This window comes from Clytia hemisphaerica, unplaced genomic scaffold (genome assembly GCF_902728285.1).
Source record: "Clytia hemisphaerica strain Z4C2 unplaced genomic scaffold, Clytia hemisphaerica genome assembly, whole genome shotgun sequence".
NCBI classification, from domain to species: domain Eukaryota; kingdom Metazoa; phylum Cnidaria; class Hydrozoa; order Leptothecata; family Clytiidae; genus Clytia; species Clytia hemisphaerica.
The window spans coordinates 1,517,824-1,589,912 of record NW_027103968.1 but is presented as its reverse complement, the minus strand read 5'-3'; the positions used below and the strand labels follow the sequence as shown (position 1 = coordinate 1,589,912).

The 72,089-nt window shown below is 35.2% G+C and overlaps 4 protein-coding genes and 1 long non-coding RNA gene across 6 annotated transcripts in view; 3 read left to right on the top strand and 2 right to left on the bottom strand.

Moving 5' to 3' along the window:
- LOC136810478 (repetitive organellar protein-like) overlaps window positions 1–13,446 on the bottom strand; it is a 20,036-nt gene extending 6,590 nt beyond the window's left edge. The window contains exons 1-9 of the mRNA XM_067067043.1: window positions 12,488–13,446; window positions 11,951–11,987; window positions 10,411–10,676; window positions 4,247–5,869; window positions 3,405–3,464; window positions 1,681–1,761; window positions 733–1,561; window positions 577–615; window positions 87–154 (exon numbers count right to left, since the gene is read on the bottom strand). Coding sequence (XP_066923144.1) covers window positions 87–154; window positions 577–615; window positions 733–1,561; window positions 1,681–1,761; window positions 3,405–3,464; window positions 4,247–5,869; window positions 10,411–10,676; window positions 11,951–11,987; window positions 12,488–13,427 — 3,943 coding nt within the window. The 5' untranslated portion in view covers window positions 13,428–13,446. The remainder of the gene's footprint in view (window positions 1–86; window positions 155–576; window positions 616–732; window positions 1,562–1,680; window positions 1,762–3,404; window positions 3,465–4,246; window positions 5,870–10,410; window positions 10,677–11,950; window positions 11,988–12,487) is intronic.
- An 11,102-nt stretch (window positions 13,447–24,548) lies between these two features.
- LOC136810476 (zinc finger protein 665-like) lies at window positions 24,549–53,049 on the top strand. Its single transcript, XM_067067042.1, has 4 exons — window positions 24,549–24,685; window positions 47,854–48,276; window positions 50,230–50,809; window positions 51,293–53,049. The coding sequence occupies exons 1-4, from the start codon at window positions 24,584–24,586 to the stop codon at window positions 52,399–52,401; spliced, it is 2,214 nt and encodes a 737-aa protein (XP_066923143.1). The 5' UTR covers window positions 24,549–24,583; the 3' UTR covers window positions 52,402–53,049.
- Window positions 44,061–46,488, bottom strand: LOC136810477 (uncharacterized). The gene is made up of 2 exons (XR_010847112.1): window positions 45,030–46,488; window positions 44,061–44,882 (listed from the first exon to the last, which is right to left on the bottom strand). It is a non-coding gene; the product is annotated as an uncharacterized lncRNA (long non-coding RNA).
- A 1,326-nt stretch (window positions 53,050–54,375) lies between the features above and the next one.
- On the top strand, window positions 54,376–65,972 carry LOC136810473 (general transcriptional corepressor trfA-like). Its single transcript, XM_067067040.1, has 11 exons — window positions 54,376–54,492; window positions 54,948–55,116; window positions 55,963–56,049; window positions 56,759–56,848; window positions 57,079–58,777; window positions 59,174–59,309; window positions 60,000–60,155; window positions 63,072–63,222; window positions 63,483–64,018; window positions 64,404–64,591; window positions 65,255–65,972. Exons 1-11 carry the CDS (start codon window positions 54,464–54,466, stop codon window positions 65,392–65,394), a joined length of 3,381 nt encoding a protein of 1,126 aa, XP_066923141.1. The 5' UTR covers window positions 54,376–54,463; the 3' UTR covers window positions 65,395–65,972.
- A 4,709-nt stretch (window positions 65,973–70,681) lies between these two features.
- Window positions 70,682–72,089, top strand: part of LOC136810472 (guanine exchange factor for Rac 30-like) — an 83,534-nt gene continuing 82,126 nt past the window's right edge. Inside the window, exons 1-3 of one of the 2 annotated variants that reach the window (XR_010847110.1) lie at window positions 70,682–70,940; window positions 71,466–71,562; window positions 72,078–72,089. The exon at window positions 72,078–72,089 is cut by the window's right edge and continues 258 nt beyond it. Coding sequence is in view for 1 of the 2 variants with exons in the window: in XM_067067034.1 (XP_066923135.1) it covers window positions 70,705–70,940; window positions 71,466–71,562; window positions 72,078–72,089 (345 nt within the window). In the remaining variant the exon portion in view is untranslated. The remainder of the gene's footprint in view (window positions 70,941–71,465; window positions 71,563–72,077) is intronic. The other variant, XM_067067034.1, reaches the window with a different exon arrangement.

The following is a 72,089-nucleotide window of genomic DNA, read 5'->3' as shown; positions in this document are numbered from 1 at the left end:
TGAAAAGTATTTAACTATTGACATTCGCTTTGCTCTAAACTTGCTATCTGAGTGAAAATGTTATATTTTGTTTCATATGAACTTACCATCAAAACTGAGCGTGGCTCTATCATTAAAGGTCACACTTTCCATACGTTTGCCGTCCCATTTGTTGCTATTTGGAAAAAAGACATAATAATTTGAATAACATTTTGTCGATAGCAAGGACAATCATGCCTTCTCTTGATCATTTGAAATGAAGCACCTAAATTTTCAAGATGTTTAAAGAATGTTTGTCTTTTAATCTATTTCATCTCTTTTGTATTTTGACAGAGAATTCCAAAAAGTCATAAAAAAGCTCAAAATATTTAGTTTCCCAAGATTTCTTAACTTATTAAAAACGTGCACAGAAAATCTATGCTAATTTTCTCTAGGAGACCAAACCCGTTGATAAAGCCATCGTCACCACAAAAACCAGCAAGATCGGATGCATAAAATGGGTGTTCGTTGCAAAGTTTCAGGGTTAGAACTCTCCTGTTTTAGCAGCAATATTACGGTAAATTCTCTTGCCTTCACTTTCTTCGAAAATAAACTTACGTCATGAGTTGAAATTGATTTACGTTCGTAATGAGTTTTCTATAAAAAGGAAATAGTGGTTTTTAAACGTGAATGCTGAACACTTAACAGGGGTTCAGAAATTTTCGTTCAAAGTAAATGATATTAATAAAACAGTACCTAAATGCTTTTACTAACCGGATGCTCTCCTGTAGTTGCTCATTATCTTTGCTAAGTTTTTTAATTCCATCAAATCGCTTGCGATCTTCATCAGTAAGCGTTAAAGTTTCGAGATGCTCGGTTTCACCACCATTTCCTTGCAGTTCAACAGATGTCGTAGCTTCGTTAAATTTCGTTACTTTTACTATCGTCTTGTGGATTAGTTTTTGCTTGTCAAATTTTTGAAATGCGTTTTGTATTGTTGTTTGCGGCGATTGTTTATTCGTTTTAGGGAGTACCAGTATATCCAAGTCAGTAATGGTGCGAGTTATCATCTCCACTAAAAGGTTTGGCCCAATAATATCTTCTTCATCAACTATAATTATTGAATGCGAAACTTCTAAACCACGAAGGGTTCGATAGTCTGAGATTAAAACATTATCGGTATTTTCCAAGTTTTTGACAAGATCAACTTTCAACTTTTGAAGAGGAACGTCGATGTCTAAATATGGTGCGAATACAACTGGCTTCCTGGTCTTGCTTTTCATTAAGGCAGCTTCAGTCATTCTGACCTCTTGAATGTTGTTGCATATCAAAGCAACGCCTTCTTCGTTGCGTGACTCTAAACATTGGCGTAAGATAATGGAAAGCGTAGTAATTGCATCGACTGAATTAAAAGTGAAATTTTTATCGAAGTAAAAAAGTCTTGGTAAAATTTCACTTGGAAAATCATGACCACAATCTGCATCGACGAATTTCACTGATGTATTGAGTGTTTTCACTACTTCGTATGACGCATCGTCGCCCGTTGACTTTAAGATTTTCTCTGGATCATGGAGGTAGGTTAAGGTTGACGATTTCTGTTCGTCTAAAATGAAATGTTGAGAATTTTTAAACCTGTATGACAACAAGAACAAGAAAAAGAACAGAAGATTTATCTTTAATTAATTAAAGAAGGGTCAACTTGCTCCTATAAAAAAAACATACCTTCACTATCATTGCCAAACGCTGAGCCAGAACGTTCCTCTTCAACAGACTCTTTGGTTGAGGTTAGCCTTGCTCCTGAAACTACAAAGTAATAAATCAGTAAAAACAGCATTGCTTTTGTGAGGCTGTGAATTTTACAATTTTTCTTTATTAAGTTATAGCATGGATTTATTAGAGCCGAGACTCTGGATAAACATCAAATGAAACAATGGAAAGTGAAGTATCGTCTTTCGATATACAGGATTTGTCCGCAAAGGACAACTGTCAAGGCTGCTCGAAGGGTTAAGATTTAGGCAAGGACTCTGATTTTGAAAAAAGATTAATACTCTTATTTATAAAATGTTCTGTTACTTTTTCTATTCGTACTCCTGCTGGCCAAAAGTTTGAAAATAAATGCTAGAATACCAAGCGAATACATTTATGAAATCTGGTGTGAGAAAAACATTATCAGGCGAGTAAGATCAAACAAGATGCTTATAATGACACAAAATCTTCAATTGGGAATATCTTTCCAAAGGGCTGAAATTAACATATATTAGACGTGAGTCTTTTGGTGGCACGTTAACTTTTTTACTTATATTTTCACAGCATGTTCATGGTTGTTAAAATGCAGGTTTCTGGCCCCTAAATGTAGGTTTTTTTAAATCCACATTATGGATTACAGTGAAATAAACAGAAAAACATGTTTACATATTTTCGTTATCCGATGAATGTACCGGCTGACTAGTATGAAATTTATCGTTTTACGTTGAAGAATTTGGGAGTTTTTTAAACGTAAAGTGAAGATGGAAAATTTCGAAAATGCAGGAATAGCAATTTTTAGCGGCTGACGTCATTTATTTTTGAACAAAAATTTTACTCAGGAAACAATTCTTGTTGGATGTGGTGTATACTGTCAAAGTTTTGTGATTAAAACTTTATTTCTTAAAAAGATATCAGACTTTGAAAGAATTTTTCACCTATTTTCTACACAAAAATGCAAAATTTAGCTGTCTTTGTACGATTCAACAATACCTTTTCAGAAATTATATATGACTTTTCTTTGGAAAAGTATCAGGTTCTATCAGTAGAAAGACATTTTAAGGGTTTTCTTTAAATTTTCACATTCAGATTTTTGAGACCTTGAAATGCTGATTCAGGGGGCCCGAAAATGCTGGTTGGCTTCAAGAAACTATTTTTTTCATAGGCTGCATTCAAAAATAATTTTGTTTGGATTTTCTAGTAGCTATTGGATAGAACTCTCCTACACCCAATCTTAAGAGGTTTTATGTGATATTTAGGGAAGGTGGAGTCAGTTAAACACGATTTTTGGTAATCTGGATGATTTAAAAGAATCAACTTTCTTCACAATTTCTATGACGTTAAAGTTATTGAGAATTGTTTTTTGTAAAAGTTATTCATAAAAGCTGTCTCATGATAATTAATATGACAGAGAGAAACCTTGATAAACATTGTAAATTTAGTTAAACACACACAAGAACTTTCACATGAGATTTGGAAACGGCCATTAATGAGAAAATTGATATGAAAAGAATAGAACTTAGCTGAGATCCTTATACAATGCCCTAAGGGCTTTCTTTTTGTTCATTCTTGCCGTAATTTTTCTAAGTCGCTGTTCTAGCTGCTAAAATCCCTAATTAACTACATGGTTGCAGTTTGAAGTTTGATTTGCGAACGTCTTTATATGAGCACCCCCTATGATAATAAGCCTATGATGTTCTCACCTGGACCATCTTCTCCAACTGATTCTACGTAGTCTAACTTCTCTTCATTTGTAGGGTTTTCTAAAATTGTATGGAGAAAAGGATGTTAAATGATATTAAGGGCTCTGGATATACCCAATTTTTCGATTTTACACCAACTTGAATGGCAATCTCTGTATTTGAAAAAGATTAATGTATAACTTTTTATATGTCCTGTTAAACCTGCCTTTTTAGAATTTAAAAATCGAAAAATTGAAATGAAAAAATTAAATGAAGAAGAAAACAAAGAGATTTTAGAAGAAGAGTATTTCACCTTTCAGAAATTAAGAAATTATTTGTCATTTGTCAAAAAGTTTGAAGCAATAAAATGATTTCCCCAAGGAGATTAGGCTTTTTTTGTGAAAAGTATATGAATAATACGTCGTTATGACGTTTTATTAAGGTCCATGTCACACTTATTCCTTAATTTCTCACGATGTAATTACTTAAATTCATTTTTTCAAAAGCAGTTTGTTCTTAAACATGTCAAAGAAGCGAAAACATAAGGTTTTATCTTCAAATTCTGAAATTGATTTTTCACCAAAATTGGGTATATCCCTTAAGCAAATTTCATACAACTCACATACATGTAGAAAAAAAAACAAATTTGCTCCACAACTTCACTTATAGCCTCTTGTTCTTTCAAAACCCGATGGTACTGGGATCCAGGTACCAGATTCCAAAAAAAGCATCCTAAGGTGGCACATACTCACACCATCTGCTTGCCGAGGGCCGAGGCACACCCCCGGTTTTCAGCATCGTCAATAAGCATGTAAGCATTTTAATACCATAATTTGCAAGGAAATCAATTTTTATATTATCACCTTTGTCATTGTCTTCTTCTTCTTTCTTCTTCTTCATCTCCAATGGAATCGAATACGACGTGCTTTCAATCTCTTTCTCAAGGATCTCCTTTAAATCATGAAGAGTTCTTGACATCCTCATAGTCTTCGTTAACTTTAGCAATGTCATGCCGGTGCTTTCAATGTCTATTTCTGACGATTTCTCTGTTCTACCTTCTTGAACGATCTCTCTTTTCTTTTCAACGCTCTGTAAGCTGAAAACCACTGTATTGTCCTTAAAATCTACATTCAGATATTTGAAAAACTCTTTGGAGTATCCAGAAGTGAACATTTCACAAGGTACTTCGTCAACGAAAAAATGGACCTTTTTCTCAGGGTGTTTATTCTTAATATGTAACAGCACATCTCCAATATTTCTTTTTGGGGTCGATGAAAGGTTGAAAACGTCAGACACTGGAAACTCAGCATCAGCAATGGCATCAGTAAGCGACATCGCCTTCAAGTTAAGGTAATGGTCATCGGGAACCTTTTCTTCCTTGGATATTGATTTCAATATTTCGGTTAATTTTTTGTCCAGTGCACTGAACGGATCATAAGAAAGAAATAAAATGAAGTTTTTAGGGTCTTTCTCTTTCAATATAGATCGGATCATTTCGATTAAAAGCACTGTTTTTCCACTGCCAAAACAAGCTTTAATTAACTTATGCTTTGCAGGGTTTGTTATACACTCAATTTGTTCTCCGTTTAAAAGAATAGTCTTAACTTGGTCTGTATCATTCTCACAGACGCGTGGAAGAAATTGAGTTGTTTGCGCCATCACAGTCATTAACGTGCCACACAACGTGTGAAATAAATCAAAATTTGATTGAAAGTCTTTCGAACGGATTGTATTGAAATCAGATCTTATAGTTTTGAAAAGATTATTGATCCATTGTTCGAAGTCATTTTCCTGGAAATCTTGTTTGGTGATAAACAATGTTTCACTTTTTTCTGGAATGTTCAAGTGCATCAAATGTCCTAAATCCTTCATTTCTTTATCAGGGAAAACAAGTGTTCCTGTAATACCCAGATATTCTGTGCAAAACAATTCAAAACTTGCGAAATAGATTGTTTTCAAAATGTTATTGAGTGCTTTAAGATTTTCTGCCAGCTTCGATATATCATCAATTACAACAAAAACGCAAACACAGCTTTTTTTAGCATGCACCATCACAACGCAATTTTTGTAAAAACTCTCTGGTAAGTTACGAATAATACTTTCAAAGCTTATTTTATCAAGTCCTAAAAGTTTAAGATGCGTTTTTGGATTGTACTCTGAAAGTATCGAGTATTGATCCCCATGTTTCGTAAGAGAAGTGTTCAGCTTGTCAACAAAAATTGATGTGCTCGTTGGTTTCAAATAATAAGTTGGTGGGAATGTTCTCACTGATTTATGGTCCGTATAATATTTCTTTGCCCTTTCATAAAAATCTCTGACAAACTTTGCGGTTGAAGGTCCTGTTGTAATTGGTTGACATTCATGAGTAGTTTCTACACCATTTGATATCTTAAATTGGTGAATATTGTTCACTGTGCCATCGTTGTGAGCAAAGACAAGTGTTTTGTGTTCTTTTCCTTTGCGTCTAATGTGAGAGCACACATCATCTGAAAAGCAAAGAAAAAATTATAAAATGAAGTCTAGAGTATTCTTTTCCGGTTTTTAGTGCTTAATTATTTAATTTCTACTGTCCAATATCAGCACTTTTACCGTCCTCGATTTTGTAGGCCAAAACTGCCGATTTTTCCAAATCGCTTCAGTCACTTTACCGTCTTCAAAATTGCACATACATAAACTCGGTATTACATAACTTCCGCGGAGGCTATTTATTCTAAAATTAACGTCACGCAACGAATTTGATAGCCTATCTCTATCCCAACACGCAATTTTTCGAATAAATTTGTTCGGAACAGTGTCGAGGAAAAAGCCGTGGTCGTCTGGTACAGGCAACGAATTTGATGGCGATTGAGCATTTTCTTTTTGACGCTACGTCACAATATTTTAAGATAAGAAATTTACTTTCGAAAAAAAAACTACTATTAAGAAACCCGATTAATGAGGTTATAAGTTGGAATTATGTTTGAAAACGAGTAATATCTTAAAGCTGAACAAATAATAAACCATTTATTTGGACCCAGTCTCATCCATTGATCTACGAGAAAAAACATTTTCTCTCACGCCCAATATTTTTTCATATCAAAATTAAAAGATACTAATTGCTTCCTCTCAGACGAAGTAAGCAGCATTAGATGTTGCGCAGTACAATGTTATCCTTTATAGCTCATTTCAAATGTACCTAACTCGCACAGGAAAGTTTTCAGTCTCTTTTGGGAATTGGATGAGTGATTTTCGATAAGAAATGCAATAAAAATGCTTCGAAAAATCATTTAATGAGAGAAGGAGAGTGAACAATAATATCATTACTGCGAACATAGCATAACATAGCTAGTACACGAGAAATCGGCAAAAATCTGTTACTTGTATATCCAGTGTATAATAAATCCTTGATACATCTATACATTCAGACGGATGAACGCAAGGGAATTTCACCTGTCCCAACTACACGTTTTTTGTTTTTTTTAAGAAACACACTTTTAAGAAACATGAGGCTCAGAATGCCTAAAAACTAAGAAACATCTAAGAAAAATGCTGAGGCTGAGAATCAGAAAATAACATTTTTAACTCTGTTTTTTTTAGAACCTTCCAATCTTTGCATGAAAAATAGGCTAGAAATAGTTTAGAAACATGTAAGAAACATTTAAGGCTCAAAAGGCCGATTTCTTAAGAAACATTGATGCTGCTTGGTAAAACTAGTTTCTTAAAAAAAAAAACGTGTATACCGAAAAGTTTCGAAGATTATCAAATAATTATGCATGGAAAGCGACCAAAAAACATTAAAAACATCATATCTATCTGAGCACGAAAAAACAATTAAAAAATACTAAATAGGCAACTTTCCTCCAAGAAACTTCACATCAAACACTGTTGATAACCTTGAAAAGAATATCGAAGATCAAATCAACTCCCTCGGTGCTAGCCTGGGTATCCAGACTCAAAATTTCAGAAAAAAACACTCTTACCTCAACATACAAAGTTTCTAAAATTTTAGAGTCTGGTGCAACTAAAAAAGTTAGGTACAGTTTGTTTGATACAGCCTGTGAGTGAACCCTTGTCGACAGACTATCAAAACTTTGTAAACCCAGGCTTGTTTATCTTTTTTTGCAAGGTCAGCTTTTTCCTAGCGAGCACCTCACTAAAAACCGGGATTTTTCATCTCGTTTCTTAGTGAGTTCCACTTTGACGATTTTCGAAAAATAGAAGCCTTTCAAGTGCTTTGACGCAGATTCGATTATTTTGCTACTGCAGGAGCTTCGATAGTTAAAAGTGACGTCAGAAAATCGAATGTTTAGAGCCCGAAAACCCGGGCTCAAAACATTCAAAAAAATCGCAAAGTGGAATAGACGTTAATTGGGTAAAAAACGCGGGTGACGTCTAGTATAGGCTAGCTTTTTCCATAAATTATGCGCGCGCATCGAAAAATATCACAATAACCCCGCGAAAATTCTGCTCAGTGACTGGGCGCGTACTGACCAATTAGAGACACTCGCATATGCAGGGATAGATATCCCTGTAGACGAGTTACTTGGACCAGACCGTAAACCAGAGACAAAATTAAAAAAACTAGACGGTGAAATAGTTTACGGTCTGGATATCCAGGCTACCTCGGTGCAAGTAATAAAGCCTCAATCCATCAAGAGATCCCAGTCCTCTTTAACAAAAGTAACAGATCAGGCGACTGAAGTTAAAACATATGCCAGTGCAACAAAAACATCTACTCCGGTCTTAGCTAGGGCCTTAAAAACATTGTTCAAGAAGAAAAATCTGCATATATAGACGAGAAGCGTGATAACAAGAAATTATAAGAGACACTGAGAAAGGGCTCATAAAACGATGGAGAGCGACCATATTGTATTTCTTTTGTTTCAAAAAAGAATTGATGTTCGCTATGTCCTCAAAAGACAACATGGCGGCTCGAATGTATCTGATTTTTAAAAAAGGTTTATTAATCTCATTTAAAAAAACGTTCTCTAGCGTTTTCTTTTCGTGCCTTTGCAGGAAAAAAACTTTGAAAGTAAGGCTAGAATACCAAGCCGGATACATTTGTCAAATCTAATGTGAGAAAAACATCATTAGACAAGAAAAGTTAAACAAAATGCTTATAGTAACACGAAATTTTCAATTAGGAATGTCTTTCCAAAACTGTTCCCACAAGAGCTAAAAGTAACAAACATTTTAGATTTGAGTGTTTTGGTGTCAATGTGGTATGAAAGTATTTTGGCGGCACGTGTTGGCAAGGTGTTTTTTTTGTGGTTGAAGTTTGAAAATTTCCGGTGTCAACATTCAATTTCTTATACACAACACGTCTTTTGCATCTTTCTCACAACTTGAAACGTCATAACGACACATGATTGGCAATTAAACAGAAGAATCTGACTTTCACAGGGAAACTTTAAGTCTCTTTTGGGAATTGGATGAGTGATTTTTGATAAAAAATTGAATTAAAATGCTTCGAAAAATTATTTAATCAGGAAAGGAGAGTGAACAATAACATCATTACTGCGGACATAGCTAAGGATGCTTTTTCACTACGCTAGATAGATAAGTGGTTCACATCAACGGTCCTTTTCATAAATTTCTAAGGGTTGTAAAAAATATACAATGAAGATTCGTGCTTAACATCAGATTTTGATCGCTTTATATTAACATTCCAGATTTAACGTAGAAAATTGGTCATTAAACCTTTTGTTCTCCAAGAGAGGGCTAGAGCTCTCTTGGCTTAATGACCAACTAAGCGAAAAAGACAGCATAAATAAATTTGTTGCCATAAAAGTAGCAGAATGTGCAGTGAGATTCTTTTGTAAAAAATTGGTCACATGGGAAAAGTCTTTTCTTTCCCGATAGAGTTGAAAAGCAAACTTTCATATGTATTGATTTGATACAAAAGACGAGGAATCTTGTCACAGAAAATGTTCATTAGAAGGCTGTGATTTTAAATCCCTTGATATGCGAGTTGATGATTTTTAATAAAATTTTCTTCAAATTCAAAGGGTTGTAAACGCTTTGACAACTGTTTTGGGAGTCAGTAATGCTTTCCTATCAATTTTCTTTGTTTCAGCTAATCGATTTTCGCCAGACAGTCTCAGTGAAAAACCACCCTAGAACATGAGAAATCAGCGAAAATCAGGTACTTGTATATCCAGTATAATATATCCTTGGTGATAATGATAACCAATAATCGATCATTAAAGGAGTTAGTCAAAGGCAAATCGCAGCGAAGCTCAAACATTTCAGTGAAATGATAAAGGAATGTTATGATATGTTTTCCGAGTTTCTATGTTCAGCAATAAATGCTTCTTTCGAGTATCTTTCCAAAAGGATTAATTGGTCGCTAAGTTTACTTTAGATCTCATAGCAACCTCTTTATCAGATAGAAAACAAAGAACGGAGATTGACGACCATTGTAGTGCCTGGCAAGATGGTGAAGTATAGGTGTTCCCCAATAATCCGTTTTTGGGCCACTGCATATTTAACATGAGAGTTTTGTTTTACTTTATGAGTCGAGACCTAAAATACCAGTAAAGAAATGTTCATCATTATGCAGAACGAAAGCTTTTTTAACATAAACTCAGATAAGAACCTAAATTCAACTTTTGACAACTACTTCTGTAAAGTTGAGTCACATTATTAAAACAATTCATAAATTAAAAGCTAGCCAGAAAGTTATTGCATTTGCGAGGGAAGCATCTTGCATGAATTAAAAGAAAAAGAAAAATCTTATGAGTGCCTTCTTTCACAGCTAGGCTGAGCCATGAAGTCATTGTACCCCTCCCAAATGGAAATATCCGATTAGATTATCGGTAGATCATCTAAAAGACATGCTCCCTACCTGCCTATCCGCCTATCATCCTTATAAACATTAATGTAACATGCCAAGTACTTTGTCGTGGACTTTCAAAGATAGTATTAATCCATGTAAAAAACTTGAGACGACAACGACCCACTTTTTCTTGATGAATACGATATATTACCGGGCGGGGGGGATGGCACTCGATTTCTCACCAAGCTTGCGATTATTAAAGGTGCGTACCTGCTAGTTCAATCTTTTCATGAATACTCTCGATATTTTTGTCTTTGTTTTTCATGATTGTGAAAGTGAATTCGTATTCCATTGGCGCTTCCATTCTTAACCGAAGTTGTAACCAAATTAAACCATTTGAAACTTTATGAACACAGCTTTCAATTTCTTGGGGCACCCTTCTTTTACCGATTCTACAGCATTGAATGTTGAAGATGATGTAGACATCGCTTGCATTGACCACAAAAACTACATCTTGAGGTGTGATTTTCTCAACCCTGTACAATAAAATGTATATTTTCAAAGATAACCTACAATCATGGTCGTAATATTTTAGAAAAAAAGGAAATTCCCACGAACTTTCAAAACCACAAACGATTTCGAAGAGTAGAGTTTAACTCTGAGCTTTAACGCTAAACCTAAGATTTAAAACCTTAGGATCTGAGGATCCAAAACTTCAAAAATGATCGAATAAGGCTCAGAATATAGACTGGAAGTCGGATAACGCACATTGATTCTGCTGCTGCATTTATCGTTCACGATTAAAAACTTTTAATTATCAAGAGGGTCTGTAAAACATTGGTGAATGACAATTTAAAAAAATGAAAAACATTGTTTTCATTAGTAAAGTTATAAGAAGCTTCTTCTCTAAGATTATAAATAGTACTGTTTCATTTGAAATACCCCGCTAAACCGCGGGGTGCCTCACTTTCTAACTGATATTTTCAGATAGCAAGTCGGTATGTCTGATTATGGAAAAAATTTCAAGTCAATTGAAACAATATTTGTCAAAATATTTACATTCGAAATTTTTAAAGAGAAATCATGAAAGCTTCTCAAATTCATAACACACGCTGATAAAAATAGATTTCATTTACAAGGAAGATTATTTTGATGAAAAGCTCCGCTATAACATATCTCTGCCCGAACTCCAAATTTCGAAAAACGAGGAAATAAGCTAAATTCTCAATAGATTTTGACCATGATTGTCGTCTGTGAGGAAGATTCCCCTTTGGTCCAGTTGAGATTAAGTCGCTACAAATTGGAAAAACTTGTTCCTAACTCTGATCTCTTTTTTTAACACCGAGGCTTTTTTTCAAGCAGAGAAGGCAATTGGTTGACGCGTTGAAACAGTTTAAAATACGTGGCAAGGAGGCTTGAGGAAAATCTAGTATTCGATCTTTATTAAAATCGGTGAAATTCTCATTGTAGAATCTGTATTAATTTGCAGATTAATGGATTATGTGAAGTTAAAATAACTAGGATGACAGACATCTTATAGTTATTGGGTTTATTTTCACCTAAGAACTATTATAGACACTTGATAAACCCCTTATAAAACACAGAGAGAAGAGGAAGAATGTTCATTGTCTTTCAATCGATAATTAAGCTTTTTCACAAAGGACATATGCCACCATGGCTCGTAGGGCTCTAATTTTGAAAATTGTTTTATATCTTAGTTGAAAAGAGTCCTCTTCTTTTTATTTCCTGACAAAAAAATTACAAAAATTGACTTTCTAGAGTGTTCTTAACAACATGATGATAACCCTACCTGAATGTCTTGTTTGTCCTGAGGGTGTGGTTCGGTACTAAATTAAAAGAATGATTTTTTTTAGTTTTATTAATATTATTTTTTGGTTTCTTTCCATATGAAATATTTTTGAGCTTCAGATCATCTAGGCAACAAAATTCAAAAAATTTGTTGGTCTAATATATAATTTTTAAAGTCCCGGTGATAATAGCGCAAGCAGATCTTTTTAGGGATGTCTTCTAAGCGCATGATTTAGAGCTAGTAATCTGAAATAAAGAGACAGGGGTGTAGTAAAAAATTGATTGATGTGTTCCACCCTGTTGCTTAGCTATATCCTAGGAAGGTTTTTAAATCTTAAATCTTTTTTCGTTGTAATAAACATGATTATTATGAAGGTAGAAACTCTTATTTAGGTTTCAAAAAAAATCTACGCGCGGAATAAGTTTCCTACAAATGAGAACACATCGTTTGAATAGTTACAGCTAAAGTTTATTTTGAATAAAAATTGAACGTAAGAACACATTTTGTTGAAAAATAACTATGGGGCGAGGAACGAACCTGTCAATTTTTCTTTTTGTTTCTGAGAGATGACATCTATTTTCTCTTCCATTTTCCGTTGGTCATCTATGATCTTGCACTGGACATCTTTCATTTCGTCTTGCTCATGCTCGATGTCTTTCCTCAGATCCTCCATTTGCTCTCTCCTTTCCAAACGCATTTCTAACTTAAAATCTTCTAAACGCTTCTCAGCAACTTCATTCAAAGTGTTTAGTGCACTTCGTAAAATATCCTTTTTCATAGAAAACAACCTCTTTTTCAGTTCTTTGTCTTGCTGTTTGAAATTGGAATCAAATTTTTTCTTAATGTCTCCTTTCAATTCATCGAAATCGAAGAGCCCGTCGACAAAGTCTGTTCCATCTTGGAAATCAAACACAACTTTATCGTTTGTTAACAGCTCGTCAAAATCTTTCAGCATGGTTTGATCGTATTGCAATCCAATTAAACAGTCTTTTATATTTTTCCATATCTTTTTAAAGTACGGCTCGTCAAAATCGTCCAACGAGCCGTGTAAAATCAAATTCCTCAGGTTTCGAATTAACACAACAAATGCTGCAAGAGATTGATCATTTGCGTTTGGTACTTTCTTCCAACCACCCAAAGGTACAGGGATATTCACAAAAGTAATGATGAGTAAAACAATAAGCGTGATATCAAATGAATTTGAGTTACACAAATTGCTGTTCGGTGGTAAAATCAGGTCAAACTGATCCTGTTTCAAAGTTTTTGAGCTCTTCAGCTTATTAAGAATTTTTCTGTTCTTTTGCTGGTTAAAAAAGTTGTACAGTTGGCCTGGATCTTTTGGTAATCCAGCATAATTACCACCGATATCATTGTGGAAAACACGCAGTAACGCTTTTTTGCCGTGTACATTCAGGGCCAAAACGCATTTGGTCCAATATTTGTTTGTGTTAACCAATGAAGAAAATTCGCTGCCCATTTCCAAGCTTATAATATCTTTAACTGAAATGCAAAAATAATATTTAATCTTTTATTATTATCATACTATATCCGAGAGTATTTAGGCTAAACAAAATCCACAAATTCAATTCGTACGAATTAGACCAAAAATTACGATTTCTAACTCAAACTGGGCATTACACCCTCCTACATAGCCCATGTCTAGTAAATTCGTCATTGGTACTTAAACGGTTAACTTCAAAAATCATCAAACAACAACAAAAAAGAGCCCTTTTTTATATCAACCAGGGCAAATTTCTAAGCTGTATTTTTTGAATGAATGAACATTTATTGCCCCGCAGGGGCTTTTGTTGCTTCACGTAGCGGAGTTGCTCGCCAGAAAAATATTCAATAATGTCAAAAGGTCAGGTCGTCGGGTCGAACCGTCGGCTCGTAATGTCAAAAGGTCAGGTCGTAATATCAAAGGGTCGGGTCGTAATATCAAAAGGTCGGGTCGTGATGCCGAACGGCCGGGTCGTAGCGTCGAACCAGACTGCCGGGTTAAACTGCGGGGATACAATGCCGGGTGACAACATGAGAAAAATTTCAATTTTCAACCACTTTGTTCGCTAAAAGCACTATAATTTCAGCACTTTTTAAAAAGGCTAGACTATGCTGACATATGAAATTGTAAGAGGAGGATCTCTTAAAAAACTTCTTTCTTAGTCCACTGAACCAATTTTTACACAATGTTAATATCTATAGGAACCGAAATGGTGAGGCTATTACGATGATGAATGAATGCAATAATTAACAATAATACTTGGGATAATGTTGGCCGAAGGCCGAAAAAAATTCAAATCTTCAAATGTGAAACCATGAAATTTGACCTTCTGATCTATCTTTTGAGTTGCCCAAAAATATTTTGCACCTCCCTTTTCCATTAAAAATATTTTGGAACCCCCCCTCCCTAAGCCCTATAGAAAAACATTCGGATCCCCCCTGAAATCCTCCACCCCACCCTAGTAGATACTTTCTGACCACTCCCTATAGTTCGGGCGAGAAAGTCGCTTTTTGAATATTTCAATTCGGAAAGGGTTTATAGACTTCCAGGCTATATTCTGAGCCCTATTGGACCATTCTTGGACTTTTGGATCCTCAGATACTAAGGTCGTAAGTCTTCAGTCTAGAGTTAAAACTCTACCCTTCCAACTTAATTTTTAGCGCTTCCAAATCGTTTGTGGTTGTAAGATTTCGTGGGAATTTCCCTTTTTTCTCAAATATTATGATTCTAATTTATTTTTTATTTATTAAAAGAATTACAGTCCAGGCACACGAGGGCCTCTAAACCGATCTTGTACAATATATCTAACCAAAGAAATTCTTGAAAAAGAAAATGTGTGTTAAAAGTTTTTCATTTGTGTTGATTTTGTTTTGAGAATTAAATTGTTTTCTCTGCGTAGCTAGCCAGGGATTCTATAAGGCCGGAACGCCGGATTCTTCCAGTCGTTTATACAAACTAAATCCCGTAACAATAATCGTATTATCATATAAGGCCTATACTACTGTATTACACACATTATAAACGACTCCAGTCTAGGTAAACTGTGGATGCAATTTCAGAAAATTTAGATTTTGCCTCCTCTGAAAAGTAAGCGGGCACAAAAATTTTGGGGTATTTTCTCTTTTTTTGGTCGAAAACTGCCGATTCTAAGGTAAAAAGGCAAAGGGGCGCCAAAATTAGCCTTTTTCACTCCCTTTGTTTTTCGGCGCACACTGAAAGAAGAAACTGAAACGCATGATGTGAAATAGTTGAGTGTGATTAATTACGTGCGTCGCATGCCCTCGTGCCTTCGTGGGTCGTGCCTTCGTGCCTCGTGCGTCCCGTGCCCTCGCGCCTTCGTGCCCTCGTGGGTCCCGAAAAAAATTACGTGGGTCCAAAAAAAAAATACGTGGGTCCTAAAAAAAATAACGTGGGTCCAAAAAAAAATACGTGGGTAGTTCGTGGGTCCCGAAAAAAATTACGTGGGTAGTTCGTGGTTCCCGAAAAAAATTACGTGGGTAGTTCGTGGGTCCAAAAAAATCTCGTGGGTAGTTCGTGGGTCCGAAAGAAAATCTCGTGGGTACAGTTCGTGGGTCCGAAAAACACATACTTGGCATCCCAGAATTATTATAGAAAATTTGGTTAAGTTGAGGTGCAAAAAGTCGATGGTTCGATGCCACGAAGGGGGAGGCTTTGTATAAATTTGTCGAAAACTTTTTACAAAATCTTGTAAACACAAACGATTAGGCTCGCTATGGTCAGAGCCCTTAAATTTATCTGTTATGTCAACAGATGCAGAAAAATTTATTTTCGGGTTATTTAACCGAACTATTCAGGTTTTTATTATAAGTGATGGATATAGTGTTAATTATAAGAACTTTCTGAAATAGGCAGGGATTTTTTAATGTTTTAATTGAAGTTTGGCATTAGAAATACAACTTGAAATTTTGCACAAAGACAGTCTGATAGTGCCATGTTTCCCTAGTATAAAAACTTTTAATATTCAATGTCAATTATTTTTGGAAATTTGTTTTCGAAAATGGTGTTTTCATTTTGGCGAGATCGTATGTTGTCTCAAAGTATAGCTTTAAGGAGAACAATATCCGATTAAACTCTCAAATTTATCCCAACAAATTCTCCAAAAAAGATTCCGCACAATTACAAGGACACACGTGACTACTGAACCCACGAAATCATTTTCTGGACCCACGAAATCATTTTCCGGACCCACAAAATCATTTTCCGGACCCACAAAATCAAATCTTCAGGACCCACGTAATTTTTTTTAGGACCCACGTAATTTTTTTCAGGACCCACGTAATTTTTTTTAGGACCTATGTAATTAATTTCAGGACCCACGTAATTTTTTTCAGGACCCACGTAATTTTTTTCAGGACCCACGTAATTTTTTTCAGGACCCACGTAACTTTTTTCAGGACCCACGTAACTTTTTTGAGGACTTACGAACTGCCCACGAGGGCACGAAGGCACGAGGGCACGAGGGCAAGGGGACGCACGTAATTAATCACACTCGGAATAGTTTATGTTTCATAAGTATGGCGTTCTAAATTTAAGGCCTAGCAATCGTGAATTGACGTCAGAATCCGAGGGGCCTATTTTTGAAGTCGCTGCATTGCTGTGTAAATAGACCTTTTCGCCTTTCCATCCGCCATATTGAATTGTATGCAAAAATTATGGTGGCCGAATTGCCGTGGTGAAATTCCCTTAGAAAGTATGCAAAACATATGCAGAAAGAAAGTATTAATATAAAACTTACATGCATAATTAGCATTATATTAAAGTGTAATCTTGTAGAAGAAAGATTAAATTTGCTTCTTTTGAAAACTAGAAATAATCAAATTTGCCCACTTCTTAGAACAAGCACTTCAAAAAACCATAACATTAGACATAAACTCAAGCTGAAAAATCACCCACGAAGGTACAAAAATAATCCTTATTCGGCTGACGGTAAATTATTCTCCTGGGAATAGAACCGCCAAACGATCAAATCAAAACATCGATCTGAACCCGCTGAATGCGTGACGTCATAATTACTGCTTTCAGTTTGCGTGTTTTGAAAGTTGATGTGTGTACTCCGTCTTCGTGGAATTTTTTAATGGCATGAAAACAGAATATGCAATGTCTTTAAGAACAAATTCCTAAAAGGCTTTTGTTGTTCGGTAAATATTTCTTTTTGGATTAAGAAATTCCATCTTTTATTGTTCTAATGATTATAAAATTTATTTATAAGATGCTTTGTTGTCTTTTTAATCTTTGTGTAAACTTGCATATGTTTTGAGTATTTTCCAACTAAATCCAACCACGGCTTTTTCGTTCCTATATTTTTGCATACAATTCAAGATGGCGGATGGAAAGGCGAAAAGGTCTACTGTGTAAAGAGAAGAGGGGAAAAAGTAGAAATCTACTTTTTGATTTAGGAGGGTGTGCGACAAACAGGACCTTATTCGATGAAAATCCAATTCCCCTTGAAGATCGAATTAGAGAGCGTCAACTGTACTTACAAACGATAGTCATACCGATATGCTTATAAAAAACACTTATACCCCTACTCAACTATGAAACCACACCCAAATGATATACTTACAAACGATAGTCATACCGATATGCTTATAAAAAAACACTTCTACTTTACACTCCCATACCCTACTCAACTATGAAAACACACCCAAATGATATACTTACAAACGATAGCCATACCGATATGCTTATAAAAAAACACTTCTACTTTACACACTTATACCCCTACTCAACTATGAAAACACACCCAAATGATATACTTACAAACGATAGCCATACCGATATGCTTATAAAAAAACACTTCTACTTACACTCCCATACCCTACTCAACTATGAAACACACACCCAAATGATATACTTACAAACGATAGCCATACCGATATGCTTTAAAAAAAACACTTCTACTTTACACTCCCATACCCTACTCAACTATGAAAACACACCCAAATGATATACTTACAAACGATAGCCATACCGATATGCTTATAAAAAACACTTCTACTTTACACACTTATACCCCTACTCAACTATGAAACCACACCCAAAGGATATACTTACAAACGATAGCCATACCGATATGCTTATAAAAAAACACTTCTACTTTACACACTTATACCCCTACTCAACTATGAAAACACACCCAAATGATATACTTACAAACGATAGCCATACCGATATGCTTATAAAAAAACACTTCTACTTTACACACTTATACTCATACTCAACTATGAAAACACACCCAAATGATATACTTACAAACGATAGCCATACCGATATGCTTATAAAAAAACACTTCTACTTTACACTCCCATACCCTACTCAACTATGAAAACACACCCAAATGATATACTTACAAACGATAGCCATACCGATATGCTTATAAAAAAACACTTCTACTTTACACTCCCATACCCTACTCAACTATGAAAACACACCCAAATGATATACTTACAAACGATAGCCATACCGATATGCTTATAAAAAAACACTTCTACTTTACACACTTATACCCCTACTCAACTATGAAAACACACCCAAATGATATACTTACAAACGATAGCCATACCGATATGCTTATAAAAAAACACTTCTACTTTACACACTTATACCCCTACTCAACTATGAAAACACACCCAAATGATATACTTACAAACGATAGCCATACCGATATGCTTATAAAAAACACTTCTACTTTACACACTCATACCCCTACTCAACTATGAAAACACACCCAAATGATATACTTACAAACGATAGCCATACCGATATGCTTATAAAAAAACACTTCTACTTTACACACTTATGCCCCTACTCAACTATGAAAACACACCCAAATGATATACTTAGAAACGATAACCATATACCAATATGCTTATAAAAACCACTTCTACTTTACACACTCATTCTCCTACTCAATTGGGCTTTTCCAGAAAAAAACCGTTCACCCCCTGTTGAGGAGTTCCAACCTTTTGTGACAAGTAGATTTCAGATTAGCTTTCATCTCTACTTTTTGTTTTTCCCATTCAGTTTATATTTTGATCGATATTTTTGATTTCAAATCGTCATGTTTTCATTGCTTTACAAAATTTTTTAGTTTTTTAGAATTTTATGTTCAATTTTTCCATTTTATCCATGAATTCGAGCTTTTCGTGTCTTTTTATTTTCTATTTCGCACATTTGTCAAGAAGAGGAAGTAGTTTTTTCGGGAGTTTCTAAACATCGACCAGAAATGGCGACCACGACCAGCGACCACGACCGGCGACCAGATAAATTTGGATTATTGAGTTTGTCTACTCTCTCCACCGTAGAGAATGTTTAAATCAAGTCCTCAGAATATCAAAAAGTGACCTTTGAAGTAACCAGTCAATTACTTGACAAAGTGACACTATTTGGCAAAAATATTGACAGGGTCATTAAATATGATGTTTGTAAGCTTTGCTAAACCAAATATTCTAATTATGCTGAATGAGATGCCTTTAGTATGAATAGATAGAACTTGTCATTAAGAAAAAATTGGAAAGGCCAGTTTTAGAGATATGAGATATGAATCTAATCAATTATTCTTTTGTCTTTATGCTGACAAAATGACTAATTTCGACAGAAATAACAATCGGATGATGAAATACAAAGCTTCTCAAACCATTTTCAAAGAATTTTGTGCCACTAATTATTGTGATGCTGATACTACAAAAGGATAGAAACTGACACCATAATCAAGTTCCAAGAGCGTCGAAATGGTTGTTTTACGTAATTGGCACGTGGCTTTAATTAGATGAGACAGGGGTGAGCTTATTCTTCAATATTAAATATATTCAAATGATTAGGAGAAATAGAAAAAACTCGATAACCCAAATTTATTTGGTCGTTGGTCGTGGTCACCGGCCGTGGTCATCATTTCTGGTTGACGTTTAGAAACTCCCAGTTTTTTCTGCCTTTTTAGGAGATTTTATAGTTGAAATTCTACTTTTAATTTTATTTTTTCGCCGACCGACCGAACTTTTTTGGATAGCTTATGATAGCTAACTTTTTATTTTCTTGCTAAATTCAAGAAGATGAAAAATTACACGTCTTTGTTTTTATAAGAACAAGCTTTATAAGAACATAGGGCTTCAATGGCCAAAATGTTAATAACAAGTTAAAAACATTTTAAGGCTTACGCTAATTTCTTAAGAAAAATGGTAAAAAATGCTCACAAATGGTGAAAATAAGAAACTGTTAGGAACATTTTTAGGCTTAAAGCTCAAAAAGTTAGGAACATCCTCAAGCTTCAAAATTTTTGGATGCTCTTATAAAGAAAGACGTATTTTTTAAACAAACTATATAAGAACATAAGGTTTCGATGACCAGAATGTTAAGAACAAGTCAAGAACATTTTAAGGCTTTGAGGACTCAAAAAACACCCTATTTTTTATAGGAAAATGGTAAAAAATACGCACAAAATAAGAACATGCTAAGAACATTTTTAGGTTCAAACAGTTCAAAGACAGTCTTACGGCAATCCGACCAAAAATAAATTTCTTCACTCCAAATACGAACATTTAAGCCAAGAATCAATAGAAACAAACAAAATTGCAAAAAATTTCATCCGTTTTTTTTTCTCATTTGAAAAGTCGGTATAGATTTGACGCCTTTTTATGCAAGCGATGAGCTTTTGTAAGGTTTCTGAATAACAAAGGATGCTATGTACCTCACCTATTTCTTTTCTCCATAAAAACAATGGGAAAGTAATGGGACTTTTTATAACAATAAGATATTTGTTGATTACGTAGTAATGTAAATTCTTTGACATAAGCAATTTCGAGACAGTTTTTGTTTTTCGAGTGTCTCTGGCGTTGTTCCAAAAATTTATCTTTGTTTTGTATATATTGTTTCATAAGAAAAATGTCATTAAGGATTTTCTTAACTTTTCGAGGAAAATCCTTCTAAATTATCCTTACCGTTCTAGAATCCCGCATTCTATTCAAAATTAAGCTCAAGCTAATTGGGAAATAATTGGAAATTTAGAGGTGAAAATGCTGTAAAATTATAGGTCCACGCCGAGTTCAATGATGGTGGTATTCCTTAGCATATTAGTTTTTTGGTCAATTTCATTATTAATTATTCTCACATAGACTGTCATAGAGTACATTCTTTAAAAAAAGTGTGCATGGTGCTTAAGGTTATTAATATACCCATTTAACATTTTAGAAGTATAATCTCATTGCGAAACATCATCGCCTCGTTTCTTGTCTGTACACAAACCCAATATCTACGGCTAATTTCAAATTTCATTGCCGTACGATAATCGTGAGATACACTCTGGTACAGAGTACCTCGTTTCAGGAAACAACAAATCATTTTTGATTAAGTTGTTCGATGACTTTTGCATTCATAGAAAAATGAGAGAAAATAAGAATACTATTTCTCAGCAAAAACGTGACCGACGCCATAACATGTTTGTACTAGATTTCTACGAATACAAAAAAAATGACATTATATTTCTTTTTTTAGGCAGTGAAAAAACACCATACATTTACAAGATCTTTCGCTCATTTCTTTGAGCATTATCTAGTCTAAAAAGTAGAAAAAATGACAGATTACAGATTGGTCAAATAAATCAAAAAATCGAAAATAACAAACCAGAAAATTACTATGCCCTCTTCCACAAAAGCAAGAAAGCCTGACGGCTTTGAGACTAGGCGCTGCTTAGATTTGTGCAAGCTACCGATTAATTTTAGATAACCAGAGAAGTAGCCAAGAGTTCGCGTTTCGTTTTCCATTATATTTCAGTTTGAATTTTTCACATAGCCTAACTAGCCTATTTAGGATAAAAGCCTAATTAGGATAATTTATCCTTATTTGCAATAGTACCTGACTGTTAGGCTTAGCCATCAGCGATGTTTGGTTCTAGAAATCCGTTCGAATACTTTTTTTCCGAAAACGTAAAAGGATTAGATTTAAACTTTGATGTCTGGAAGGGGTCACAATAGCCTGGGGCCACTTATAGTTTTTTGATAGACTGGGTGATGCTGATATAGGTGGCCTGGTGTAATTTGGTTTTGCTTGAGGTGGTAGCAAATCCGTACCACTAGTTTCAGTCCCTTTTTGAAGAAAAATAGACAGAAAACCATGACTAGGCCATTTTATTTCAAATTTTGGAGGTATTTTCTTGCTTTTGTTATAGTTTCATAAACTTTGATGGAATTTTAGAAAGCATTTTATGGTTTTTATGTTTTAATATAATTTTTGAAAACGAAAGTGCAAAAAATTCAAGATTGCGAAATCCTCTAGTCTACTTCACTGAACTCAGCGCCATCAAAATCATCAGAAACCAAAGTTCAGTCAGAACCAGGGCTGACCAAAAACAAAGATCTGCTATCAAGAGCCTTTGAATGTTTGGACTCAAATAAATACGTCATTGAAATAAAAAGATGTAATTTGATTATTGACATGTACTTTTTTCTTATCTAACCATAGAACCATAGAACATACACTCTTGTCTCATCGAGCCGGAGGGAATTCTACTGATCAATGGCTTATCAATGAAGGAGATAAACGCCCGTTTCGATTAACTAACTGCCTGTTTAAGGAGTTGGAATCTCAAAACATTTCATTCTAACAGACCTTGTATTGTAACCGATGTTCGTCCGTTCGTCTGTTACCAGCTTTTCTCGGGATCGGCTCATTAGTTTTCTCTGATTTTTGCACAGTGATGCAAGATGGTGATGCCCAAAACGAGCCAAGAATTTAGAACCATCCACCTTTGCAAGAATTTAGAACCATCCACCAATTGCAAGGACAAGGCAACAAATACTGATAAGGTTAATAATGGAGAACAACAAGGAGATAAATCTACAAACGCTCGATTGGACAGGCTGGAGAAGAAAATCGAGAAACTTTTAGATAAGGAAGATGTCGCTAAAGATAAAAAACAAAGGACATACGCAGAAACTACCAAAGAAGAACTGAAGAAGCAAGAGTTAACTATGAAACAACCGACATATGCTAGCATTACAGAGTTAAAGAAACAAGAGGTAACGATCAAGAACTTCATCAAAGAAGAGAAAGAAGAAGTACGATGGCTGAACCTGACAAAGTGCAATATCATTGTTCACAACATTGGTGAACTCAAACATGAAACCCTTGAAGACCAGCGAACAAGTGATAAAGATTATTTATTCTCGAAAATGTTTTCAGCTATTAAAATCTGAATCACTCTTAACAGCCTCGTTTTGGTATATAATTACCTAATTTTGGGTTTTTAGACAATTTCCGACCCCCGGCAATTAACCCCCCCCCCGTTTATTGTATTTTGAAAGATTCCGGCCGCCTTCTATTTGGGGCCTGAAAAAGGTTTGATAGCAAACGGTTTTATTGAAATTTTCTATCAAATCATCCTTGTGGTTAGATTGTTGACATCAAAATTATGTCATTGCAAAATTGATAGACAGAGGAAAATGCATCATCATGCTGCGGCTGTCACGAGACGGAAACCACTTAGAACAAAGAGCGAAATGACATTTTCCCCCTTTTTTCTTAGAAAAATACAAAAGATCTACCAATTTTCCCATGACGTTATCGTAAAGCTGGGCGAAAATCGGCCAACATATTGGTACGGTTTGCGGTGGCGCATTAAAAAAAAAACAAGCAACCAAGATTACGAAATGTTCATTCATTTGTTTTTGACTTCTAATGAAGAAGCATTCGAAAAACGTAAAAAAACGTTCGAAAACTAAAATGTTGGTCGAAATGTTGGCCAACATGTTGGCCGGTTTACGCCCTAATTTTGAACGATAGATAGACTACATAATTCTGGCATCCACTAACGGATTCGTGCTCCTTATCCCTAGGGTTTTGTAGAGGTCTGCGATTCAGACTACTCTCGGGTACCTAATAGCCGGGGGGCCCGCTAATTAATTTTTCGAAAATTTTCCACCCAGGACATTCTTATTCCAACCCCCCCCCCGCTTATTGATTTTTGGGGAATTTTTTTTTGAAAGTTCCCTCTTTTTGCCCTAATTCTGCTGTATCAGCCTTCTTTTCGAAGCAAAATAATCAATTCTTAATTTTTGAAGAAGAAAAACTTTAATAGTAAAAAGATATCATAAAACTGAGAAGTTGAAATTATAATCTGAGAAGCCGAATTCCAAATTTGAGAGGCTGATTTTAGATTTGAGAAGCTAAAATTGTGATTGCCCGTAAAGGTACTACCATGGTCGAAAACAAAAAGTTGGTGTCGAAAACAAAAAGTTGGTGTCGAAAAAAAAAAGTTGGTGTCGAAAAAAAAGTTGATAATAAAAAGTAATTCGGCGCGCCATACAATTTTATCGAGGAGATTTTGTGTGCAAAAAAAGGGAGAGGATAATTACAAGGTCTCAAAAGAAGGTTGTCTACTACTGATTCCGACATCGACTTTTAACCTGACTGAAATTCGAGCCGTTACTAGCAACCCTGCGGGGCCCAAGGCGCCGAGTATGCACCCGGCACAGTGACAAGCCGTTACTAGCAACCCTGACCCTACCTAACTGTTAGTTAATCAATTCCAAACAACAAAACCCCCGGAAAATTTAAAATGTCGGAATGAGCAGTAGACAGCCTTCTTTTGAGACCTTGTAATTATCCTTTTCCGTGCAAAAATGGCTTTCAGTGGAGGCGACGATTTCCAACTTCCAATCCAAAATGCATTAAATATTGCTAGATTTTCAGTAGATAAGATTCTTGATACAGTACTAGCTCAGGTCAGTATTTAATATTGTTATGTTTGCTAAAAAACTATTTTGGATTTTTGATAAAATGAATGAAAGTGGTACTGGTTAATTTTTGAGTTTCACTAATTTTACATTTGAATATTCAATCACCTAGAGGCTAGACTACTGTATTCATAAACATCTTAGCCTTTGACTCTTCTGCACTTATCTTATGGGGAACTTTCATTTTCTAAAAGATTATCAATATAAAACATAAAATGGGCTGTTTTCCGGGTATAACTTGCACCAGTCAGTATAAATCAGTCTGGGAAATCCTTAGACCTTTTTACAGAATTTCAAAAAATCTGTTAGTTCTGGAGATATATTGAAAAGTTAAGACATGGGTAGTTTGCGTTCGTGTTTTGCGTTCCCAAACCAAACGCACGTGCTCAATTGCACGCTTATGTTCCGAGGGCGTAAGCGCGCAATTGCATGGTTATAATTTACGCCCGCTCACGCCCCGGTTGAAATTGCTTAGGGATTTCAAGGGGTTCAGAATTCTCTAATTCGGGCGAAGGCATGGTTTAACGGGCAATCCATTTTTACGGAATCTTCTTCTACGATAAATTTTGAGTAAAACTGCCCTAGGCTTTTGAAATTCAACAGAGCTTTCGGATGAACATTGAACATTTTGAATATATTTACTACCCAGGTGAGGTAGAAGGGACACCCCTTTTAGAAACTTAATTCTAATAAAAATACAGAGGTCGACCTAAGAAAAAATATACATATATAACCGTAAAAACTATAAACTTTGTTTGATATTTACATTTAAAAAATAGCCTTATTAGCTACAGGATTTATAAATATAAAACCAGTTACATCTGAGAAAAAAAAAATAATAATAATTAAATAATAATAATAATAATAATAATAATAATAACAATATTTCTAAATCTCGTACAAGCTCATGCAGATAACAAAAGAGAAGTTTTTCAATTCTTTGAGTTTAAGTTCTGAAAGATTATCGTCGAAAAGATACGTTGAAGCTCATTCCATTGGTTTGAGGAAATCCTTGTGAAAGAGTGCAATCCATAGTTAGTGTTGACATTGGGTCGAAAAATTAATTCAATGATTTTATCTCTAGTTCCAATCTCATGTTGGGTTTTCATGAATTTTAAAGTGTTTAGGGATTCCAGAGGAAGATTTTGGTTGAAATATTTATGAACATACATAATGTTCATAACTTTGACTTGATCAAAGATATTGAGAAGTCCTAGATTAGCTAGAAGAGGATTGGCAGATACCATAGGGCCATTGAAGGTCATGATTCTGGCCGCAATATTTTGAAGAGTTTGGATTCTGTGGGTTGTTGTATTGTCACGCAAAGCCCAGATTTGAGCAGCATATCTAGCATGTGAGGCAAAAATTGCATGATAGACATTGACTAAGGTTTTTGTAGGAACATAATGACGTATTTTTGAGAGAGCTCCGTTTGCTCTGCGGAGTTTAGTAGCAACGTTCGAGACATGTTGCTTCCAGTTAAGATGCTCATCAAGATAGACTCCAAGATATTTAACCCACTTACTGGGTGTTAGAACTTGACCGGCCAGCTTGAGTCGGGGAATGCAATCAGGGCGCTTCCAAGGAGATCGAAAGATAACAAATTCAGTCTTACTTGCATTGAGAGATATTTTGTTGGCCTTGAGCCAGCTGACCAAAACCCTAAGATCTGCATTAACTCGTCCACACAAAGACCATACTGTACTAGAAAAGTTAAGAAGATGAGTGTCGTCTGCAAAGTGGTAGGTTTCAGATGTCTTAATACAGGAATGTAGATCATTGATGTAGAGTAGAAAGAGCAATGGCCCTAGGACAGAGCCTTGAGGGACACCATGTCTTATAGGTAGAAGCTCAGAATTGGAATTAGATAGAGAGACAAATTGAGAACGGTCAGAAAGATATGACTTGAACCAAGCATTTTCGATGCCACGAATACCGTAGTGATCTAATTTAGCAAGAAGAATTTCATGATCAACAGTGTCAAAGGCCTTCTGGAGATCAACAAACACGCCACAGGCAAATTCTTTATTATCAAGTTTGTTTCTAATTCGCTCTGTGATGTTTATAAGGGTATCAGGTTGGTTTGCGTAAAAGTGGACATGAAAAAGGGTTAAAAAATTTTTTTTCTGTTGTTTGAATTTTTTATTGTAATGACGTTTTTTCTTTACCTTATGGATTTAAGTTTCATATTCCGAAGCAGTCCTACGTGATTCTGATCTGAAAGAAAATGGCGGCTACTTCAATGTTGAAGGCACCCAAAAAATTGTCCCGTACGTAACAATCATTAAAATTTACTATAATTTTTTTCTAAAAAGCCTGGAATACCCTTTATTGATATTTTCCACTCCTACTACATGGTTGCCATCAATTTTCAATAAAATGTTACACATAGAAAGAATCATAAGCAAAAAATTTTCAACATATTTATGATTTTTTCAATGGAAAATCCTATTCTACCCCATATTAACTATGATAAACTCTAAAATAGAAGTACATGAAACACCTAAACTGATTAAATTATAGTTACAGCTATATATGGGGAGAAAAAAACAATAAAACACTGTAAGGTCAAGTAATCCTCTGTATAAAATAGCATCTTTAAAGCCACTGGGGGTGACAAAAAATGTCCCGTACGTAACAAAATTTTTAAAAATTGCTTGGAAGTCTGAAACTTTTCCAAGAAAACAAGCAGTTTCACAGAACAAGAATTTTTGTTGGTGTGGTAAAGTGTAAGCTTTGTCCCAGATGTTTTTTCTTTTGTCCACTCCAAGTACTTAAAAACTCTTTTTTACATGTTTTAATTTTGGCGTGCAATTCTTCCAATTTGTTTTGACTATCTGGACTGTCACCTCTGAAAGATCTTCGATTGTTAAACTAATATTGGGTAAAGTTTTTTTTATACATGATAGTTTAAACTTGTCATGCAGGTCATGCATAAGCATGCACCCCAGTCCTCTGGCTTCTGCTTAATAATATTTTCTGAAACATAGAATTGAGCATATGAAATTTCCTTGTCATAATTGTCCGCTTCAAACTTATGCCATAGAGTTTTTATTGATGACATCTGTATCGCAGATTTTTATGACTTTTCTTTTCATTGGGAACAATAACAGAATTAATGTCCTGATTCATGAAATTTATGACCTTCTCGTGAAGAAAAGATTGGGTGTCTTCTTTGGCTTTGAGCCTACTTTCCACCTTATCGAGACGTAAAGCGGACTGACTTCTAATGGAGGATTGCTCAAGGCTAATCTTTGTAGGGCGCGTCTTTTTCCATGAGGTGATACACTGTTTATGACTAATGTATCAAGGTTTACAGATTCTGGGGCTGCAGACTGACTGGTTTCATTCTCATTGCTTGCCTACTGTCTTCTAAGCCTTCTGGTCTTGTTGTATGTAAGCTTAACTTTAATTTTTAAAGTGTCCTGTTCTTTTCTCATGTTTTCAGAATTTCGCTTTCTCTTTTTCTTGCCAATTAGTTTATTTCTTTGTAAAATTGATAACTCAGATGCTTGTCCCTCACTTTATCTTTTTCTGGCCTGTTTTTATCTCTTACTCGCTCTTCCCTTCTTGCAATACTCCTCTTTTGCCTCATCATTTTTAAGTCGTTGTTTTTTCTGCTTTTCCCTGATCTTCTCTATCCTTCCTCTTTTCATCTCTTTAAATACTTCACCTCCCAATGAATCTTTCATATGCTGTCGATGCTCTCTTACTCGTTGATTGACTGGTTTCATTATTATCTTGTTTTATTCTACTTTAAAAAACAAACATAAGATTTATCATAATTTGTTTATGTTAGCAATCTAGCCTCAAATGAATATGTTACTATTGCTGATAATCATAAGTTTTTTGTTGTTACGTACGGGACAAACTTTCAAAATACTACATACACTCTCTCACATCCATAGGCTCTATATATCATGAAAAAGGGTCAGCTAAAATTTCAAACCAATAACTTATAAAGTCAGAGAAACAGCTAGAGAAAAAACTAAAAGGGTTTCAGTGAAATCTCAGGTTACGTTTAGTGGGTCACACTATAGATATAGATTGGACTCTGTATTGCAACCTTTTGAATTGTATTACTCCCTCACAGCTATCAATGACCCTCTCAATCACTCAACTGACTGAAAAAAGTTGTCTTGAAGGTAGGTGATTGATAACAGCCATCATATGTTCAATAAAATTGGAAGTAAACACTAAAATATAGTTTAAGAAACAGCTGTGTATTTAATAGAAATTTGTTGTTACGTACAGGACAAAGTTACGTACGGGACAAATTTTATTTCTAAGCAGTTTTTTGGAAAAACGATGTAGAACCAGAGAATTTAGCAATCATTTTTAGAGAGGGATCTGGAAAACTTACAAAAAACTGAAAAAAAAACAAATTTTAAACCAAACTTTCAGCGAGATATGCCAATTTTATAGGTGTTACGTACGGGACATTCACGTAGAACCATCTCCAATTAGGCTCAAATCAGTTAAAATATCTTTTTTTCTATGGTTTTTACAGCAAATTTTAAATTTTAGTTATGGTCCACAGATATCAATTAAGAAATCTATGTAAATTATTTGTCATAATGGTTTCACAAAAGATTATACCAGTTCATTCAACCAAACTGTTACGTACGGGACATAAAAGCTCAACCGTGAAGTAAAATCTCTGCCCATTTCTCCCACTAGCACTTATAAATAAAAACAAGGCAAAAAAATTTACCTCAACCTATCCTTCATTGGATGACCCAACAAAAGATGCCACACAACACAAGGATTATGTTACAATTAAAGCTTTAAAATTAGAATTTTCTCAAAACCGTCCCGTACGTAACACAAAATGTCCCGTACGTAACGCGATATTTCCAGATTGGTACAAATTCTGGTTAAAAAATTTTACAGTGAGATTTTGTATATTAACAGTAACATATAAAAACAAAAAACCAACAAATTGAAGCACTCTTATAATCCCTGTGGGTCAAACCATCTCCATGTCCACTTTTACGCAAACCGACCATCAATGGTTGAGTGAGCTTTCCGAAAGCCAAATTGTTTTGAGTAAATCTGGTTATACCGATTTAGAAAATTTATTACTCGAGAGTAAGCTACCTTCTCGTAAATTTTTTCGATATTAGAAAGCAGAGATATAGGCCTGTAGTTAGAAACATCCAGAGGTGATCCTTTATTTTTAAAGACAGGAACGACTTTGGAGATCTTAAGAGATGAGGGAAATATTCCTGTTTCAAAGGATTTGTTGATAAGGAAAGATATTTGAGTGGATAAATCTTGGTTCAAAAGTTTAAGTATTCTGACTGGGATGCTGTTCGGACCTGAAGATTTAGAGGGCGAGAAGGAATTAATTATTTTAGTGATTTCTTCTGGGGTCGTTGGCGCAAAAAATATTGAGTTTTGATTTGGGTTTTTCATGAAGCTTGAGAAATGATGGTTAGGTGGCTGCATCTTTTCTCTGATAGAGTCCGCTATGGAAGTGAAGAAATCATTAAAAGAATTAGCAACTCTTTTGGGATCAGAGGTTACAGTGTCCCCAACTGAGATTGATATAGGGCAAGTTGACTTACCTGATTTTGAAGAAATAATGTCTCTAACACCAGACCATACTTTTTTCATATTTTTAGAGTGTCGGTTGAAGTAATTAGTAAAATGAAGGTACTTACTCCGTCTAGTTAATGAAACAATTGTATTTCTATAGGTGTTATATTTATTTTTGTAATTTAGTTTTTCTTCTGCTTTTTTAGTTTTTAAGTATTTTCGTTGATAAAAATCTCGTTTTGACATAGATTTTACTATGCCAGGGGTGATCCAAGGTTTGAGCTGTGATTTGACTTGATTTTTTGTAAGTTTGACTGTGGGAATGTGTCTCTCCAGAAGGTCTTTGATTTCATTATTAAAAACATCAAAACAAGCACTGGGGGGAGATGAGAGGGATTCATAAGAGCAGCCCAGTCAATATCTAAGTAGTCAAGAATGAAGTTGACCTCATTAAATTTTTGCCAGTCTTTCCGAAAATAGGGACCATTGTCTAAGATTTTGTCAAGATTAAGAGAGGGGAAAAGGCAGAATTGTGGTAGATGATCAGATATAGAGTGGCATATATTACCTGAAATTGTTCCTGACTCAGAAGGGCTAGAAAAAATATTATCGATGAGAGTTTTGGAATGGTCAGTTATCCTTGTAGGGAGAAGAATTTGAGGAAGAATAAGGTGGGAGTCAAGGATATCCATGAATGATGAAGCCTCAGCTGATTCTTCACATTTGAGCAGGTCTATGTTGAAGTCACCAAGCAAAATAATTTGTTTTTTCTCACGTTTTATTTTGTGAAGCAGTGGTTGTAAGAATTCTTCATTGAAAGTTTTTATGGACATGCATGGATGGCGATATATGTTACCAACTAAAATGTTGGGACGGTTTGAGAGAATGACTTCAACAAAGACAGATTCAAGACTGAGAGATTGATAACAGGAATTACTGAGATCTTGTCTGGGTTTATATAGAAGTTTCTTGGAAATGTAGAGAGAGACCCCACCAGCAGAAGATTCTGTCGGAGTGAAAAATTTTTCATACCCTGGAATAGTGAAGTCACTTTTTTGTTCCAGGGGAACAGATTCTAGAGTAGATTCAGGCTGTCGGTCAAGCTTCTAGTTTCAGAGATACCAACAAAACTAAAACTGGAATTTATCAATGCTAGAAGATTTATTAGTTTGTCAAAATGTTTAGACATTGATGCAATGTTTAGATGGAACGCAGAGCAATCAAAATTATTTTTAGAGATTACGTCATTGAGTTCGTTGCAGTCAAGGTAACTGCAACTGTTGTTGTGAAATTGGATGTTATCTTCTTCATCTTTTTCACTGGCAGTGGTGCCAGTGACGACTTTGTTAAGATCAGAAAGTAGTGTTTTCAACTCATCATTAAGATTGGAGCTAGAGAAATCAGTTGTTTTTTGGTCTTCAGGTTTATTATTGAAAATATACGAACCTGGTAATGTATTGTTAATGCAAACAGGACAATACCAGTTTGGAGAATTGGGTAAAGACAGAGCTTGAAATTGTTTTCGTGATAACCCTGAACATTTGTGTTGGTGGGTCCAGAGGTCACATATGTCACATTGAATTGAATTGAATTGAATTACACGTGTCAAAAATATAAGAAATTTTAAAGCGTGCAATTGCACGCTTACCGCAAAAGCCGTCACCTGTCAACCTTGCTTAACGCTTACCGCCCGTTTCAGAACAACCGTGAGTGGTCCTAAATCCGACAGCCCTGCCTAAATCCGATGGGGTCTTTCAAAGATACAAACTAAAATAAAAACAAACTTTTTGCTGTGACGCAATGAAGATACCAAAGTGTCGACTAAACTGAGAGATTTGATTCACTGAACCAATTGAACCAAAACATTAATTGCTTCTTATACAAAACATAATTCTTTATTACAAAATTGTTAACGTTTTAAACACAAGCAACGGATTCAGAATAATAGAGGTAATTATTCGGTGATTATACAACTCGCACTTTTTTTTTATCACATTAATGGACATCTTGACATTTTAGTCATCTTGTTAGATGTTTTGTTTCAAGAGTTCTTGCAATATAGTTTATTGTTCAACTTGGAGAGGGAATGTTTGTAAACAAAGAATTTTTTTTCATAGCAGTTATTTGGGGGGTCGGATTTAGGCAAGGCTGTCGGATTTAGGACCACTCACGGAATTTCGATAAGCGTGTATAAAAATCTGCCATTTTGATTAAACATGCAATTGCGCGCTTACGGCCTCGGACAGTTACATCAAAATGCCTTGAAAATGTCAATATGAAAATTGCGTAATCAGAGAACATATGTCTCGCTCATTATAAAAAGGCCGAGACAAACTTTCAATAATTGGATTGTAACATCGAGTTAAGTCTCTTTTGTTAAGTCACCAGGGGGTAAATAAAACAGACCTTGATACATTTATCGTTCGTTTCAACTTGACGATTTGTTTAAAACTCAGCCCTTTAATATTTGGGGTAGGTAAAATATGTACAAAGAAATTCATACTTTTCCAACCTGGCCAATCTTTAAAAAAGAAGCGAACAATAAAATATAATTACCCTTTCCAAATAAACCTCTTCGGTGGCGAGCGTAGTCTACTCTGACGTAATTGTAAAATTTATGTAATGGGAGTTTGACATAGTAATATAATGTTGTTTGGGGAATTATGAAGTTCTCTGGAATTCCGATTGCATTTATTCAGGTTGATTTTTTATGACTTCTAATGGTACTTTTTCTAACGAGTTTGATTACTCTGTTCTCACACTTATGTCTTTTTTTTTCGCGTCCTTTTTCGTGATTACTTTTATTTATATTTTTAAAGACAGGTAAGAAGGCATATTGATGTAACTGTCGGAACATAAGCGTGCAATTGAGAGGATTTCCCAGACTGTAAATCATGAACATATAAACGACTGGACATCTATATTTTATTGTCTCTTTGAAGCGAGCTTTCGCTGCCGCCTGTATTTCAAAATTGATATGAAAAATCCGACAATATTCCGTCATAATTTTATTTCTTTGAATTATTTAGGTAAAAGGATTATAGAGTTTGAGGGCAGAATTATTTTAAAAGGGAACCAAAAAGTGCATCTGGGAGCTGAAAATTCTTTTTCAGTAAACATTTTCAAATTTATATGTATCATTTCTCATAGTATCTTAAACTCATTTGCAGTTGTAGTCCCGCTGCTGAGGTCGAAAATCGTTTCGTGATACATCTCTTAGATCTAACTTCAGACCTGCCAACTTAAGATGTTCATTTGGCGTGAGATAAAAATTTTTCCAAAAAATCGGAAAATCGGGGAAATTTATACCGAAAATCGGAAAATCGGGGAAATTTTTTTCTCCAAAAATCGGAAAATCGGGGAAATTTATTCCGAAAATCAGAAAATCGGGGAATTTTTTTTCCAAAAATTGGAAAATTGGGGAAATTTCTTTCAAATATATCAAAAATGCGTGAGAAATCAAACTTTTGAAAAATTGCGTGAGACAGTGTTGGAATGCGTGAGTCTCACGTCCAATGCGTGAGAGTTGGCACCTCTGTAACTTTTTTTGGTGGAAACTCGCGAATTAGTATGTGTAGATTACAAAATTGAAAGGCTTCCGCGATTTTCTAGTGCAAGTGTCGAGAAAATCGACTTAAAAGTTGACTTTTATCGAGTTAATCGATTTTAATCGATTTTCATGAACTTAACAGTTTCTAGGTCATGAGTTTTCACTTTTATGATGCATTTTGCTTGTAAATACTAAAAGCCATCAAAATATTACACTAATAATTAATTCAAGCGATGAAAATGTAGGAAAAACAGCTAAAATCGATAAAATTATCGATAAAACATCGAATGTCAACTGAAAAACTCCGAATGAGTCTGTAGACTTCAAAAGTTGTCTGATTTGGCTGAAATTTTGCACACTTGGCCCTTGGGTGAACATTGACGTCAAATGCACAAAGATGGCGGAAAAAATTCAAGAAAATAATCAAAAATCACCATCAATAAACGACTTTTGCAGCCCGTCAAAGTGCATCATAAATGAAGAAAACGCACTAAAAGATACCCTACAATGCAGGAAGTGCCACTGTTTAGTCCATTATCTTTGTACAGAACTGCCACTTTACCAGATCCAGATATGCTTGTCATACAAATCAAGAAGTTTCCAGTGTCAAAACTGTACCAAAATCGCACCGCAGGTAATGGAAAGGTATAATTCAAATGAAACATCAAAAATTGAAGGATTCAAAAACGAAATCAAAGCCTGTGAGAATATAATGAAAAGGCAGGACGAAGAAATAAACCATTTGAAAGCACAAGACGTCAATGTTATGGTCAACGAAATGAAAGAAACTATCGACAACAGAATAACCACGCTTGAAAAGAAGATTGAAAACATCATCGAAAAGAAAGAAGAGAAAAGACCACCAATGAGCTACGCTAAAATCACATCCAAACACATCGAGAAAAACATTGGAGATGTGATTCGAAAAGAAAAGCAGGAGAAACAGCTGATTCGATCTACAGCACGCAACCTAATTTTTCATGGGATTGATGAATCGACAGATGAAACTGAAGAAGAAACAAAAATCGAGGACGAAGAATTTATCCATGACAAAATTATTGGTAAGCGGCTCCATCTGAGGAATATAAAGATTACCGAGACGCAGCGGATCGGGAAATTTACGAAAGAAAGAGAAGATAAAGCGAGATACCGGCCAATTAAAGTCACATTTACGAACGAAGAGGACAAGAACACAGTGTTGCAAGCAATAACAAAAGAAAAAGGCTTTCCTTACCGAGTGACAGAGGATTTGACCAAAAATGAAAGACAGATAATTAAAGAATGGTGTAAGGAAGCCGAAAAAATGAATGCTAAAATCAAGGAAGACAACACAAAATGGAAAGTCCAGGGGAGCCCGCGAAAAAAACTCTATTTCAAAAAGATCATTGTAAAAAGTACGAGCGGTTTATAGAGGCCCATGTGTCGGGGTTGGTCTAAAAAGCAGGGTAGCCAATGGGGTAGCCAATTGGGCTAGGTTATGGGGTACCTCTTTTTGCCTAAACTTTTGAAATCTGAAATCTGTTTTCATGTGGAAATAACTATTACAACATCTTCTTAATGATTCCATGTAATAAAATCTAAGAATCCTTTCAAACTTCAGCCACAATAGCCTTTTTTCCAAAGGTACTGAACTTTGTTACTTCTCAAGAGACCTGGCGCCATTTTGTCTTCCTTCTTGGCTTCGTTTGAAACTTTACAGACCCGAATAAAAAATATATGCAAAACAGTTTTTAATATTTTAGTTTTAGATTTCTTTTATTTATGTTTTTAATTGTTATTTCCGTGAAGCTGTAATTCGATGATAATAGCTTTGGAATCGCCTTTGGGCCATATGATCTCTAATCTTGTCATATCTTAACAATCCTTCGTTATTGAATCTATTGTTTAATTTAAATCATGTTTAGATGTTTCAAACAATTAATTCCTTTCAAAATTTTTAAATTTGGCAGCTTATAATAGGTACAAAAAGTCTTTTGAAATAGCTCTATTATAATGAAGCTATTTCTTACTCCTCGTGCATTAGCACGTGGTAATTTATATCTTTGTTTATCTTTGAAATCATACATGATCAATCTAAGTATCAATCAGATTCATGCTCCCTGGTCAGTAAAATGTGGTTCTATACATTCATTTTCGGTATTTCTATTCTGGTCTGTAAAATATTTAGGTACCCCACAACCTAGCCCAATTGGCTACCCCAATTGGCTACCCTGCTTTTTAGACCAACCCCGTGTGTCTTCACGGTGGCCTGCAAACCTGTAAAGCTTTATTATTATTATTATTATTATTATTATTATTATTAATATCTGCAGATCTAAGTTTCCATTTTTTGAAAATTTTGATTTTTAGGGTCTGGGGACGAGTTTTTCGTCAAAACGAGGCTGAAAGGGGCGGCCTGCAGACCTCAACAATGGTCAGATTTTGCTGAAACGTTGCACACTTGGCCCTTGGGTGAATATCTACAGATGTATTTTGTCATTTTTTGAAAGTTTGGATTTTTGGGGTCTGGGGACGAGTTCTTCGTCAAAACGAGGCTGAAACTTTAGGGCACGCTCTAGACTTAAAAAATGGTCTGATTTGACTGAAATTTCGCATATTTGCTGCGTTAGTGAATATCTGCAAATCTAAACATCCAGTTTTTTAGAAATATTTATATTTGGGGTCCGGAGAAGAGTTTCTTGTGAAAACGAGGCTTTGCGTGGGTAGCCTGTAGACTGGACAGGGTTAAATGGATGAAATTTTGCAAACTTTTCCATACTGATTTTCCTTTTTTGAAATTGTTTTGAAAGAGCAGAAACATGTTTTCCGTCGACGACACTTAATCCATGGTTATGATATGAGCGTATAGTGATTGTATCATTGCCAGGACTGTCTAGAAGCAGCCGGCAAAGCAATTTTTTAGAAATATATGTTCTTATTTGCTAGGAGGGAGCTTTTTATGGTCTTCAAGTTTTTTTATTCAAATGATGTGTTCTAATTTCTAGGAAACCTGTAGCCATGTCTCCCAACATTTATCATTATTCCATGGAGGATGTGTTCTGAAATTAAGGAGAAACCTTTTGCCTACAAATGTCTAATTATTTCCTTGAAAGATGTGTTCTGAAGCTTTCTTTAGCTTTCTTTAGCTTTCTAGGGTTACCAGGCAACAAGAACACACCAATTTTTCATAATTTTTCGTACCCCTGTCTCATTGCATCTCGGAACACATCAAGTTTTCTAGGTCCTAAATGTGTTCAGAACACCTCCTAAAAAAGATCGCCTCGCCCGGCTTTTAGACTGTTGTATATATTACTAATCTATAGTCTGAGTAGATTTAAACGCCGTAGGATTTGTAGATGAGAACAAACGAGCACTCGTTTTAGACCAATATCGCATTTAAACTTGTATATTTTTTCTTGATAGTGGTTGAAGCCTAGTTTTTTTATGGATTATATTGATATACCTAATCTCGTATTGCAATATGAGGGGACCTGGTTCTTTGAGAGTAAAATAGATCTCAATCGCTTTCTTCACTCTTGAGGTTGAATCAAGATTGATAAACGTCTTTAAACATTTCTTCATTTTTTATCAGCTCGATAAGACGTCGTAATTAATCCAGGGATACTGCAAAAGTGAGAAAGAATCACCAGAAAACAAGATTTTGTAGATAATGTTTATAATAGCAAGCCTTTAGTTATTACCTCACTTTGTCTCCTTTATTATTCTACACGGGACCAACGTTCGGTGTTCTCTATTCAGGAAAAATTCCTAGAGTAATCAGTGCATCACTTTTAATAGCAGCCTAATAAAACCTCCCGTTTCCTGTTCTTCCCCTCAATGAAAGACTGGTTCTAGGTCAGAGACCTCTGCCACTGAATCAAGGGATGGGGAAGTTGATGCTCAAATTATCAGTCCTTTTTACTGGTTCTTATTGGCGTTATTTTAGAGCTCGTGGCCTAACGGACCGGCGTTAAAAAGGCCGACGTAAAAAGAGCCACAATTATACATTTTAAACCTAAAAGCGGTGTTTCTTTTTTTTTGAACCATTTTTTCGCAATCAAAGTTGCTTTCCGAACAAATTCAAGGTTGAAATTACCGAAATTCTTGCCTCGTATCCAAAACTTAATGTAAATAAGTGAATTTCGACGATAACAATTTTACGCATTTTCCTACTCACAGATGGCATTTTGATGAAATATTCTGTCATAATCTTCTGTTTTGAAGCCTAAATTAAATTGCAGTTTTTGCAGGTTTTGGTGTTATTTGCAGCCCTTATTGGAGTAGGCCCAAAAATGGGCAGTGGCGTAAAAAGGACCAATGAGGTAATATGAATTGTCACTGCACTGAATAAAACGAAATATAAATCTTTCATGAGAGAGAGAGAGGTACATCCCTGTGTCACGATATGGTGGGACCACCCGTAAAATCGTCCCCGCTAAGAAAGATATGCTGAAATTCCAATGAAGTAGTTCATGAGATTTATCTCCAGAAGGAAAAACTAAACTTTTGGGGCTGAATCTCCATCTCTACTTTTAAAGTAGAAACAGTAGGATTTTGCATTATATTTCGCCACTTAAAAAATCTTTACCCAGTTATTGAGACAGATGTGCAATTTTCAATAGATTTTTAATCATCGGGATTGATATGTCATCTCAACAATGGACTTCATTGCTCGTGGTGAGTGCAGGAAATGGTTGTCAAGATCAAGATTTCTTCAAGGCAGTAGCATGTTTATTTATTTCTTCAAAACAAAGCTAGGATGCGCAACATTTTCAATAACTGCGGCAGCTTAAGCTTAAGAAATTTAGCAAAAGAGAAAAATGAGATTTTCCCTTGAATTTTTAGCATACCTGCCGTACGACTTCTATACCTTTTACTTTATTTGACACGAAATTCGAAAGTTTCAGTCAAATAAAAGACAATTTCATCAAAAAAAAGTGAAGACCTTAAAAACATTGCAATCAATATCTTTGAAGAAAAGAAGTTGCATCTGCCCTTTAAAAATTGCAAATTTTCAAAAAAAGAAAAATTGGATCTGCAGATATTCACCCAAGGGCCAAGTGTGCAAAATTTTAGACAAATCCAACCATTTTTTAAGTCTACAGTGTGCCTTAAAGTTTCAGCCTCGTTTTGACGAAGAACTCGTCCCCAGACCCCAAAAATCCGAATTTTCAAAAAATGACAAATTACATCTGTAGATATTCACCCAAGGGCCAAGTGTGCAAAATTTCAGCAATTCTGACCATTGTTGAGGTCTGCAGGCCGCCCCTAAGTTTCAGCCTCGTTTTGACGAAAAACTCGTCCCCAGAACCCAAAAATCAAAATTTTCAAAAAATAAAAACTTAGATCTGCAGATATTCACCCAAGGGCCAAGTAGCAAAATTTCAGCCAAATCAGATAATTTTTAAAGTCTACAGACTCATTCGGAGTTTTTCAGTTGACATTTGATGTTTTATCAATGATTTTATCGATTTTAGCCGTTTTTCCTACATTTTCATTGCTTGAATTAATTATTAGTGTAATATTTTAATGGCTTTTAGTATTTACAAGCAAAATGCATCATAAAAGTGAAAACTCATGACCTAGAATCTGTTAATTTCATGAAAATCGATTAAAATCGATTAACTCGATAAAAGTCAACTTTTAAGTCGATTTTCTCTACACTTGCACTAGAAAATCGCGAAACTTATCGATTTTGTAATCTACACATACTAATTCGCGAATTTCCACCAAAAAAGTTAGATCTAAGAGATGTATCACGAAAATCGTTTTCTAGCCACTTTTTTTTATCTCAGCAGCGGGACTATTGTTTTAGAGCTACAGCACTTGATTTTGAAACTTGATTTTGCCATTTTTCAGGCTAAAAAGCCTTCTTGAGATTAAAGCTTTTTAGCCTAAAAAACAGCCAAAGCCATATCACAAAAAATACAATAAATGCTGCAGTTTTAGTTATTCAAAATCCAACATAGGCCAACAATTGATCAAGAAAACTCATTTACAGCATGTTTGGCCTTCCCTTGAAAGGTTGAGGATTTTATTTTCCAAAAATCTTGGTTACGGAATGACGGAAAAATAAAAAATGCTGTAAAGTTTTAAGGAAACGTTCTTAGAGTAAAATATTTGGCAAGTTTCTACCTCTTACTGAGTACTTTCAAACCAGGCATAAATTAATTGCCATTGGGGGAAGATTGGTTTTTAATTGAGAAATCGTTTTTGGTTACGGAATGACGGAAAATTATCTCACTTCGGAAATAAAAATTTTGAAATTTTCATTTAACCATGTCACCTCTAACATTTTTTAAGCTGATACAGCATATCATGTGTACCGCATTCATGATAAATTAAAAAAATTGGTTGAGTGTTACCAAAAATCTTTTTGTTTTCTCAAAGTGTTACCGTGAGAGGTCCTAAAGCCGACACCACTGCCTAATTCCGACCCCTCAAATAACTGTTATGAAAAAAAATCCTATGTTTACAAACATTCCCTCTCCAAGTTGAACGATAAACTACTATTGCTAGAACTCTCGAAACAAAACATCTAACAAGATAGCTGTAATGTCAAGATGTCAATTAATGTAATTAAAAAGTGTGAGTTGTAAAAATAATAGCATACCGTAGTGATTCTAGAAATAGACATCAAAATTACTGTTTGTCCGACTTTTAATCCCATCATCCTTTGCATTAATTGCTTTTGCAAGTCAATTACACTTAGTGACAATACAAAAGTTATAACTTGCACGCATTACGAATCAAGATGAAAAGGATTGTGGGATTGAATTTCGGTCAAATGTTAAAAGTAATAATTATGACGTTTGCATAGCGGTGTGCTATTACCTTTTATTCTGGATCAGTTGCTCATGTTTAAAACGATAACAGTTTTGTAATAAAAGTGACTTGTGCGGGAAAAATACGAAACAACTTGGACTGGTTTCCATCAAGAAACAAACAGACTAAATTGTAAAAATGGCGCGAAGTTGAAAAAAGGGCGGATGCGGTAGCACTTAATTTGAATAAAAAACATTGAATCAATGAGGCGGCAACTATCAACGCCCTCTTTACCACCCATAAGTCCGGATGTTAATTTACGGAAGGCCCGCAATCGGATAGCTCTTCATTTAAGTGTACTCTTTGACAACATATATTATCTTTACTAGAATAGGAGCAAGGTGTCATGTAATACATAATTGTAATATACATCATCTATTTGTATTCTTATCGTGTAATATATAATATAATGTAACATACGTCGTCTATATGTATCCTTACACAAAGTCCTAGCCCCGCAATCAAGCCAAGTGCCAGTGTAAAGTAATAGAAACCAGGCTTGATTACGTAACGTTTCAAAATGAGCACGCTCGTACACAGACCTCTTTTATATTTTCGTGTGCTTTGGAAAATCAAAACATCTCGTTACTTTTTATGATGCTGTTACTACTGTTGTCATTTATGACGTTGTGCATATTGCAATAAAAAAATATGTTATTGTTATAAGAAGCAATTATTGTTTTGATTTGGTCCTGGCTTGGGACAGGCTGGCTGTCCTTTGAAACATATATGGTTTTTACTAAATAAAGTGTTGCAGGGCGGCCAGGGGTTTTAATATTTTTTTGCACAGGAAAGAAAGTATGACCTCTTCTCCCAGCTTCTCCTTGAGGTCAGATCTCTGATCTTCACCATATATATAAGCTTGACTCCAGAGGAATCATTCACTGAATTCTCCAGGGAATTTCCCTTCTGTCCACTTCTTCTTTCGCTAGGCAATTCAATCTGCCTAGCCAGGGTGCAGTATGCAGTGCTGGCAAGGAAAGTCTTATTAAGGACCAAATGCATATGCTGCTCTGCCACCCGAATCTCCTGAAAGAAGATAGACAGTTAGACAGAAATTCTATGAATTTCTTCACATATATATGACATACTTTTTTTAACCTTGCTATTCCCAGGAGAATAATATACACTAAGCTTCAGAATAAGAATTATTTCTAGTTTTTAAAAGAAGCAAATTTACTCTTTCTTCTACAAGATAACACTTTAATATTATTAGAATTATGCATATAAGTTTTATATGTTGATGATATGATAGCAGCTGTACAAAAGGTTGCATGATACTGAAATAATCTGCAATGTTGCAGTTTTCAGGGGGATACAAAGTTGGGGCATTGGACTGTACCAGTGTCAAAAGTCTGTTCTATCTTGTTTTTGGGAAAGGAGTTTTGACCACCTCTCCTTTGTTACATGGTGCAAATTTAAAATACGTCTTCAATGTAGATAGACCACCCCAAATCTACCTGGAAATACCCAGTAATATTGGCAGGAAAGCAAAAGTACCATCCCAAAAACACATATTTCACATAGAATTCTTCAGAAAAATGGTCAACGAGAGCGGAGTACCAAAAGTGTCACAGATTTTTACTTCCCTTGAAAAAAATCTCTAAGACATTGTTAGATACTGAGGTATTATAATTAACCTTTTTCTTCCTAAAATTTTTGATCATAACTGCATTTTTAGCCCAAATTTGCACAAGGTACTTAGTTGAAAATCAGCTTTTAAGTGGATTTGCAGCTTATGCCTACCCACTTAGTACGTGGTATTAGGTTGTTTTTGACTTGCCAATTTTGACCAACCACCCGGCAGTGGTCTCTACGACTTAGTACACACCCCCCGCAATTTTTTGTAATTCTTCCTTAGGGCTGCACACTGTATTTTAGGGTAATGCTCCCAATTTTTAAGGTTTGTGAAAATATATTGCAATATTGGGCAAAGTAGCCTTGGAACAAAGTAGCCTCTTAGTAGTCAAACCTAATAACAGATGTTGAGTTTTCTTTAAATGCAACATGGTGAAGCTGAGATTGCTGAAAACTTATAACATTTTTCTACAAAAGATTTTCATTTCACTAGCGTTAGAATTAAAATCAGCTGAAAAAATAAAATTTTTATCTCACCCTTATTTCTTACCCCCACCAATCTACAAACAGTGACAAAATACTTGGCACAAAAGGGAAATCCATCGGGAAGTTTTGAAACCACAATCGATTTGTAACTGCTCTAAAGTAGGTTCGAAGGGCAGAGTTTTAACTCTGAGTTGTAACGCTAGACTTAAGACTTAGGACCTTAGGATCTGAGGATCCAAAAGTTCAAAAATGGTCCAGTAGGGCTTGAAATATAGCCTAGAAACCAATAAATCCCTCCCAGATCGAAATAATTGATGAAATCAAGCTGAAGGCCTGAAATTGACATTTTCCCTCGAACTTCAATTTTCGAAAAATGGTAAATTAGCCAAAAGTGCTAATATGTTTTACATTTTTCTATTCAGTTAAGCTTCTTGATTTTTTTGTGTGAATATTGTACATTTTATTTCCAAACATTTGTCGAAGTTTGGAAGAGTTACCTCAAATGAATTTAATGTTATGAACATTCTCGCAATATCCTTACTTTTTGTGTTGTTCACAGAAGCAATTATTTGACGTCAAAGAAGAGGTCAAACCTTTACTTTCTAGCTTTCCTATCAGCTGTAAAAACAGTTTTAAAGTGAAATTGAAGTTTGAGCGAGATGCAGAAGGGAATACTACTACTAAGCCAAAAATTTTAAATGTCAAGCTTATCTTTTTTCAAATTAGGGGTTTTGGCAATCTTTTCACAGTGTTATCGTAAGATCTCAAGGTGTTCAAGACAATGTAAAGCATTTATTAGCAAAACAATTTCATCAATTCGTTTCATTTCCATTATTTAATTGATCATATTATATTCTACAAGCTCTGTTCTGCTTCTTTACCTTTTTGCAAAACACTTGAACTGAAAACCAAAGGATTTTATGTACAAAAGGTAATAACATCGGTTCATTTCTGCACCATTGATGATTCAAAAGTCTTTTTTTGTAGTCGCAATTGACATTAAGAAATGGCTTGGTTGGAACTAGCCAGAATCTATCAAATATTGACCTTGGAACAAAACTTAACCTATGAAATGAAAAAATAATGCCATTTTGATGAGAGGGTAAAACGAAGCGTACCTTGGTTTCTTGTTCCATAAGGGAAAATTTATAACTATCAAAATCTGTGAACAATGAAAAATTTACGTAAGTCAGCGAAATTGTCATAAAGTCATTTTAAATGAACATACAAATGTATAATTTTCACCAAGGGTAAAAATTAAATTTTAAGTCTTCCCTGAAAATTTCATTTGTCTTTGTTGGATAGAAAATTGTATGTCAAAAATTGAAAAATAGGGGAAAATTGAAATTGAAAGTCATATCTAAATATAAAATCTCTGGGAAACCATAAAACTTTCCAGACAAATTTTTATAATTTTAAGAGAATTTTTTTTGACTTTGTCTTCATTAATAAATAAATTTACATTGGTTTTAAAATCTTACATAAAAAGTTTTCTCTTAAAAGCTAGTTGTTAGTCTTCTTCTTGAACAAGATGGAGCTATTTGAAGAAACCAGATTAAACCAGCGGTCAGTTGCTCAAAAGTTTTTGAAGTATCCAGCAGCAATTAAACAAATGACATGTGTCCATCCCATACCCATACCAAATAAAACTTATTTCTCAATTTAACACATTATTTAAATTTGCGGCATATATATTTCATCTTGAAAGTCATTGATATTCAGAAAAGGGCTTGTAAAGCGGTTAGTCTTTTGTGCGTATAGCATCAAAGAGCCGGGTCTCCCGAATCTTGCCTCTCATAATTGAAATCCCGTCATCTAGAAACCACGTAATCTCTTCTGACAGATTGGGTTTGATCTTGGTTTTGATTTTTCTCGTGCATCTACATTCCAACCCATCAGCCATCTTGTTGATCATTCCTTTTAAACATTGATTTATTCATCAATTAAGACAAAGTCAAATTTTTTGGCTCAGTTAGCCCAAGGAACTTAAACAAAAAAATAATTAAATTCTTTTATTTAAGTTTCTTGGTTGGGCAGGGGCGCCAAACCCTGAAGAAGTTGTGAGACTCCTACTGTACCCAAATCAAATTTGCATCAATAGAACTACATGCAAATCATGTGTAATAGGCTTTGATGGTGTAGAGCAATGGTATACTGTTTTGAGTATCTATCTTACTGCACACCAACTCTTCGGTTTTGAATCGTTATGATAATGAACCACTTCACCTAAAAATGAAAATGTAGAGAGTTTTGAGAATTACTGTATCTTGAAATATCATGTAATACACAAAATTGTTTTTTTATTAGGATCCATTTTTTGTGTAAAGAAAATCAAAAGTTTTTAGAAAATCATTATTTTGAAATATCTAGTACCTTCATTATGTTAGCGATGTCCAGTTTGTATGTCTTCATATTATCATACCTGTATTTCAGTCTGTATCTTTTCTCTTCGTACAATCATTATCATCCCTGTATTTATCTCCATATACCATCAGGATTTGACCAGGTTTTTAAAGATGTTCCACATAATTTCCACATTTTCCACAAGATTTTCACATAAGAAAACCTATGAAATCTGTTGAATTTGTTATCACCTTCCACCAAGCTCGAAGCTTTGAAACTGATTAGATAATTTTTCAACTCTCCTATTTATCCATGAGTGAATTATGTAATCTGATATTCTATTTCTATTCAGTTCTATTCAGAAAGTACCAAAATTTAGACATTGACTCAGTGCATGAAATCTGGGAATTTCCCCTGTACCATTTCATATAATTCCCAGAAAGGATGGAATATGTGGTTTTATTGCAGTACTATTTGTAATAGGAAAATTCCCTTTACTTGTGATTAAAGTGAACTATAGATTTTTTTTAATTTGGATTTCTAAGATTAATATTAATGAAAGCGATCGATTTTTCTGTTGAAATCAGAATTTGAATCAGAATAGTATATATTTTTTTGTTTTTAGCTGGGATCTGGGAGTCTGGGCTGAAGGTGGGAATTTTAGGATAAGGTGGGACCTGAATTTTCAGGTGGGACCTGGAACCCCCTTGCACACTATGCAGGTTAATAGGTTAATTTTTATATTAAATCTGGTCCATTAAATCATTCACTTTCTGAAATTACTCAAACTTGTGAAGAAAAAAATTTGGAATCAGCAAAATGGAAAAAGAGAAATCTTTTCATTGAATTTTTGACTTTGTCCTCATCAGAAAATAAAAAATTACATTGATTTTAAAATCTTTGCAAAGTTTTCTCTCAAACACAGTTCCAGTTGTTTGTCTCTTCCGGAACCAGATGAAGCTATTTGAAGAAACCAGATCAGACCAGCGGTCAATTGCTCAAACGTTTTTGAAGCATCCAAGTTTCAGCAGCAATTGAACAAACTGACATGTGTCCATCCCAACCTCACCATCCCATAGGAATTTTTTTTGGATAGGGCTTGTAAAGTAGAGAGTTCTGTTAAATACATAGCAGCAAAGAGCCGTGTCCTCTCAAATCTTGCCTTTGATGATTCAAAAGCCGTTTTCTAAGGACAACGTAATCTCCCCGGACAGGTTGGTTACTTCTGTATCTGTATTCCAACCCATCATTCATCTGACTGGTCGTTTCTTTTTCGTAATGATTTATTCGTTAACCAAGACAAAGTCAAATGTTTTGGCTCAGTTGGGCAGGGACGCCAAACCCTGAAGAAGTTGTAAGACTCCTACCGTACCCATCATCTCTGCTGATAGAATTATTAAATCTCAGTCATCAGTTTTGCCAATTTAGAACATCAAATAGGTTGATAAACTTTGGGTAGTTCTAATCTCTTCTTCTTGATGAGAAGTGATCACCTGAAAAAGCAACATTGGAAGATATTATAGATATAAAAAAAAACTGAAAATGTTGAAGCAGCAAATATGTAAAACAGAAAAAATGAAGCGACTGCTTATGTAGAAATTTTCGTCATCTTTCGTGACTTCATCAGCAAAGAATACACAAAACTTTTTTCCAAGTGTAAACTAAATTACAAAATTGTTCTACTTCATGTTGTACCTTTTTATGTTTAGTTATATGTCTGTTTTTTCAATTTTAATTCCAGTTTGTATGTACCTCTTTGCTTTTCATGGAATCATCATCTCTGTTTTTGATTCCTTATATTACAGGGATTCAACCAAATTTGAAAGTTTTCCCATATAATTTCCCCATTTATAATTTTTAATACCCTCCCAAGTTTTGAAAAATGATAAAAAATTATTTCAAATCACCTTTTTATACATGGGTGGAGTTAGTAGCCTGATTTTAACTTCCATTCAGAAAGTACCAGACGTTAGACATTGCGCCAGTCAGTGTAATTTGGGAATTTCCACAGTACCACTTCATGTAAATTCCCAGAAAAAAAATAAAATTTACAATTCATTGCAAAACTGTTTGTAGTGCAGAAATTTCCCTATCAATGATAATATATTATTTAGTTTTTTCACATTTTAATGAATGCTTATTCCACCTGCTGACATCAAAATTGTTTGACATTTAATTCGAAATTGGATTTTGATAAAGATTTAATCAATCTGTCCTTGGGACAAGGGAATTCACCATTGTATTATTTACAGACTGATCTCAAAGTGTACTTAATGATTGAATGCATGTTATAACTTGCCTTAAGGAGGTCAAATAAACCAGGATTTTTTCAAGAGGTCAAATGAAAAAAATGCTATTAAAAGGTCAAATGAAATAATGTTTTCAAGAGGTCAAAATATTCAATTAAAAAAAAATCCTGGAATCTTGCCAAAAAGCATAGGGACTAATATGTACACCTTTGAAGGTTATAATTATTCCAAACCAACCAACATTATCATTTTTGGAATCGAAAGCAATTTTCTGTCTAATGATTCCACATTTTTATGATCCCTTTATCTGTAACGTGAGCTGTCCCTTTTTATAGAACCATTTAATTTTACTTTTTTTCAATGATAGAAAGACACCAATCTCCTCTGTACAAGCTTAAACAAATTCTTGTTATTCAATGCAAAATCTGATTTGAAAAGGGAGAGGAAACTTCTAAAAGATGCCAGTCTACCATCGAATTTCGTTCATAATATTATTTTCTGAATTTTACAGAGTGTTTCCAATGGGGGCTGACATCTAAAGGGAATTTGACCGTTTGAATATTAAAAAATTTCAAGTTTTCATCTGCCATCAAATCTTTTTCTAGGACAACAAAATCTACTACAAAGTAAAATGGCAGGACACTTGGGAACCAGAGGACCGAATGTCCCATATTTGCGCACAACAAATTGCCGACTTCTGGAAGGAATATCAACAACGGATACAACAGCAAGCTAACAGCACTTCACCATCAACAAGTCAATCATCTGACAACACCAAGCAACTCCAGCAACCAAATGAACAAGAAAGCAATCCAAGACAGAATTCTCTACCATCTCTACCAACCTATTCCAGTACACAGCAATCTTCATCATCCTTATCGATACAAAACATCACTTCAAACGTCTTGAACTTACCAAAAAGTCAGTTGACAGATGGAACCAGCAGAGTACCAATCATCAATGGCACACACCAAACACCTCAAAATATCACTGCTCAACAACCACAGCCATTTCAAAGTGTAACCCAGGTATCATTCAAAAGAATCACTTTCTTCTTTAAACTGATTAATTTTTGTAAGATTTTATTTGTGAGCCAAAAAATTTCTGGATTTATTTTCGGGAATCGGGTGTACGCAAATATTTTGCACGAGTTTAATTTTGCAAATCAGCTCAATATCAGTAGAAAACGTCATCTTTTGTCAATAGCAAATTTATAAGGTATTTTTAGCCAAAAAATCTAATGATGAAAATTTTGCGAGTCAGCAAAACTCACTTTTGGTTTGCTTTTCGTGAAAAAGACTAAAAATCACGAAAATACCAAAAAATATCTTGTGACAATTAATCTGATTTTAAAGATTTCTTTTAAGTTTTATAAAAAAGGCAAATTTTTGGAGACCCTGTATGATTGGACCCTTTCATTTATTTCAAATCTTCATTATTAGTCTAAAAAAGTAGGATTCATTTTTCAGTTTATACGGAAGAAACATTGTGGCAATTTGTAATATTGTGATAAACTGGTACCAACAACAATCAATATTTATTTTTACGATATATTTCGGATATATTTATCCATCATCAGGTCTAAAAGAATAAAAACAGTTAAAAACAGTTACATAGATTTAAAATTATATAAGGTAAATTTCAAAATAATGCAACGCATCCCTTCACTACATACACATAAGACACTATAAATGAATAAGCAAAATTGAATTGATACAGAAAATAAAAGGAAAAATTAGAAAAAATACATACAAGTATATAAATCGCTCAGGGAGTATAGACGTAGCGTTTTGGGAATTAAATTTTAATTACCAAAGCCCTACTTCTATACTCGTCTTTTGTATTAAGAGATGGCTTATGCTCATTAATCATTAATGCCTCAAGGGCCATTAAATAAAATGTTGAACGTGACGAAGTACAAAGAATTGATACGTTCTCAATTGATAGCTCGATACCACAATCCTTAAAATGATTCCCCACGGGGCCAGATCTTTTGTGTTCTTTAAGTCGTGTGATTAAATGACGGATCGTTTGACCGACATAGCACGATTGGCATCGTGAACAACAAATTTTATAAACCACGTGACTTTTGAACCACTTTTCAACTGGAGGTTTCAGACTTGGTAAATCCATTTTAAGTTTTTTCGAGGTAAAAATGATTTTACACGGAACTTTCAATTTCTTTAGCGAACTTTCAAAGCTATCCGACACTTTACCGCGATATTCGATAAAAACCATTTTCTCATCCACTTTGTCTTCTTCGTCATTCTTGTCATCTTCCTCGTTTTTACCGTTTCGAATTATGTTAGACAAAGTTCTAGATATTATTGGTTCGAAGAACTGCGTTGGATATTGATTGTTTCGAAGCATTGTCTTGGCCTTTTCCAGGCTGTCGTGGAAACTTTTCCATGAACTGCACGATCGATGTATTCTATGAACTAAGCCTGACACGACTGACCTTTTGTACTTGGTCGGGGCCAGTGCGTTATAATTCATGGTAAGCCCTGTATCTGTCGGTTTCGTATACCATTCTGACGAAAGTTTTGTTCCATTACGTTTGATTAACATGTCAAGAAATGGTAAAGACATATCATTCTCTCTTTCAATCGTAAATTGAAGTGAAGGATGGATGTTGTTAATCTCGTTTAACTTATCATTTGTACTGCGATGGTCGATTTCTCTCAAAATATCATCCAAAACGCTACGTCTATACTCCCTGAGCGATTTATATACTTGTATGTATTTTTTTTAATTTTTCCTTTTATTTTCTGTATCAATTCAATTTTGCTTATTCATTTATAGTGTCTTATGTTTATGTAGTGAAGGGATGCGTTGCATTATTTTGAAATTTACCTTATATAATTTTTAAATCTATATAACTGTTTTTAACTGTTTTTATTCTTTTAGACCTGATGATGGATAAATATATCCGAAATATATCGTAAAAATAAATATTGATTGTTGTTGGTACCATTTTTCAGTTACTTGCTTCTTCTCAAAATGAATCAACAGCTACAACTTATCCACCTATGCTGTCTTCGGTCAATTCTCTAATGGAGCCACAACCACCGACACCTCTGTCTGTCGCAAACTCACCAGCTGTTGAATTTCAAATCCAAGAAGTTGGCGGAGATAAAAATACTAAAACACAATCTCAAAATATACTTGTTGACAACAGTACACAACAAAAATTTCTAGCACCTACAAATCAAATGTTGAGGACACCTGGTTTTCATTTCCTACCAAACTTCACGTCACTTGGTCTACAGAGCTTACATCAAGCACAACAGCAGTCAAATTCTACTCAAGATCCTCCTTCACAAACACCATCACAAAGAGCACAACGTCAACATAAACCAACCAAGAAACATATCTGCAATGTCTGTTCAAAAGAATTCAAAACGAACTCTCTGTTAAAGAAACATTCAGTTCTTCATGGACCACCTGTTCATTATGAATGTCAAACATGTGGTAAAACGTTCATCAGAAAGACAGCATTGAAACGACATGAGCTATGTCATCAAAATGATCGCCCTCATAAATGTCATGAGTGTGGAAAAGGTATTCACAATCTTTTTCTCCAAGCCACTAAATCGTGATTTTAACCTGATGATGAGTTAGTAAAGACTCGAAAAGCTATGCTTGATAAAATCAAAATTTTGGTGCTCGTGTTTATTTTTTTGTATTCACAGTTCAAGAAGGTTTTCTATATTATAGAAACGGGTAGAGTGGACCCATACTTATCTTCCCCCACATAAGTCGATAATGGTAGAAAATTATCACACTTTTTTATTAAGACACACTTTATTCCATTCAACAGTACTAAACTTTAGTATTATCAAAACAATGACAATACTTCCTTATATAATTCCTAATATTTATGGTGATGGTGTCCCTTAGCTCATGTAAAAGAGTCAAAAAATTTCAACACTTGCATTCCTTGCATGATCTTGCATGATGGAAAATATTTACTTGATCGTTATTGTGGCTTTATATAAGAGGTTTTTAGTACACTCTATTGATTTTTCTCAAACTCTATTTTAGGTTTCAAAGAAAGTTCAAATCTTGCAAAACATGTGATCATTCATTCAGGAGAGCGACCTCATGCTTGTGATGTTTGCAATGCTCGGTTCCGGCAACTTGGTCATCTACTAAAGCACGTGGTTATTCATAAACCTGAGAAGCCTTACAAATGTACTTCTTGTGATAAAGCATTCAAAAGGAAAGAACATTTAAGAGATCATATGATTATCCATACTGGTGATTTTCCTTTCCAGTGTGAATTCTGTGATAAGAAATTCCGATTCAAAACGAATCTGAAAGTTCACGTTATGCAGCATAGTGGTCGAAAAGACTTTGTTTGTCATATTTGTAATAAGGCTTTCTCCGGCAAAGCTAGTCTAACACAACATTTGGTTTGCCACGATCCAACACATAGTTTCAGTTGTGAAGTTTGCCAGAAAAGGTTTTCTCGAAAGGCACATTTGAAACGTCATATGGACGTACATCGTAATGAACCGAAATTGGTTTGTGTCTTTTGTAAAGAAAGTTTTCCTGATCGAGCGTCATACAAAACACATCTTCTGACTCATACGGGATCGAAACCATTTTTCTGTTCTATCTGTGAGAAACGTTTTGGTGCTAAATCATATCTGCAACAACATCTATTAACACATTCAAATGATGGTGGTACTTTCGAATGTCTTGAATGTCATAAGAAATTTCACACCCAAGAAATCTTAGATAAGCACACACAAAAACACTTGAAAGAGAAAACTTCGCCTAGAAAACAAAGCATTGAAACGTCACCGAACCAACCAATCATCAAACCAAAGACTAACAAAAGTAGGAAAAAAGATAGACCAATAAAAACAGTGAAATCTGTCAAAATTGAACACAGTGTTTCAGATTTCGTCTCAAAAACTATTGAAATAGCTTCCACTTACCCATTGACAGAAAAGAGAACACAGTTGAATTCCCAGGAAATTTTAACCAGAGAAGCGGTAAAAGAAGCAGTTGCAAGTCTTCCTATTGCATCAAATACACCAGCAGAAGTTGATCGGATATTACCGGCGTCAACAACTCTTAATAAATCATCAGAAGATCATTATGAAAGCCTGACTCTACCGGCGGTTGAACAAAGTTCTGTTTAAAGATATCGTTGTTTTATTCTTGGCTGTTGGGTTTGAACAGTATAGGTCACTAAGATTTAGGGGGAAATTTTTTTATTTATAGATGAATTTTGATTATTTTTTATTTTAATTTTTATAAAAATTTCTAAATTTTTTTTATGCTAAATTTTTTTTATGCATTCAAAATAATTACCAATATCTATTTTAAAATTTTATAGCTATTCTCGACATCATACGGTACACTCTTTATTTAAAAACTGCTTGTTGAGACTCGGCTGTTCTTATATATTTGACACTTCAAGCCTGTTTGTTCTTAATCTGTTCTTATTTCCAGTGCAAAATTGACATCAGTCTTTGTTTTTGTTTTTTTCACTTCATTGACCCTTGACTTGCTTCAGTCATACCAGACTCAAGTGTTTTTTGAGCCTTCTCGTTATTTTAATAAAATCGTTCTAATACTAATAGAATAAAAGGCTTTGTTTTTGAATAAGAGTGGTATCGTTTGCATACTCATCAACTTTAATTCACAGGCTATTTGACATTGGATTGACACGGATGTGGAGCAAGATTGACCAGAAAGAGGAAAAGAAAAACATTTTTTGCTTATATCAGCATAATGTAACAATAGGCAGACACTGTCCTGATATGAAATATTTGTCTGATATGAAACGGGAACATTTATGTAAAAATAAAACGTTTAAGAGCGAAAGCAAACTTCATTGCTGAAAAAATCTATCATTTACCAATAAAGGTTTTTTTTTCATGTAAAAAAAAAGCTTTAACTTCCTAAATCTTCGAATTGTGATTTTGTTACAAATGCAGAGCAAATATTTTTATCCTAAACAGTAAATTTCATTGGCAACATTTTTCAAAAGATTTTGATTACTAAAGTAAAATAATATTTTAGAGAAAAAAGTTGTGGTAAAAACTACTAAAACAATTCAATGGGATTTGAAATATAATTTGAAACAATGATATTATTTTGAGTTAGTTTTTAGCTCTTAGCGGTCAACCAAAATAGTTATTGAAATGAGTCAGAAGGGTTTTTTCATTTTTCAATTTTCATTTTTGCATTCAAATATTATTCGGTAAAGATAAGTTATCAAAAACGAGACTTTTGGATTTTGGTACTCAGAGCCTAAATCATTATATATTTGGTAAAGATATTAAACTTAATAGAAATCTTTTTTTTCTTTTTCTGAATAGTTGACTGTTATAGTGGTCGTGATTCTTTTTTATGAAAACCAAAGGAAATTCCCAAGAGCTTCAAGAAGGTTCAATGATTTTTTTACAGTTTTCTTCCAAACTTTTTTTTTGGAATTCGGGTCATGAATTTCGATCATGAATATGTCTGTCACTTTGAATTGACCAGACATTCTCTTTAACGAACAACTTTCAGTTTGGAACGATATTGCCTGACCTTGGCGTCCACCTTCCCCAGATTAACATTTATCTTGCACAAGAAACTGATGAAAAATTTATGACAACTTTCCAATTTTTCACTCTCATATACGTTTTCATTCATACAGTTTGAATACATTTGACTCATCCTGAATCATAAATCTCTACACGGTTTTTTTATAAGAACATCCAAAATTTTTGAAGCCTTGGGATGTTCTTAACTTTTTGAGTTTTAAGCCTTTAAAAATGTTCTTATTTTCCCCATTTTTTGAGTATTTATGTCTGTTTCCTAAGAAATTCAGTGTTTTAGAGTCCGCAAAGCCTTAAAATGTTTAAGAATATAGAAAAACGTGTAATGTAGGTTTATCCTAAAAACTAGCAAATTTTGGCTCGAACGGAATTTCTGCAATAGGGGCTTAGACCAATATTTTCTGAAACCTGAGGCTCAGAAGGCTCTTTAGAAATTGTTAATTAAAATTCTTTGTCTTTACAATTTTTCTCATATAGAATCATGTTTCCATTCTTAATGGGATGGATAGAAGCTACAATATTACATTGTCTGTCAATTATTATGTTTACACTTTTCTGCCTCATAGATAAAAGAAAAATGAAATAAAAAAGTGATATAATGTCAACGGAAGATTGATTTAACTTGTATTGGGCGTCTTCATAATGTGGCAGGATGACAGCGTACTATGGACAACGACACAGGTATAAAATAAACGTTATTTTCGCTTATCAATTTTCAAAATCAATAATTTATAAATTCTTCAATATTATTCAACGTTTTCTATCAGAGAAAGTAGCAAGGTTTTTTAACCACAATATTTTCTATTTTTGCTGAAATGTATGTAAATTTGATCACGTTTTTATGGTAACTACTATTTCAGAGCTTCCTCTTTTAGTGTTTGATTCAGCCTATAAGCAGTTTTTACTTTCTGCATGGTTTCGTCAGAATTGGTGAAATGAAATCTAGCTCTTTCACTTTATAATATTATTTTATAATTATTCGACAACGAAACAAAGTAACAATTTTTTTCAGTTTCGTCGTCAATTTTTCATTTTCGTTGTCAAATTTTAGTTTCGTCGTTAAAAAATTAAAGGAGAATCTAAATGGCACTAATGGGCTTCTTTATTTTATATACCTGATTTTTCTTCTCTTTCAGAACAAACGATAAAAGAAGTATGCACGAGCTAAATAAAAAATTACGGGCAGTCAGCCTGGCTGAAGAAGAGAGCAACAGACGTAACCAAGAACTACTTAAAACACTTGGCAAAGTTTCCAAACAAGCCACAACCCTCAATAACAAAACTGAACGATTAAAGCAAGTTAGGGTAAGAGTTTCAGGCCCGGCTGAAGCGGGAAGACTGGGAAGACTTCAGTCTCCCCACTTTTGAGCAAATGAGATTTTTTCCTAGTGAATTTTATCTCATTTAGAGACTTCAGCCTCCCTTTTTTTGAGCAAATGAGATTTTTTTTCACAAATTCCTAGCAATTGTTATCTCATTTGGAGCCTTCAGCCTCCCCATTTTAACGATTGTTCCGCCGGGCTTGAGTTTTGCCTTTTCAGTTAAATGTTGCTTCGGATTCTGTAGCATTGGGCTTTTCCAGAAAAAAAATTTACCTTCACTGTCGATATTGATTTTTCGAAGTATCGAATCCCCTGGATATCCTACTTTATTAGTAAAGACTCACTGGATATCCGCTCCCTTGTAGATATTTAACCCCCTGGATATCCACTTTTGAACAAAAGTCGTTAACCCCCTGGATATCCGATATCCTCAACAGGGGGGGGACACGGGCTATTTCTGGAAAAGCCCATTGGCTCTTTTAACTTTTTGTTGATTGCTCAAAGATGTAATATGATAATGTCTGAAATGTCGCAAGAAACTTTTTCTGGAGATATGCCGGAAAACTGTCTTACCAAAATACATGTTTTTTTATAAGAACATTACATGTTTTTTATAAGAACATCAAAAAATTGTTGTGATAAATGGATGAGGGGAAATGATGATTTAAGAGACGATACTAAACATCATGAATAAAACCATTATTACGCTATCTTTTGAAGTCTTAAAAAATTCCATTTACCCATAAAAAGCGCCCTATTTGCAACCAAGTTAGTAACTGTATATTACCATGAAGTCAGTTTGTTGGTATCTTGTGTTTCTTTTCTACAGGGTGACTATGAAGATTACATATCTCGTTTGTATCCTCAATGGGTTGGTTATATGGAGAAATTCAATCAACAATCTCCACCTAAAGAGGTAAGCTTTTCTCATTCGGTAATAAATCTTCTTCTATTCTGAACGAGTGGAGCCGAAGTGGCCTGAGGCGTCAGCGCCACAATACAGGGCCGGGCTCCCGATTCGAATCTTGTCAATGTCCCACTTAGTTCGTAGAAAGCCTACTCGCTTGGCCATAGACCCTATGAAACCAAACGAAAACTGTCCAACTTGCCTATTCACGGCCAAAATAGAGTCATCTGATTACTTTCTTGACGGTTCCTATATGACTTCCCGTTGTTTTGGTCAGAAAATTTCCGAAATTTCGGACCAACAGAAAGTCATTATCAGAGCGCTAGACCATGTTCAGACGTCACGGTTTCGTATTGTTCCGAAACGAAACGATTCTAAAACAAGTGTGAACGTCAAAAATTAAAAACGTCAAAAAAGAAGACGTTACAAAGCAAAAAAGATCGAAACGGTTTCGCTCCACTTTTTTCATCGGAACGAAACTGCTCCGTTTTTTGCTCCGAAACGCTCCGAAACCAATATAAACACTCTCGATCCGTAACGGAAACCATTCTTTAGCGAAACGAAACCGTAACGTCTGAACATGGTCTTAGTGGTGATTAAAATGATCATAACGGTTTTCGAGTTGGGACACGGCTAATCACTTAACTTAGTTAATTCAGTTCAAACTAGTTTATTTTTTACCTTATTTACCTTTTTTTTCTTTTCTTTCTCTTAACAGGAGCGTGGTGTACGAATGAGAAATGAAAGTCCTCCAAAAGAGACATCGCCTTCTAAACATCAAATGAGACCAAGTAGATCGCAGGAAAAAGTAAGCCAAGTCATGCATATATCAGGGTTTACAAGAGTCTTCATACGTCCCTTTAATTGACAAATGTTTTAAAAATTTAAAATGAAATTCTTTGCTTACAAATTTTCGTTCAACTTTCTTAATCCCATTAAATTTTCGCGTCTTTTGCTTTCGCGCGCCACTTAAATTAGGGTAGTCGTGCGCCCTTTAATTTTCGTGCATCTTATAATTTCTACGTCTAACTTTTTCAGGATTTGTATCCCGAGTTTATCCAAGGAAAGATGAATCGATGGCGTCATGATACTTCTCTCGATAATTCTCCCGAACGCCCTTTCACAAGTCCTGACCGCCCTCATAGAAATGCTAGAACTAGCCCATCCTATAATAGCCATCACATTGGCCAATCCTACATGACACCGCCCTCTCATATTGGAAGGACATATCCCGCCCATCCTGATGACTTTTTACCGCCAAATGAATTCAATCACCGAATGTCTTCAACGTATAGACGAGAGGAACCTTTTAGAACTAAATCAGAGCCGTTTCTACCAGTAGGTCGAGAATTCGAAAAGTCTTCTATACATCGTGAAGAATCAGGCAAAACTTTCACAAACCAGCCAAGCATACATGATTTGCTTTTAAACAATTCAGTCAACGCTCAAAATACTGATTTATCAGACATCACGATATTACCACAACTTTTGGGTGTCAGTCAAAACGGACAATTAGTTTTAGTACCTTTGGCTGCCTCTGTCAATCTGAACTCCTCACTCAATAATACTTTCGACGGATTAAACGGTGCGAAACAACGAGCTAGTCCTGTTGGTCAAAATAGTGAATCAGTGAATCAGACTTTTGACGATAGCCAACAGACCGTGAAAACAAACGGATCTGTGACCCAGAACGTGTCTGTTTTACAGCAGCGGCAAAATAACGATCATCCAAATTCTGGTTCGTTTAACGATCGCATAAAGGCGGAGCGTGAAAGCCAACGTTTGAATTATATCGAGTTAAAGAGATTGGAGAAGGAGAAAGCGAAGAGACTGCAAGAAGAAGAGAAGGACTTGAAATTGCAAGAGGAGAAGCAAAGATGGCGTGATTTGGAGAATGAAATCGAGCGAAAGAAAGTAGAAGAAGAACGTCTGAAAGCTGAGAAACTGGCTCAAGAAAAGAAAGAAAAGGAACAAAAACAGAGAGACAAAGAACAAGAAAAATTACTTAAACCACAAGAATCTCCTGCTCTCAAGAAACAAAAATCACCCATGTTCTCAAAACTGAAAAGTTTAGCTAAATTCTCACCGTCTACGAGACGAGATTCTAAACAAGAAGCTCCTGCCGTGGTAGTTGAAGAGATTGCGAAGGAGCCATCCAAGGAGGAGATGCAAGAAAATGAACCACCCTCCTTCTTTGGTGATGATGAGGATCTTTTCCCTGATGACGATTCAGAAGATGAAAATGATCTGCGCCTTCATTCGAAATCGATGTCTAGAGCTATCAGTGATATTGAAGAATTAAGCGAGAACTCCAGTCGACAAACACCTAAAAAGAAATCACCAATACAATCACCGAGGTCTTCTTCAGAACCTCTTAAATCTTCATCCACACCTCAAAGCCGGCAACAACAACCTCAGATTCAAGAACCAAGTCCTTTAGTATCACCACTAAACAACAATCACAGTAGTAGTGCCAACGATTCATTGACCAATCATCCTCGAAGCAACAAAGAATCACCACCGTCAGCAAATCATTCAAAAACCAATAAAGATTCTTCACTCTTCAGTGACTTCAGTGATCATTCTGAATTTGATTTACCATCAAATAAATCAGTATCTCCGCCTCAAACGAAATCTTCTCCACCTCTTACTTTATCTGTCGTTGCCAAGCAACCTGCTCGATCACCACCAGTACCTGCATTGCAGAAACAAAGAACATTCTCACAAGATTCTCATGGTATGATATTTTTCTTTCGTTGTTGTTTATAAAAAAGATTCTATACAATTCATTCATGCCAGTTGATTTTCACACCTAAAAATCTATAACTTAACCATTAGATGCCAAGAATGATCATCTTTTTGGGCACTTCCGAGTTGTACGCTTTTTATGACAACATGTAAATTTCGCTGAGACACTGAGACTGGCGGTTCTAGATTTTCATTAAGTTTTGAGAAAATTAAAGGCTTTGATTGTTCTTTTTATAAGGTTTTGGCTCGTGTTATAAAATCGCTCTTATATAAAACTTGTTCGAGTTAAGGTTAAATTCGAGTTAAAGAGGTTTGAGTTAAAGAGAAATTCGAGCTATAGAAGTTCGAGTTGAAGAGACTCTAATGTACAACCTTCTATATGCAGGTGAGACGATGGACGATTACCAACCTTTGTTGTACATCATGGAAACGTTGACCGATAAAGTAAAAGATGAAGAGAGCGAAGAGGTTCTTGTCCTCAACATCGATATCAATACTAACCAAGCGAACACCATTATCGGGTAAGAAGTAATGGCTTGCTAGGGTGGCTTAAATTCCCATTGACTGAGTAAATCTGCGACTGCAATCGGAGGCGACCTGAAGGCTCTTCTTTAGATAGCTACCTATACGAAGGTAGGGGGCGCCACTCTTTCTCCCTGGATTATTTTCTTACCCTTGATCTTCCCTTGATCTTCCTTTCAATAGCTGAGTATCAAGCAGAGAGACATCAAGTACTATTTTTGAGAGTTTAGTATCTTTGGTACGGCTAGGGATTGGACCCATGTCCTTGTGCAACGTAGCCGAATGCTCAATCTTTGCACTACGGTCACTAATTAAAGATAAGATGTCACGTGCATGAATTTCTCCAACCAAACCCATCGTAAAACTCAGTTTTCCTGGTTGACGGTAAAGTAAGGCCTTTTGTTTAGACTACAAAAAGAAATCTGATTGTGATCGATCAGCCTTGATTATTCAAAGTTGTTTTTAGTGAAGTAAATGGATATTCAACCATCTGTTTCTTATGTATTCATGATATGCACCATTGCATGCAATGTCTTCCACGGACCCAAAAGCTGATCGGTTGAAAGTGACGTATTGACTGATTTAACCTCATTTACATCAGCTATTGGGTCCGTGATATAATGTCGGAAGAGATTGCAATGGTGCATATTATAATTGCTGTGTAATATTTTTTATGCTTATTATTTTAGCACTGCTGAATTGGAAGGTAATGTGAAACAATTCGACTCCAGCGAACTTTGCATGTCGTATCGTTATCATTTACAACAACTAATGGTCAAGAAAAGTGATCGACCTTTCCTCATTCATGACGTTGATGCTAATAATGATTTCGAAGGAAATTTAAGGTTTGTTTCTTAGTAATGTTCGCCCTCTTTTTGGACCTACCGGGAGGTCCTTTAATTTGACCGTTGTCCGTTCGTCTGTTACAAGCTTTTCTCGGGATTGGCTCATTAGTTTTTTTTAATTTTTTGCACAATGATACAAAATGGCAATGCCTGAAAAGTGACGGAGCCCGATTTTTGAAAAAAATTTCTGGGGGGCAAATTTGGGCCAAAAACTACCTAAAATTAAGGTTTTTTGGACTTTGTGCAAAATTGCTTCATTAGTTTTTCCTGATTTTTGGCAGAAAGATAGAGTGCAAGGTACCCTAAAATGTGGCTGAAGTAATTTTTCTCGGAAAATTTTTTTTCGTCGTCAAATACGGATTTTCGCAAATTTGGGCCAAAAACTACCTAAAAATAAGGTTTTTTGGACTTGGTGCAAAATTGCTTCATTAGTTTTTCCTGATTTTTGGCAGAAAGATAGAGTGCAAGGTACCCTAAAATGTGGCTGAAGTAATTTTTCTCGGAAAATTTTTTTTCGTCGTCAAATACGGATTTTCGCTTTTTTGGGGAAATTCCCTTTTACCATTTTCCTGTTAGCAGCTTTTCTCGGGATTGGCTCATTAGTTTTTTTTAATTTTTTGCACAATGATACAAAATGGCAATGCCTGAAAAGTGACGGAGCCCGATTTTTGAAAAAAATTTCTGGGGGGCAAATTTGGGCCAAAAACTACCTAAAATTAAGGTTTTTTGGACTTTGTGCAAAATTGCTTCATTAGTTTTTCCTGATTTTTGGCAGAAAGATAGAGTGCAAGGTACCCTAAAATGTGGCTGAAGTAATTTTTCTCGGAAAATTTTTTTTTCGTCGTCAAATACGGATTTTCGCAAATTTGGGCCAAAAACTACCTAAAAATAAGGTTTTTTGGACTTGGTGCAAAATTGCTTCATTAGTTTTTCCTGATTTTTGGCAGAAAGATAGAGTGCAAGGTACCCTAAAATGTGGCTGAAGTAATTTTTCTCGGAAAATTTTTTTTCGTCGTCAAATACGGATTTTCGCTTTTTTGGGGAAATTCCCTTTTACCATTTTCCTGTTAGTAGCTTTTCTCCGGATTGGCTTATTAGTTTTTTTTTAATTTTTTGCACAATGATACAAAATAGCAATGTCTGAAAAGTGACGGAGCCCGATTTTTGAAAAAAAATTTTTGGGGGCAAATTTGGGCCAAAAAATACCTAAAATTAAGGTTTTTTGGACTTTGTGCAAAATTGCTTCATTAGTTTTTCCTGATTTTTGGCAGAAAGATAGAGTGCAAGGTACCCTAAAACGTGGCTGAAGTATTTTTTCTCGGAAAATTTTTTTTCGTCGTCAAATACGGATTTTCGCTTTTTTGGGGAAATTCCCTTTTACCATTTTCCTGTTAGCAGCTTTTCTCCGGATTGGCTCATTAGTTTTTTTTAATTTTTTTGCACAATGATACAAAATAGCAATGTCTGAAAAGTGACGGAGCCCGATTTTTGAAAACAATTTTTGGGGGGCAAATTTGGGCCAAAAACTACCTAAAAATAAGGTTTTTTGGACTTTGTGCAAAATTGCTTCTAGTTTTTCCTGATTTTTGGCAGAAAGATAGAGTGCAAGGCACCCTAAAATGTGGCTGAAGTAAATTTTCTCGGAAAATTTTTTTTCGTCGTCAAATACGGATTTTCGCAAATTTGGGCCAAAAACTACCTAAAAATAAGGTTTTTGGACTTGTTGCAAAATTGCTTCATTAGTTTTTCCTGATTTTTGGCAGAAAATGGAGTGCAAGGCACCCTAAAATGTGGCTGAAGTAATTTCTCTCGGAAAATTTTTTTTCGTCGTAAAGTACGAATTTTCTTTTTTGGGGGAAATTCTGTTTTACCATTTTCCTGTTGGCAGCTTTTCTCGGGATCAGCTCATTATTTTTTTTTATTTTTTGCACAATGATACAAAATAGCAATGCCTAAAAAGTGACGGAGCCCGATTTTGAAAAAAAAATTTGGGATAATTTTGGGCCAAAAACTACCTAAAAATAAGGTTTTTTGGACTTGGTGCAAAATTGCTTCATTAGTTTTTCCTGATTTCTGTCAGAAAGATAGAGTGCAAGGTACCTTAAAATGTGGCTGAAGTAATTTTCTCGGAAAATGTTTTTTCGTCATAAAATTTTCAAAAAAAGACGACCAAGTTACGCAATGATAAAAGAAAATAAATCAGACGTTTTTGCATTGTTCTAAAACTTATTGTGTTTGCTCAATACCAATAGTAAAATGTAGAACACCTACTTTTATCTGATTTTGATCAACAGGTAGGTCCATTCAGCATGTTGCTTGTTTTAGTAGCTATACCAAATAGTGCGATTGAGTGGGTATAGCAAATAATAGCGTATTCCTTATCGGGGGAAAAAATGTCGGGGGAAAGTGACGAAAATGCCTCTAGGTGACGAAATTTTTCCCCGACGAAAAAAAACCCCGACATTTTTTTCGCCAATAAGGTATCAAACCTGTTATTTATCTTGCTCTCTCATATTCTCAATTATATTTTTAAAATCCAAGTAGTTTTTTTGTTATTTGGAATTTTTGTGTTTTTCTTTCAAAATGGTAACCTCGTCAAACGCTCCTAGTCTACTTCACTGGACACAGGGTCATCAAAATTATCAAAAAGCAAAGTTCAGCCAGGATTAGACTTTAGTCTAGTCGTCATGATGTTTTCGTTTCGTTTCACTCACTATGTGTTTTATCATGAATATTCACAATGTCGCTGATATTCATGACAAATGATTTACTATTAGCTAATTATGAGTAAATAGTAGAATTTTTTTGTATCTAAAAAACCTTTTTCCTATCTTCAAACCTAGTTTAATTTCACTTTCTTATACATTTTACTCCAATGAAATAAACGTTACAAACAGTACTTTTTTTCATTTCCAGAGATTGTGTGGATTCTTGTTACCTGGAGATCTGGGACTCTTTATTTATCTTCTTGACAGAGATAATGTCCGCCTTTGAATTCGACCCCGTGCAAGTGGCCACAATCTTCGCCAATGTTTTGTTACCGTCACATGAAAAGCAACGAAAGCAGGTACAAACTGATTTATTCCATACTTTACAAGTCACTGTCAATTTTTTTTTGATTTTTCTGCAGCTTGTTTCTTTGTCAAGGTTATTTTGCCCACCATATTTCAGTTTTAATGTGATTTCACTCCTAATCCATCTGCTGATTTATTTTGAAAATTATCCACCGGTATATTTTGTACCCAGGAGTAGTTACCAAATTTTGAAAGTTGTATCAACAGTAGATGGGATCACGCAATTAATTCACTTTTTGTCAATTTATTTTAGGTTCTATCTTCACTTGGCAAAATTTTGACTCACTTATCCGAAGAAAGTTTTGAAACTGAAAATGAAGACGGGGAAAGCGAGGCTGGTCCCATAGCAACCAATAACGTTTCCATGCCAACACATAGTAACATCAGTATCACGGAAGAAATCCACACTCGTGGTATTAGTAAAACGTCTAAGAGTGAACCTCTCTCGTCAACGTACGGTGGTGGTAAAAGCACTACGGAGAAGGGAGATTTATCACAATCGCTCTCCTTTGAAAATGAAGATGAGAACTCCTCCACGCTGTCTTTTGATTCAGATGGTCTTCCAGTGCGCCGATCAAAACAAACCAATAAGCAGCAAGATTCAATCTCTCAGAATAACAGTACGCTTTCAGAGGCTAGTTCCAACCTCAATTTGAATGGATCAAAGGCTTACCAAGAGATGCGTCATGAAAGTTTGATGAGTCCGGTACATGAAAGTGTTGATGATGATGACGAACTTGAAGATCTTCTCGGTGAAAGTATCGGCCTCAATAAACGACCACAAAAAATGTAAGTAACATTTTTTCAGGGGCTTTTCTGTTATCAGCAAAAATCACAAAATCCTCGTGGGGAAAGGCTTAACGTACTAAGTCGGTAATTTCTTGTCACTCCGAAACGATGGCATTGAAATTTCGACGCCCACGGGGGAGACATATTCATTTTCACTTCTAAAGATTTCTATTAATAATTAGTCCTACTAAGAAGAAACAGTTCTCTTGGCACAGTCGAATCTCTAGAAGTCGAGTTCGTAACTAGAACACGAATTTCTTCGAGTTAAGGAAATCTCGAGTCAAGCAGACTGGTTTGTTAACTCGAAAAAATTGTTTTAGAAAATTTACTAAATGTAGTTGTGTAGTAAAAATTCGTTAAGTTTGTCATATCTCAAAACCAACAGGACTTCGTCGCCCCCGCCACCGGCAGCTCCGTACAGCACGGAGAACAACAACTCTACTAACGATCAACTGTCAAAGAAATCTTCTATCAAAATGACACCATCCAGTGATCTTATCACACGCTCGGAATCATCTTTGACTTCTCAAACTAAAAACAAAAACCAAAAGAAAATGGATGTCAAAAAACCTGGTATGTCGTCAGCAAGTTTCATTTTGCCCTGATTTGTTGATTGTTATTTATGTCCGAGTCGAGTACGAGCTTAATTTCATAAACTTTAATTTATTTCTATAAGCAATAAGTAAGTAATTTTCTGACCGCAGTCGAGGGCGACCCGAAAGCTCCCAGTTTGTATAGCTGTCTACCCGAAGGTACGGGAGGGCGCCACTCCTTGCCCTGGATTTCTCCACTTACCCTTGATCTGTCTCTTTAGTTGCTGAACATCAAGTAGAACGGTATCAAGTACCATTTTGGGAATCTTTGGTATGACCCGGCTTTGGATCGAACCCACAACCTTGTGTACCGTAGCTGGATGCTCTACCTTCATGCTACGGTCGCAATAGCTAGCTAACCAGTAGCGTGGTGGGTCGACCAAAACTGGAGAGGCAATTTTCGAAAGTTGGGATTTTGGGGCCCCCTTTTAAAATAGAATATATTTGTAAAAATTACGCGAGCGAAGCTGAAAACTGCTAATTCTAAGGTGTAAAAAAGCAGAGGGGTGCCGAAATTTGTATTTCAGTCCCCTCCTCCAAAAAAATCGGCCGCTGGGGGGGGGGGGGCTGAGTTGCCACCACGCTCCTGTAGGTAACCCGATGTCATATAATATGAGATAATTTTCCTCTTACTGTTTTCCAGATTTCTGGGACACAGAATCCGAATCGGATTTTGATTTGAGCAATGCTGGGCGATCGGGAAATCAATCTTCACAACAACAGCAACAAGGGAAAAAGGATGATGACGATGATGATGATTTTGATTTCGATTTCTATGATTGAGTATGAAGAAGAGAATTTCTTTTGGTAATCGTATGGATTGGGTGATCATTGTTTGCTTGCCTGATCTCATTATCTTGGTTGGCTAGATATTATTAGCTATTTCACAGCTATGCAGATTGGTTGGGAATGGTTCCACAGTCAAAGTAAAAAGCTCCCATCAGTAGAAATCATAAGATCAAAAAAAAATATATGAAAAATATTTATATTCCTAAAGGAGTTACATATTAGATTTTAATATATTTTAACTATTTTTAAAAATTGGAGTAATTTTTGTTGATACGGATTTTTTTCATTGTATATTTGTTTGTTTATTTTTCAAAAATTGTTGTTTTATCTCAAGTTCATTTTTATCCATTATACCTGTATTGAATTTTAATATATTTTTTGAACATTTTTACACAAAATATTTAAAAGTATGAACCTCGTAAATATTCCAATGATAAAATGCAAGTTTTACTGTAAAATTTAGCTACTTTTCTTCTTGACAGAATTATGTACGAAAAACCTTCAAATTTCATGTACCACCGCGATGGAATTGAATATATAGTGTGTCCCAAAAAAGCGGACAAATTTTTATAAGTAAAATCCTAAAAAACTCATCATCTAAACTGGGATTAAAATAATTGAAATAGGAATAAAGAAGATCAATAGATATTCAATTCCCAAGATGATTGAAAAGGTTTTGAAGATTATATAGAGTTATAAATTATTAGGATTATATAAAGATTTGTCCACTCCTTTTGGGACACATTGTACAGCGATGTCAAAATTCTATCTTTTTCAATACAAACCCAAGGTCAATCACAGTCCAAAGAGAAAATTATCCACGCTCTTCTTATAAGAACCAGTAAATTGTTCCTACAATATTCTTAATACATTGGGTCTTTTTACTTAAAAAAATAAAAAATGAGTTTAAAATCTGCTAAATTCAGTACCTTCTAGGTAATCTGAAGTTTAGGATCTTAATTTGTTCTTAGGATTTGGTGGCCAATTTTCAGCCTCGTGTTTTTATAAAATTGTTCTTACAAAAACGCGTGTAGTGTGTGTATTTAAAATTTTTTAGCTTTACTTTGTTTAGCCGATTTCGTAAGACATACTATCCTGTATTATACGTATTAGACAGTGTCTGCCTTTCTATCAACACTTAGAGTGCGTGTTGGGCTAATATGTGTTAATAAATGACCGTCTTTCTTGAATTATCCAATAACTTGCAAAACGCAGGGAGACCATTTAGATACAGTGTGCAAGGTAGTGGGTTCAACCCAAGCCGGGACATGCAAAAGACGTGAAAGAAGTGTAGAAATCCTTTGAAAGCGCAGCGGCGTTGCCCTTCTTTCTGTTAAAAATTGCAGTTCTAAACTTACTTGCCTTAGGTGCCTAATAAGCGCCTCTCCCCTTCTCGTTTATCTGGCACCCAGATGGTGAAATTTTCATCCGACATCCTAAAAAGCTCTGAAGGTCGGGAAAATTTTCAACATCTGTAAGCTAAGGTTTGGATTACGAAATTTTGCAAGACCGCGTCAAGGATTTTGCAGCTGGAGGCCTGGTAACCCAGTCCTCATTTACGGGGATTGGCGGGTTCAACCGAAATACTTTCGGGTTTGCGCGTAAGAGTAGTTGAACCCGACTGTCATTCCTCTACGATGGGAAATTGAGCCGCTCCCTTTCGAGCTTTAGCGTGGGCGGCCGCCAATCCGCCATCGGAACATCAGATAACTTCTCGTCAACCTTCGTTTTTTCAACGTTTCCTTCTAACTTCAAGCCCTTTAATTCATTCAGAGGGTTTAATCTTTGCCGATATAGGTCCTCAAAGTAGAAATATTCATCGGCATTTAGATTTCCTTCGTTCTCAATTTTAGTAATCGCAATCCGACAAAATATAACATGTTGGACCAGTAAAATTAGGATCAGGAATGAGAACCAATTGAACCGATATTCCTGATCCTAATTGACGTTTGCAAACAAAAAGGCGCTCTTAAGAATGTGAATGTCAACCTAGACGATCCTATAGTCTAAGACAAATTCGTAAAGAATGGAAAAGTAACCGCGCGAGAAATAAAAAGTCAAGTGGGAATATTGTCCGCGCTGGGGGGGGGGGGGGGCTTCGGAGGGGGCTCAATGTCGTATAATTCATCACTTCCGTGACATTTTTCCGGGAAGGACTTCATGTAATACTTTGTCATGACCACTGCACCATATTTTTCCCACGCACTAATCTTGTCGGACGATGATATCGTCTAATGTTAACCCTGGTTCCCTATTATTTCATCTACACACGATTCAATCTGTTAGGGGGTCATTTCTTTTCCTGTAGAGTCTTTATTTTTATCATTTAGTTAAAAAATCAAAAATGGAATGGAAATTAGATCATGTTAAAAGACACGGTTTGGTCAATCGTATACCATTGATGGAACAGTTATTAGAGTTCCTTTTGAACAAGACAAAAAGTGGATGAAATAATGTGGAAAATGATCGAGCATTGTTACATTCTATGATACAGCATATTGGTGGCTCTATGAAGGTAATAAATAACCTTCTCCGATGCTAAGAAAGGTTGAAAGACCCCATACTAACGACAACAAGAATTTTACGGACCTAGCGCTACTCTCATAAAAGATCATTCATTCTGCGCATAGCAAACTCTGTTCTAAAGGGGTATGACCTTTACAGTACGTACGTACCAGCGTGGAGTAATCAGGACCTGATTGGAGATTACACCACTGCTAACTCGTCTTTTCAATTCTTCTAACTCTATTGTCTTTTTTTAGGTTTCATTCATTATCATGACATAAAAAAGCATTTTTGGCCGAAATGATGTACACAATGTCAATCTTCCGGTCCGGTGGATGGTTCTCACGAAATGAGGCTACCTTATCGGCCAAAACTTAGTCGGCCCTAAGTGACTAAATTTTGGCTTGGTGACTAAAATTAGGGCCGAATAAAAATTAAGGCCGACTAAGTTTTGGCCGATAAGGTATGTGTCAGTTAAAATACATGATGACTTCAATGATTAGTAAGTACAGATTACTGATTAATGAATTTGCTTATCGCTTATGATTGATTAATGTTAAATGATCATGTCTCATTTACATCACATACACACTGCTCTATATGTCTGGTCTTGGCACAATCATAGGGCTAAGCTGTGAGTTTCATATTTTCGAAGGAAATCAGAACATATGTATGTCATGAATAAAAAGCCATAATGAAAATGTTTATAAGATTTTTTATTGGGGAATGAGATTGAAGGGGGTTATATAAATCAATAAGATAGAGCTGAAGGCTAGAGGGGATTCTTCAACCTTTCCCAGTTGTTTAAAATGACGTGTTAAGATTCGCGCCGCTCTCTGATAACGGGTTAAATCTAGCGATTCTTTTTGAGGTTTTCATTGTTCAAATTGTGTTGATAAAACTAGTTAATTTTAAAAATTCAACACGCATGGTATTGATTTTCGGGTCAATTTCGTTTTTTTTCGAATTTTGCAAGACCGCGTCAAGGATTTTTGCAGCGGAGGCCTGGACCCCATCCCTCGTTGTCGACGGGATTGGCGGGTCCAACAGAAATATTTTCAGGTTTACGCGCAAGGGTAGTTGAACCCTGGGGCCGACTATCTATCATCTCCAATGGGAAATTGGCCCGCTCCTTAAAGAGCTTTAGCGTGGGCGGCCGCAAATCCGCCATTTGAATATCAGATAGCCACTTACCTTATTTTTAACGTATGTCATTGTTATCAATTCTCCGTTGAGATTTCATGCGTTGACACATGACACTTTTGTTTAATGTCTATATGTAATGACACTTGCAATAAAACAAACAAAAAATAATTTTGGAAAATTAACACTGTTACCATTAAATTATTGTCGAGGGATTAGTAAAAGTGTATTGATACAAAATGTATCATAACAAAGTACTCTAATAAAAATCCTTACTCATAGGTATTTCAAACTCAAACGTCTGGCAATTCTGACTTATTTCTGATCTTTGTATGGATTGTGGATGGCTTGCGGCGAGTTATGTTTTCCTTTGGTAACAGGGTATCTAGAGTGAAACTCGTTGCATTTTGTATGTGTGTGCTTTCTTTGTGAGGTTAAAAAGAATTCAATACTATATTATTGTCAAAAGTTGCCGCTTGAGATTCCGGTAGGGAATTCTGACAGGGTAAATTAGAATTCTTCGAACAGCTGGCCTTTAGTTTTTATCCAGTTGTCGCAAAAATTGATCTTCGATACATATCCACGCGATAGTGCGATAGTTATAACCATTGAGTTTAAAGCCCCAAACGAGCTAAAGTTGAAAATCTTTTATGGGAAATGAAGCCACCTATTTCAAATCTAAAACGTTTGAGCAGTGAGATTTCACATAAAAGCCGGTTCGGTCATTAAACTCGGTGGTTATAGTCTCACCTCAGAAGTCTTTCAAGCCCTCTGTTTCTGGTTTTTGAACAAGATAGCTCTAATTAATTACTATTATTTTCTTGATGAGATGTTAATTCTCATCTTTTTGATTACAGACTTACTGTGAACTGAATGAAAAACAACAACAAAAATCCTTCGGTGAAAGAAGTGACCTGCTGAAATGAGAAAGCTGTGTGAGTTCATGAAATACTGATGATGAAGTAAGTTGTTGTTTTGGTTTATAACCTGTATGGAGATTAAACTCCAAAATTATATAAGTTAGGAGCATACAAGTTTTTTTATATAAGAATATTCAAAATTTTTAAAGCCTTGGGACTTTTTGAGTTTTAAGCCTAAAAATGTTCTTAACATGTTCTTATTTCCCCCATCTAGTGGGTAGTTTTGTCCATTTTCCTAAGAAATCGGGTGTTTTAGAGTCCCCGAAGCCTTAAAAGCTTAAAATGTTATTAACTTGTTCTTAACGTTTTGGCCATCGAAGCCTTATGTTCTTATATAGTTTGTTCTTATAAAAAAACGTGTAGATAAATTGTAAAATTTGAAGTGTTTTGTGAACCCATCAAAATATTTTCCTTTTATTCTAAATATCCAAAAAGACAAAAGAAGGTGCCTAACGAAGTAACCTTTTTCCCATTTTTTCAGTCCAGTAAGTCCTTGCTATTGTATTTTGCAATTGGTTTTCTCCTAGACCATAAACTATTTATCTAATTTCACAGGGTTTAAGTGACTTTCAATCTTTAACAATTGCATTCGTAAGTGATAACTTTTGTGCTTACTACCTGAACCTGGGCGCACTCTGACTACACCCATACGCCCTCCAAGGTAACGCCGTCCCATGCTTAGAACTGTATTATGCTTTCTTATCTAGAGAATTACAAACATCATTTCGTGTCAAAAATGATTGAACCAAAAGACGACGACCCCTACAGTTTCACCAAACACTTACCAACACGTCCGCACCAATCAGATTGCAGTTCTAATGATCAAACTGATCACGTGATTGTTCGAATGGTTAGATATGTTTCATATTCACCTTACGATGCAATTTGTGATGACGAACTTCAAACTATTGTTGAAGAAGAAAATGAAGAAGAAGAGATTGATTCCTTGTTGTCTGATATTGGCGGTTTAAGGTTTGAGATTTAATTTGATTTTGATGTTCCAGAGACCGTAGTTCAATTGCTAGCCAGCCAGGTCATAAGAAATATTCCACAAAGGTACTTGATGCCTCTCCGCTTAATGCTCAGCAATTAGAGAAGAGTTGAGGGTGAGTGGAGACCCAGGGAGAATGAGTGGTGCCCTCTTTTACCTACCTGAAGTTACAAACTTACTACTTACTCTGTGACTACAGTCGAAGGCAATTAGAAGGCTTCTCTTTCGATTACCGGAACGAGTCAAGTAGAGAGACACTTAATACCATTTTTGTACTAAATAAGTCTTGACCCGGCCGAGGATTGAACCCTTGCGCACCGTGGCCAAATGCTCTATACCTTTGTACAACAGTCGCTATTTCCTGCGGCTAAAGACTCGATAGTGGAAGTTCCATATATTAAAGAGTTTGCTTATTGCTCATATTACTTCCAATGAGTTTAAATTCATCAAGTTTCACTACTGAGATTTACTGAGACGCATTATGGATAGAATGATTCTTTCTTTAGAGCGGTGATAATTGACGATGATGACGTGTTTGAATCAAATCAAGATTTGTTGACACGAAACAAAAATGACAATGCTCTTATATGTCAAAATACTAAGGTAATAAATTGGTGACGTTATTTTTACGGTGACGTCATTTTTACGTTGCATAAGAAATTCTCCATGTACCTAGTCAGCAAAAGGGAAAATCTTTTTCATTATTTATTAAAATTGTCAGAGCTTTTTCGTTTGTTTTCCTAACTCATTTAATCTTTTAGATTTGTTTTGACCTGCTCATATGGTATTTCTTTTCATAAAAATGCAAAAAATTATTTTTCAACCACTCTTGGTATCTCTTTGTAATCGCTGTTCGAGGGAAATAAATTCGATTTGACTTTTGCTACATGATTCATACTGGGCCTTGTCAACTCTTTATTGTATTTTGTTGATATGAAAGTCCGGATATTAGAGGCCAAGAACAAGAGGTATACTTACCAATCTTATTATGAGTAAGACTTGTTACGTATAGAATCATCAAGCAATAGAAAAGGAAGAACTAACAGATCTTGCTTTCGTGTTATCATCACGCCAATGAAAACGTGATATCTTGTATGTAACACTTTATTATATTACAGGGCAAAGCCTTA

What these genes read in the sequence shown, in the direction of transcription:
- LOC136810476 (XM_067067042.1), top strand. Translation starts at nt 24,584, where the DNA reads ATGGCTTTCAGTGGAGGCGACGATTTCCAACTTCCAATCCAAAATGCA. An exon ending in TTGATACAGTACTAGCTCAG is followed by an intron (nt 24,686 to 47,853) that starts GTCAGTATTTAA and finishes ATCTTTTTCTAG; the next exon opens with GACAACAAAATCTACTACAA. An exon ending in ATGTCATGAGTGTGGAAAAG is followed by an intron (nt 50,810 to 51,292) that starts GTATTCACAATC and finishes ACTCTATTTTAG; the next exon opens with GTTTCAAAGAAAGTTCAAAT.
- LOC136810473 (XM_067067040.1), top strand. Translation starts at nt 54,464, where the DNA reads ATGACAGCGTACTATGGACAACGACACAG. An exon ending in AACAATCTCCACCTAAAGAG is followed by an intron (nt 56,050 to 56,758) that starts GTAAGCTTTTCT and finishes TTCTCTTAACAG; the next exon opens with GAGCGTGGTGTACGAATGAG. An exon ending in ATGAAAAGCAACGAAAGCAG is followed by an intron (nt 63,223 to 63,482) that starts GTACAAACTGAT and finishes AATTTATTTTAG; the next exon opens with GTTCTATCTTCACTTGGCAA.